The sequence below is a fragment of the Dreissena polymorpha genome, chromosome 13, assembly GCF_020536995.1.
Source record: "Dreissena polymorpha isolate Duluth1 chromosome 13, UMN_Dpol_1.0, whole genome shotgun sequence".
Classification (NCBI taxonomy): domain Eukaryota; kingdom Metazoa; phylum Mollusca; class Bivalvia; order Myida; family Dreissenidae; genus Dreissena; species Dreissena polymorpha.
The window spans coordinates 31,914,466-31,986,554 of NC_068367.1; the positions used below are offsets into that span (position 1 = coordinate 31,914,466).

A 72,089-nucleotide genomic window follows, 5' to 3' on the forward strand; every position below is an offset into this window, starting at 1 on the left:
GCACTCCGATATTTGTCTTAACAGGCGAACGGAACGACGATAATAGTGAGAACAAAGAAATGATACGTCGATATCTTGGCGTTTAAGAAATTACGAGCTCGTCGGTTGCCTATATACTTTACGCTGCATTTGATATCTTTAAAAAGTTAAAATTGATAATGCTCTAAATGGTAAATTCTCAATTAAACTTGTACGGTGTCGTTTAAGTAATCCGTGCATGTTATGTGGCCACACAGTGCTGACGATTGGTATATTCCAGCAACATTATTTATAGGGTATAGATAATAAATATTAAGACCCGAGGAGAGTGATTCCCACAAGGCCGTACTGGCAAATATATTCTGTTAACTACGCCATACCATGCACACGTTGACAAGTCTTTCTTCACCAAAATGTTATCTTAAATTCAATACTTGAAAAGAATGCAAATCTGATGATAATACACATATAAAAGACCTTACATTTATCTCATCAGCATCGTTCGTTTGGACTCGATTGATAGCCATTAAAAAACTATACCTACATGAAATAATACAATATAAGTTGAAAAATTATATGATATTAATATAATTATATGATCATTAAATACAAAAAATAAAGTTCATGAACGTGTCGTCGTCACTTTCGCTTTATTCATATTCAAATATGTGAATTTAGTGAAATATAAGTCGCAACAGAAGAGGATAATTCATTATCAGTACTTGGAACCTTTGACCAGCGTTCAAATAGTTCGATACAGCATAAAGTACACAATTAACACAAGCACAGTAACAAAACCGAGGAATTAAGCAGTCAATACAAAGCATCGTGGGTTGAAACGTTATGCATTTGTTTCAATTAACTGTTTCATTTTATGTTGCCCGAATATGTAAAAAAAAATGTTGGTCTCAACTTCACACTGTTTGTAAGTTATGTTTTAACATTAAATTACTTATTTGAATACATTTGAAATAACATTCGTATATCAATGGTTTAATTGAATATTTAATTAAATACTATAATGTTCTCGTCAGATCAAAATAAAACAATTAAACACTGACAGGAGTCGAGTGTCTCCATTAAATTTAAATGTTCTCGTACTATCATAATTGCTGTAGTTTAAGTAATCGTATAGAATTAGCCAATGCAGTGCAATTCAGGAATCTCGTTTTGATGGCAATTAATTTTAACTTTAACCGCTTTACAATTTGAATATAATGTAAGCTTTGAATTGCTTTAAAGAAAATGGACGTATCATAATGTGGCCCTAAAAGAATTAGATAAACCTAAAATATGAAAATATCGGATAGCAGAGTAATAAGCGTTGTTTTTGAAGTGAAGTTTACATGCCTGGAAATCGTTACGTTGTCCTCCGTCAATGTCAAAGTAGTGCCTTATTCTGAAGAGTTCCTGTCAGTTTTAAGTATAAAATCAAAAATAAAATCAATTGAGAAACTGAAACTATTCCTTTTACTTCCAATATCATAGTTGTGTGTGCATTATATTAGGTGCATTTTATTGGAGGATTAGTTAAAAATATGGGATGCATTAATTGTTTATAGGGCTTTTCTCGGCATTTGATTCTTTACATTTTTAATGCCGATGACTGCATTCGGGCGGGATTCATTTTCTTCAACAAAAAATGAAAAATCTATTAATTGCAATTTTCGGAAGAGGTCAGAATCATATTTAAATTGATACCAGACTTGCACAATCAGTGTTTTTTTGCGTTCATTACTTTTTGTATATTTGTTGATATTTTACAAAAGCAAACACGCTTACTGCATGTGAAAGCTATATTGATTCATATGAAAAATAGCAATTCGAAGCTAATTAAATGGTAGCTGTGCTAAAAGAGTAAACCCAATAATTCAACGAGTTTGATTTTATTAAACGCATAGTATTTGCCACAGGGCATGAGACCGGAAATGACGTAAACACGAATTAATTATGGTAATTTAAATAAAACGTATACTTGTGGTTGTGGTGACGATAATAATAGTTCAGCACATATAATTAAATGTCTTTAAAAGGAAATGGGCGTTGATTTGAATTTGTATACGGTATGATGTAAATAAAATTATAAATTACCAGGATAATCGGTAACGTGACTCCATAGAATACATAATATATTGAATGCTGTACGTGCCATTGGGATTGAGGATTGTGTTAGAATGCTTCGCAAAAAAGTCATACAAAACACTTTCTATGTATCACGAGACTTCATCGACTTCATAATTTACTAGCAGAAGAATTTAACCAATATATTCAACAAAATGAAACATATTTTAGAGACGTTGAATGGTGCAAAAAATGACTAGATCTTTATCACATTCAACCACAGTTTACCTTTTTTTAATGTTTATGTAAACATTTCAGAGATGTGTGGTAAAGGGACAGTGTTAAGTTGCTCTATTTTTAGAACGATTAGTCAATTAGTTCACGGAATGCCAGGCCGTAACAAAGTACATTACAAGTTGTACGAAATTTAAAAAATAAAAACAGTTAATATTAGGTTCATAAAAATGGCTTTACTATAAAAAAAAAACAGAATTCTATCACTTTATAGTTTAACTTGTATCAACAAAATCTCAAAATACTAAGCCGGTAAATACTAAGAACTGTATTATCGCTTTGATCACCGCTTACTTCATCCGATGATATCAGCAAACTTGAATAGTTCTTTAATTGAGGAAATACATACAATTTAATCATCAATAAAATGAAAGCACTAAGCAAAATTATATTCTGATCTAGTGATTGCATATATACTTTTAACCTTGCTTTAAACTCTTAATTAAAACAATTGTGTAAATTTGTATCATTAGAAATTGCAACAGATATTGTTATGCGTTAAACAAAAGCAGTAAGTCTGTATTACCTAAATTTAGAAATTTCGCCTGATTAGATTGGCGTTGTATGTTCTCGTCGAATAAATTATCAAGCGGAAAAAGACCAAACGTTAAAGGTACGCAGAAAAGCATAAATGCAAGAATAAATTCAATGTGAACATCAGAACATCATTAGTCATGTAAGATATGTGCGGTTTGTCGACATGTTTATTTGTAGAAGTCAGTCGTCATAAAAACTTCACATGGACGAGAATTACGTGGATGTGTTTAAACATCTTTCTTTTCTGTCTACACGGAACAAATGCGTATAAATATGTATAGTTTTTGCAAGTATTTTCGTGGGTTGCATTCGGTTTCCATTTGTGACAGATGTTGTCTTCCGATTTTTACTTTTATCGCAACAAAGTGTTGGTTATGTTGCGTACGGGGAAGCAGTATCCGTGGGGAACTTGACCCATTCAGCGAATCTGGGAGGCGGGTTACATTCTTGATCAAATATAACAAGAAATATCTTTAAAAATATTCGACGTGTATTTTCTGTACCACTTATCTTAAAAAACGTTCTGTTACAGTAAAATATTTATGGGTTATAACATTACCTTTCAGCAGATATATTAAAAACTTGACATGCTCTTTAATTACACCATGCTCTTTAATTTCACAAGTATATCATACCAAACTTTATATTTCGTTGTTTCCTTTCCAAAGTTAATGATAATTGTGTACGGATGTGATTTCACATGCCCATGTGTAATGAACATATATATTTTTTCTTTTTTGATTATTGTTTTTTCTCTAATTGAGGTATGTTTGTTTGTTAAGTACGACAATACTTTTATGACGATTCCCGAAAGAAGTTATGAGCACATAGTCGTAAGAGCACTTGAATACGTCAGTTCGCCAATGAACACATGTTAAGGTTAACTAAATCTCCTTGATATGACCTAATATGTGTTTAAAACAGCAAACAATATCCAACAAACGAATGAATTTAAATATGCAAAATGAGAAAGCACGCATACAAGCGAGTTTCGTAGATTTCGTACGGCTATTATGTTGTTTATATACCATATTCGCTATAACGTTTACAAATGGCAGGTTCGAAATAATTCGTTTTCTTTACACTCATGATCGCGTTAAACGTTAATTATACACGTTTTCATTCGCAATTTATTGGCAAAATCACGACAAATGTCAAATACAATACACAAAATGCATAGTTGTTTCATTGCTCTATAAACATATAATGGATTGAATATAACTGATTTAAAATTAATGTTTTCAAACTATTATTAACTCTTTTTCCCAGAATATGCTGTCCTATTTATAGCTGAGCTTCCTTTACCTTCATTAAAGATAATCAGCGAGGTATGCGGATTAGAAAAATCGAGCTATCTCAATCGGACTGGCTCGGTCTTTTACATAAGTCGCCATTGTGAAGATTTTTTCATGGTATGATATCTTAGATGAGCTGCTTCTCAGCATCGTCAAAAATACTAAAAGAATCTTTAAATTATAAAAGAATCACCCTTGTAAATGTCTTAGAAACATACTCAATTTTTGACGGAATCGACTTCAAATCAGTTTTAGAGACAAACGAAGTGCAATATTACACAATTATCCACGAAGCATTATGGCTACAATCAGATCTTAGCTGCAAAATGATTACCATGATAAAACGCATTTATGAAGATGTTAAATCGTGTGTACAAAAACACTGAGTGTATGTCATATTTCGACGTCTTTGCCGTTTCTTTATGTATGGATAACCCCTTCACCTCTACTTTTTTATTATGTTTCATAATGATATCACCGATTGTATAAATAGTCAAAACTTAACAATTAATGATTGACATCTGCTAGCTGATTTTATGTTGTAATTTGCTGATTTTATTGTATTATTTACTCCTAACCCAGTAAGCCTTCAAAACCAACATAACGATATATAACTTTTCTTTAATAAGTGGAGTCTTAAAATAAATGTAAACAAAACGAAACTTTGCATATTTTAAAATCGAAAAAGCAAATATTCTGGTCGATTAATAACGAGTTTATCGAAATAGTCGATAATTGTATGTATCTGGGTATAACATTCCATTACAATGAAAAAATGTCTAATACGGTATAAATGTTAATTAAACAAGCACTTGGAGCAAGCATCACCTTGTTTATATATTTTTAGCCGTGTAAAATAAGATGTCAGAACCAAACTATCTCTGTTTGATTCATAAATAGCGCCAATCATACTTTTTGGTTCTAAAGGTTGGGGCATCTTTGACGACTCTTATATTGATTTCATTACAAATTTTGCAAAAGTATTCTCTGTAAAAAACAATTTACTTCTTAATATGCTGTGCTACGTAAATTATGTACATGTAGATTCCATTTAGCCGCTGTTGAAAAACAAGGGCATTGCCTTATGTGATGACCATTGTAAATAGAGTTTAATATTATATCAAGTGTTTATGAAACAAATGAATATAATACCCAATTCAAATTGTACGAAAAATAACATATGGTACCATGCTTTAAAATAAAGTTTAGACAACCTCGGATTTAGCTGTATTCTAAAATCTCCTGAATTAACAGGCGACAATGAATACATAGTAACTGAAACATTGAATATGATCATAATTGTATATCAAATTAAACTTCCAGAATCCAAACAAGCATATTTCGATCCCGTTGTATTGAAATAAAAGTTGGCAGGTATATAGGATATCTCGAATATAGCGGGAGCGTTAATTTTGAAATCAAAATGTATGTGAATACGAATATCACATTCACTGTGAATATTTACTGTGTTGTACCTTATACTTAATTGCGTATAAAATATAATATCAGGGCATCCTGTCCTACCATAAGTTAATACATATCACTGAGGCCTTGCACAAATGTTCTTAAACTCAAAACTATCGCAACAATGTGGTACAAGATCTACAACTTAGGTCTTAGAAAGTAAATCGTTAAGTGCTGTATAAATGCAAAGTGTACACGCCTGTATATATATTAAATATTAGGTTATGCTTTCCGATGGTTTGTAGAGAACTGTCAGTGAAGTAAAATTGTAAATCATTGTTTCAAACAGTGAAAGGTAACAGAGAAAATTATCGAAAAATGTTTACCGGACCTATTTTTAGATATCTTTGATATCCCCATTGTGACCCCCAATTAAAGTTAATTTACCAAGGACGACTACTCTGCATTGATGTTATAAAAATATACGGATTAGCTTCCTTTAGAAATACATTTAATAGCAATGGTCCGGAATGGCAACAATACAAAAGTAATCACTTGTAAGCATAAATTAAAATATTATTTTTTTTGGATTTGGTGGGATACCGATCTTAATTCACTCGTGATCATAGAAATAATATAATTTTCTATGATCACTCGTGAATTAAAATTGATATTCCACCAAATCCAACAAATATCCTCTATGTCTTACATTTATTTGTTATTATGCAAACGTTTGTTGAGTGTCATTTGTGTTTGTCCGTAAATACTTTATAATGTTATGATTCCATATTTATTTTGGGTATATGTACTTGTCCTAATGCAGAATGCCGGATTGCACTGTTTATCTATAAATGAAGCTAATAATGAAGTGTGTTACATAGTTTGTAACATAGTTCGCGGAGAACAAAATAAAGCCAGACAAGTCCATGTCTGTTTGTATAATTATTCATTTGTGTTGATTAAATTCTGACACAAACGCTTTCCAATGGTCTTACAATATTCTAAACGACATGGTTTATGCGGCCGCCTGTCGGCCCATGACAACAACGCAGTTGTATGTCCGATATGCCCAATGATGTGCCTGAAACTGTTTAGTTACCATAGTCAAAACACAGACATACGCAATGAAACAGTTGATTGTAACGTGTGCAAATTTTGACGGGGCGTGTAAAGGCACGTGCGTAACAACTGCAACGCAAATATGACGTATGCAACGGACACATACGTATACATACGGAATTGACCGATGTTTTGACAAACAAGGTAAACAAGGACTCGTGTCCGGTACTTATTGACGTTTGCTACCCGAGGCAACGAAATGTTAATCTAGGCGTGACTGCCTTTTGAAGATTGTTTTAAACTTTCGTTCATTGCGTTGATACAAATTTCGATTATTATATTTATCCAGTAATGCCCCAAATATTCGTCACGTTACAAGTTGTACGTTGGTAAAAAAGAAGTACTTTATGCGGATACCAATTGTATTATCTCGGCAAAAGCATTCGTGTCCTTTTTGGTGTTAAAGTTTATAAAAGGGTGCGTGCAATGATTTATGTCATTTAGCAATTCAACCAATCAACAATAAGCACGTGAAGAAACGGACATAAATGACCATTCAAAGTTATAAGGGAGTTTTATGCAAATTAACCTGTAGACAAAATGTAGATGTTTTGATCAGAGTGAGAACTCTGCGCTTAGATTTTGAGGTGAACGGATCGAGAAAGATCCAATCATGTAGTTGTCAGACTGTACTTATATATTTGAAAATATAATTATATAATATATTAAATTGGATTGGAATTCACATATGGCGTTGCTGTTGACATTAATAGAAAGGGACGGACTTGCCCTATTCGCTATGTAGCAAAATGTAGTTAATGCTAATCATGTCATTATGGCAATACGCGCATGGCGTGAAATTGAACGATAGGTGACACACTATTAAATGAAGAGAAATGAACTTTGTTTGTTACTGTGTGTTCGCCACGAACAATAAGTGATTACGTGACACTTGCGTAGTAGCTTCATATTTTACTAGAGTTGCGACACCTTAAGGGTTTCGCGGGATGGAATGAGTGGGGAGATGAAATAAAATTGAAAACCTATTTCTTTTTGTGCATTTAATGATGGTAACCAAAGTTCTCGCAAAAATTTAATATACATATCACATGATAGTAACCATAATACTCGCAGACACGTTTATTTTTTCGAGGCCGTTCGATTAGCTACCTTAAAAAGTAGAACTTCAATTCCCATGACTATAATATTAAAAACGTGAAAAGAGCAAACCACTGCAGTGTGTCGGACATCCCCATCTTAAACACTATCGACTAGCATTAAGCCTTTTTCTGTGTCTACAAAATTCTGTGTATTTTATTAAAACATCATTATAGCTTTGCGTTCAAGATAGTGTTGAATTCATTTTGCAATGCAATCAGCGCTTTGATTTTATATTACGAAATGTACTACGCAGTACATTGTGTGACGTCATTTCGTTGACGAAACACAATAGTTTTATTTACACTCTCTGGAATTTAAGGACATGTCGCGGATGTTGTGTTTTTTATCTGTAAACTATTTGTTTAAAGCATCGAACGAATGCAAAACGTATTTCGGATTGTGTGTTCATCATGCATAAATGTAAACATAAATAGGAATGCAATACAATTGTGTGGTTTGAACTAAGTTACGATAAAGACATGGATTAATAAAGGTGGAAGTGCATATCGTTTCAAGGTGTTTGTTATAAACTTTGGAATAAAGTAGTCAACTTATTGTTACAAACATTGGATTAACGATGTCATTTAGATAAGCGTGACGTTTATACTTAATTAAGTATTTTGATAACTCTTGTTCAAGCTGAAATTGAGTCATCAAATTTCGCTACAAAACGGTGTCAGTTGCAATAGATATTTAAGTGTGCTACGTTAAATTATTATTATGTTTGATTTATTTTGTTTATTTGTTACGCACTTTATGCTGCTAATGATGTGTTGCTCACGGCAAACCTCGCCGTGTAAACCTTTCTTCAACTCGTCGGACAAATTCAAGTACACGTGATACTTACATTGTATTTTATTTTTTCTGTGAATTTGATGATGGTCACCAAAGATATCGCAAAGATTTTAATATACATGAAACTATTTCAATTAATGCTATTTTGAGAAGTCCGTCCCCGCTCTGCCGTTTGTTATTGTTTATATCATACTATTTTGCTCCTCTATATAAACATTTCTCAAACCGGCTTAACGTACTTTTATTTTCCATGCAACTGATTGCGCAATTTATGACGTATGTTGTGTGACGTAATTTATTTGTCACAACAAACAATTTTAAGTTAAATTCTCTGGATGTTTTTAACAGTTATTTATTTGTTAAAACGTATTTCGGATTGTGTGTTTATCATACATAATTGTAATTGTTATAAATATTGGGTTATCGTTGTCATTAAGGCAAGCGTGTTGTTTATTCTAAATTGATTTGCTGCTCACGTTTATTTATTGATTCAATAATTAAACCCTAAATTAATAATGTATTTGTCTCATGATAATCATGTATATTAAAGATATTATCGGATAAATAGAATACCATGTTAATACCAGTGTGTACTTACATTTATCCGACAAGTCTCGCCGTGTAAACCTTTCTTCAACTCGTCGCACACAATACCACATAGATTTATGTCATTTATATATATATCTAAACAACCACACTCGATCTCCACAAAAGACATGCATGTGTACTTCATATTGATATTCAAACACAATTATCGTTGTTTATCGATTTAACGCCTAACTGTATATTGCATTAATAACGCGTAACGTCAGTTACTTTGTTTCTTAACAAGATGGAAGCTAGCCTAAGCGCTTTTATGACGTGACGTCACAATGTTTATCTTAGCGCGTGTGGTTTCCCATAAAATATATTTAAACGCAAAATACTCGAAAACTTGATTTTTCCCAGGTATAACGCCTACGCCAACAGGTAGATCGCATTCTGGTACATATACATGTCAAATTTCAGCAAACGTGTTCGGCCAGTTTTCAAGGCGCTCAAATCGCAGTGATTTGCACCAACTTAACGAAACTTAGCCCCCTTTATCATTCGTTCGATTGAACGTCATCAATGATGACGTCCAATACATCACTCATTCCATATTTAAGTGACATATTACCAGAGTTGCGACACCTTAAGGGTTTCGCGGGATGGAATGAGTGGGGAGATCAAATCAAATTGAAAGCCGATTATTTCGCCAAAAAAAATTGGGTACGAAAAAAATAAATGGGTACGAATAAAAAAATTTGGGTACGAAAACAGTTGGGTACGAAAAAAATTTTGGTACGAAGAAAAATGGCAATAAAATGATTGGGTACGAAAAAATTTGGGTACGAAAAAAAATTGGGTAGAAAAAAAATGGGTACGAAAAAAATTTGGGTACGGAAAAAAATTGGGTACAAAAAAATTTGGGTACAAAAAAAGTGGTTACGAAAAAAGTGGGTACAAAAAAAAAATTGGGTACGAAAACATGTGGGTACGAAAACAATTTGGGTACGATAAATAAAAATTGGGTACGAAAAAAAATTTGGGTACGAAAAAAGAAAATTGGGTATGAACAAAATTTGGTACGAAAAAAATGGGTACAAAAAACATTTGGGTACGAAAAACATTTGGGTACGAAAAATATTTGGGTACAAACAAATGGGTAGGAAAAAAAATTGTGGGTACAATGGGTTCATGTTAAGGTTTTAGCATGGCAGACGCCGGATGGCGAAAAGACACGACATGACACAATGAGCTGGCTATGACAAAACCTGAGGTTTTTTCCGAAAACAGCCGAGCTCATAATGCATAAATCAGTGAGTAATAGTACTTATACTCAATAGGCACAGGGTATAAAATCAGAACCACTGGGCCGAATCTGCTGAAACTTGGTCGCATTATAGATTATGGTCCAAACAAGCTACAGAATGAGCGCTTCTGGACCTGACAGCGTAAAACATTAACCGATAATGGACAGCACAAAATGGGTCATTTTGTACAAAAAAATACAAACTTAAAGTGGCATTTAAGACATTTTAGACATCAGAAAGTTGCAAATGTTTAATATTCTGCACTCTTCGACTGGTTTGTTTTTTTACAAATTTAGAAGCATTTATCCTTGAGGTGTATATAAACCCTGTTATTCAATGTCAAAAATAGCTAAGCAGCAATGCCCCTTTAACATTATTCCTTATATTTAATTGTATTGTTTAAAGAAAGAACTGTGTATATTTAATGATAATGGCTCCGTATTTCACACTTGATAGGCCACTGCTGGGGCTTGAACCCAGAACTCATCTCACATTGTAAGATGCATTTTTCAATTAAACTACAATGACTGTATCGTGTTAAGTGGAGCCAACATACACCCACATAAGTGAAACGAGAGCGCCGATGGCGTTAAAAGCATAGGTGCAAGATACAGGGAAGAATGGCGTCACGTGGTATAATGTAGTTCGATATGGCCATCCGCGAATTTCTCAAATCAATAATTTCAAACAATTACCGACTATTTAAATAGATAATCTTTCCATTTACATCAGTGTTTGAAACGCTTATGAAAAATAATTACCCAAGCCTTTCAAAATTTAAGCACGGACAGATCTGTATCGAACTATTGTTTTCACAAATGAAAATAGACGCTACCCTATTCGTCTGCGTCAAGAATTTGTCGTAAAACTTGTGGTAAGCGTTAGATGCAGACGTGCACAACAGATTGAGTTCTGAATACAGATTTCTGGATGCAGATTTTTATAGAAACTCCTCATAGCAGTTACTTCCCTTGCTTCGCCCGGTCAGTAACTTCTAGTATAAGGGAGGCCACTGCGTAGGAGATTGAGATTTATAATGCAGATAGAATTGTTTTACGAACGAAATTTGTTTTAGGTTATTAGAAGATTTTTTGACATAAAACGGTCTTAGAAAAATTCACTAAAAACGGTGTCAGCAATATTCTTGGAAGAAAACGTTAGAAAAACGTTTCCAAAAAAAATTTGTAAGAATGACCATATACTAAATTAAATAGATATTTCGTCTGATTTTTGATCAGGTAAGGCTTCATAAAGAGCAACCGATTGATGTGGATTTTCGAAATGTGGTATATACCATAAGCATAGGTGCGTAAACGCACCTATGCTAAAAATCATTATGTCGATATATTTGTCCTGGGCGTTTTCTGACATGTTGCATAACTGTTTACCACAAAAAATGTCTACATAGATAAATATACATACATGTAAATGGGAAAAAAATGAACTGTCTATTTTTAATATTTGCTTCTTATATACACATTTCCTAGCCTGCCATGATTTATAATTATATCATGTTGAAATCATTTATAGACAGAATATTACTGAAACTGCAATAAACAATAAGATAGATAGATAATAATAATGTTTAATTCTATCTAATGCAATGAACAAATGTTCTTCCGATGCCATTTTCACTAAGGTATAGGTATTGAATCCTGATATACGACTAAAACTGAACATCTAAACAGCAGTATTTTACATGAAGATTACTCACAAAACCACAACAATAAAATTATAATACTCGATGAATGAACTGTCCGAAATCCGAAAAATATGTACACTACAATAACAAGACGTTAATAAAAATATGCACGTTAACATTATTCAAGATATGAAAGCAATATTTCAAGGGATATAGGAAATATTTGGGGTGTTACGCACAATTTAACATAAAGTCAGTGTGCGAATTTCACTTTTTAAACCACTAGCCCGTTCGGGCTACCAGATGGATTTTTTCACTATCCCGAACCAAAGTTTACTAGCCCGAACTGTTTATCACAAGTTTTTAAAATAAGTTTATATTTTTGACGGTTCTGGATAGTTTTTATTGCAGGTAGGGTGTAATGATGAGGATTGCAACTAACAGTTGATCCCAATTAGCAGGAAATGTTATTATAATATTTCAATGACACAATACGATTATAATATTTATGTATGACGATATTCGTCAATCAATACCTTACATGCAGTCAAGAAGCAACGGTTTTTTTTATCCAATCTGTAAATAATTTTAGATGTCACTTGTCCCAAATTAGAAATCCGAAACATTAAGCCTAAAGTCTGAGGCCGTTTGATAAAGCGAATAGAGGGCAGTGTCTCCTCCCCCTAGCTTATTGTTCTTTTTTATAGTCTTTCTAGGTCCAATTCTGGTGAGTACAATGTGAAAAAATATCAACCAGACCATCCGTAAAATCGCATGTGTATTCATCATTCTAGATATTTTTTTATCAAGAAAGTCGAAAATAAATTAAAATCGACAGATAAAACCGTATCCGGAAACAACTGTCCGAAAACATATCAATATAAGTCTTTGCACGTGAAATAAAATATGCATATCGTTTAACTGCCTAAACTGAAAACCAGTAAAAAGTAACCAAGCAACTATGCAATCAATATATAATTTGGTTGACATATTCTATTAAAATATGATAGTTCAATGCGTTGATTTGTCAATAGATCATTACAAATCCAAGATGGCGGACATTAAAAACATTTGTAGACTTGTATGGTTTGCTGAAAGTACAGCAAATTGAACAACCTGGGTAGATCCGCATTTTATTCGCACAGTATCAAAAAAAAATTTGTCATTCAAACTCTCGTCATGTCAACATAATCGGAAGGGTGAGGAAACGCGATACGACGCTAAATAAACGCTAGATATGGTTCAAGCGATGGATGAAAATAATATTTTTGAGCATTTTTTATTTCAAAAGTTTGAAAAATCAATAGCCCAATCGGGCTAGTACCCATGGAAATTCAGTAGCCCAAAACGAGATCAACAAGCCCCGGGCTAGTGCAAATTTCGAACACTGTAGAGTTATAAATAATATGCATATTCTACGTGGAAAAAGGGTCATAATTCTTACAAAATGCAAGTGATACAGTTGTCTGCTCTTGTTTTTAGGTTGGGGTCATGTTGGTTAACACGTATGCAAAATATGGAAGCAATATGTCAAGGGACATAGGAAATATTTGGGATGGTATGCAAACTATAACATTTGCACGCTAATGCCGATGCCGGGGTGAGTAGGATAGCTCCTCTATATATATTTCATATATAATAGTCGAGCTAAAAAGTAAATTTACTATAAACAACAAGCTTACCTAAATCACAACTTTAATGCAATGCTTATAACAATTAAGTTACAAAGATATTTCATTGATTAAAACTAACTTATTACTATTGGTTGCCCGCACTGACAACCATCTTTAGTATGTTGGTTGCCCAGATAAAGAATAACAAGCCCAGAATTATGTACATGTGTATATTATACTTTCTTTTAATAAAATAATAGATAATCAAATAAATTTGCTGACATTGCACTTCTCAATGAATGATGTTTTATTATGAGTCTGAGTTTAATCATTTCCTATTCCTTAATAATGAATGTTATTTAACTAGTATTGATCCATGGTGGTCAATTGTTATTCAATTTTTATTGCACTGAATTGTTTTAAGCTTAAAAAAACAAAAACAAGTTGCCCGGCCAGACTATCAACTTTGGAAATTGAGTTGTCCAGGCCAAAACTACTTGACATATTACATACGTATAATAGTTATCATATACAATTTCAAACCAAACAGTACTACCCAGGTTACGACTAATCAGACATGGACGAGTGTAGTCTTATGCCTGTTATATAGTATATAGTAAAGTATCAATGATTTGATATAGGATATAGCAATTATAAGTTTTATGTACAATTTTGTATAATAGCCATAATAAAGTCATATCGTCACACACAGTATACTTTCTCGTTTTAAGTAGCAATCGTATATATATTAAGCAAATTTATATATCACTCGTTTATCCGTCATTAAGCATTTAAGCTGTCACTATAATCCATCAAATCAGGTCTGGTTTTGTCGTTATGATGGTATTAAAAAATTATATGTAATTATATGATGAAATTATAAAACATAAGTCTAAGGTTTGCATAACCGGAACATTCAAATAAGAATGGGTACCCGGATTCCATTTTATTTTGTTCCTTTCAAAGTGTAAGTGAAAAACTCCACAATTTATTTTATCATTTAATGTACTAAAATAATGTGTTATATTATGAATCTATTAGTACAATATATGCTTACGACATATTATGCAGATGAAATGATTCTCGGCTGACAGTACATGTTTTACCGACTGGAATCTTCCGTTCACATAAAAATTCAAAAATAACATATGTCAATCAAACATATATTAGCTGTCATGATAACTTCTATTTTCAAACATTTTAGTAAAGCCAAGTTGTTTGAAATTATGTTGTTTTGTTTGTTTAATTGTTGTTGTGTTTGTTGGTTTTTACCGCCTTATCCTTATCCTGTCATATCTGGCCTACCAGTTTAAGGTGCACATACTAATGCCAATAACTGAACACTGAAAACCGCCCTATTAGAATAAGAGGTAGAATAATGATGGCCGTAGACAGTATTACATGACACTCCCCACACATGTAGCCGTGTCCGGAATAGAACCCGCGATCCTCGAAATTTAAGTGCACTATCATATTTAGCAATTATCAAATAATCGCTGAACATTATTCGTTAAATATTGTGAACATTATATATTTTGGTGGAATATATTTTATTTAAATGACTATGCCTTGTTCAACAGATACGTTTACATGCATATATAAGCTGTACAGTTAAACAATAACAATCTTGCGTTGTGTGGTCACCCTTTAAAAGCACGTTACGTTCACAATTATTCAGATATGGCAAAATATCGTGGGTCTGGATTTGTTACACGTAAGGGATCTGTACGATTTTGAATGTGTAGACGATTTGGGATCTGTTAACAATTTGGGATCTGCATAAAATTTGGATCAGCAAACGATCGTTATATTTGCATGGTTTTAGACCTGTTAACAATTTGGGATAGGTTCATCGTGATGGATTTGTAAACGGTTTGGGGTATGTTAATCTGAATGGGTTTGTAAACGGTTTAGTGATCTTTTAATTGTAATGGATTTGTAAACGATTTGAGATCTGTAAACGATTTGGTATCTTTTGACGATTTGTGATTTGTGAACGGTTTGGGATCTGTAAACTGTTTGAGATCTGTTAATCGTAATTGATTTGTAACGATTTGGGATATGTTCATCGTAACGGACTTGTAAACGATTTGCGGTCTGTAAAAGATTTTGGATCTTTTGACGATGTGTGATTGTTGAACGGTTTGGGATCTGCAAACGGCTTTGGATCTGTTTATATTTTGGATTTGTGAAATGGTCAATTTGAAACTGTTCAAATCGCCGTAATAATGGAAGCTTTTTTTATTGAAAAATATGTAATAATGGAAGCCTTTTTATTGAAAAATATAGAGGTAATCAGGATTTTTCCAGTTACTCAAAATGGTTTGTTTTGAGTCTTTGATTCATGACTCTTTTTAATTTGAACATGATGTAACATGGCATAATATAAAACATACATACTGCATCCATGTACGTAAAGAGTTTTCCAATAAATTATTAAATTCTAAATGCTGTAATCCCAAAAAAATGTCCTAAACCTTGTTCATGTATTGATACTTTATTTAACAACTTATGAAGTTCAATACTGATCACGTGTCATGCCTTTATATATGTTACTATATATTGATCATGTATACTCACGTATGTACATTGTATATATTGACTAAACCGTGTTAACTATGTATCAAGCGTTTATCTCGACAGATGTCTACTCTATCAACAGCAAACCAATAATGACTGCACAAATCTTATTTGCTATCGTGCTTCGCAGCTAGATATCGAATAAAACAAAAGGCATCCATATTATCGGCAGTGATGAATTGATATCTACAATTGGAACGTGTATCAATAAAGGAAAACATTTATAATCGCGTATCAGATGGGTATTCGGAATTGTTTTCGATAAGTTGGTCCCTTGATACGTGGGCTAGACTGCTTATGAGGCTCGCTTCATAGCACCAAACGTGTTTCGTGTATCTAATGCCATGGCAACATTTTATTTTTATTTTTCATTTTTCAATGCTGGGAACACATGTAATTGCCTTCATCTGGTATAAATTTAGCGGGACGATGGGTTTTGACAAGCTATCCATGCAAGCAATCAATAGGCCTCTCAACAGTTCGGACATGCCCCTCTTGACACCCTTGGGGGAAACAAAACCCATTTTGCTGTCTTTCATGTCGAAAACGTTTTGGAGATAATTCATCGTTTTCTTTTACATTGGATTGTGTGTTTATGTTTGTTCAGTTAATGAATGGCTGCATTTCGTTATGTTTAAGTTTCAATGTTTATTGTTAATAACAGAACATTTGTGGATTGTGTGAAACGTATTTTCGGTCGTTGTGATTGTTGAACATTCCGTATACTCACTAATTTAACACACTTATTGAAGACTTTTCATTCTTTATGTAAAGAAAGCCACGAACAGTTGTTATAAAAAGACGAAGTGAATTTACATAGGATGTGTATTATATCAGGATAATATACATACATGAAATCTGCTCATATACGTTAAAATATTGTTCCTCTTGATGTCACATGGTACCTTTTAAAGTCATTAAAAGTCCTCAAATGTTTTCTATAGTCGTAAGATCAATCTTGTCGCTGTTTGTTATTTATGGAAGCCTGGGATATACCAACATACCAGACGGAATTATAGTTCCCATAGGTAAGTCCATTCTCCGGACATCATTACCTGTGAAACATTGATTGTCATCGGTAAGCATTAATAGCAAAAAAAGGTGACCAAAACAGCACATATACTTTTGAAATACGAGTATTTAAGTTTGAGTAATTTACGATTATCTGGCAAAGTATTATTTAGAACTTTCACAGTTAAATATTTTTCTAGTATTTGCACTACAAGCATCAGTCAAACGTGTTTGGACTATTGCAGCATTTAATTTAACGGTTATTAATATAAAAGAAGTCACCTTCTGTTGATAATTTATGTGAAGTAAATATTGTCATGTATTACACAACACATGTATCGTCCTACTACGCATTAAAATGAAGGAAAATGTCAAAGCTATATACAATTAATTGAATTATATATGCTGCTTCGGTTGTAATCAGGTTTAGCTTCATTTGTAAAGAATCTAGTTGCATGGCAATCTGAACGTGCCTGAGAAAACCAATTAAATAAATTAAATGAAAACATATTGGAAATAAACGTAATACAAATTGATTTCGATTTCAATTCCATTTGTTATACTTTAAATGATCATTTGACTTTATCGTGATATGTAAAACTACGTATCAGGAGATAAGTAAATCAGTAATGTTAAACACCAGCATACAATAGAAATACCTAATATTAATACTTACAAAACTCTAAAACCATTTACAAAACTAAAGTAACATGTTTTAAACAATTTATCTGATTTGGTGCTCTCGATGTATTTATGTAAATAAAAGTCGCTTCATGTGAATATAAACCTTTATAAGCCCATATACTTAATAATTTATATTGGTTTTATATTTATTCGTTTCCTCAACCTGTTTGAGTATTTCCCCGTTCTTAAACGAACAACCTTCAAAGTGGCGCGTCAAATAATGTATGCATCATGTTCATCTCGCTCAGTGAACATTTTAAAATACCCGAATGTTTGAAATTAAGTTAATTTAAATAAGTTGCAGTCACTCTGTCGATCGGTTTAGGTCAGTCAGTCTGCATAAAACTTTATAAAATGTAAGTGCCAATATTTCCCTATGTCTCGAGCGATTATATTGAAACTTAAAAACATCCAACTACGTTAAAATCTTAAAGACATTCTTGTTATACCCAATGATCGAAACGACCCTAGTTATATGTTTTTAAACATAGCTGACAAAGTACCCATTTCAGCAAATGTTTACATCATTATTTCAAACAAATGAAAATAATCAGCATTATTCCCTGCGGAACTTCAAACGGTTTAATGTGCTTACCGTGCAATTAACGTACTTTATTTCTCCCTGCTGGTATATTATGGTCGATTTTAGTATAAACATTTCTGTACGGAGGAACCACATGTATAGGATGTTCATCCTTGGTAAGCTTCGTTTATATGCCCTTTATGAGCGTTTATACGAACATAAAACCAATTTTCTTATATTTATCGTCGGTTCAATGCACGACATTCGTCGCTTTGGCTGTTCGGATGACCTTGCCTCAATATGAACTCTGATTCGAATCTTCGTTTATGAGCAAGCTCAAGGCGGAACTGCCACATTTCATTGCATGTAATATAATTGAATATAAATTATGCACCATGTCGTATAAAAGCTGGTATTCCAAAGTAAATACAATAATTATAAATACAAAAATGGCTATAACTGCTGAAACAATGTGTTGTTTCCAACTTTAAGAATGACAGAATTTTCTTTCCAACATTTTTTTTCACCCCAATATATAAATATATTTTTTATTTTTTGAACGATTCTTTTAAATTTCAAGTTATATCAACGCAACTTGAAATGATGCACTTTTAAGGCCACGACTTTTATATTTATTGGTTTACAAAACCGCCGACCCTAATTTTTGGAAAATGGGAAAAAAAATAAAATCGGAAAATCGTCTTTTTTTTAAATATTTTATTCCCGACCGCACTGCAAAACGAGCGAAACGAGAAAAAAATCGATCTGGTTTGAGTACGGTTGCGAATAAAATCAAGTACGTACAATCACCGATTGGTTCACATATATTGCAGAGATCGGGATATTTTTCAATGTGACACATTATGTACCAGTCCTTTTATGGGCACTTCTCAAAATTTATTTCGGGTAAAAATTACAGACAATAAGAAAATCAGCGTCAGTAAAATGTCGACCCCATCAAAATTTATTTCCGAGTCTGTGACGCAACTATATTGTTTAACATGTTAATTATATTAAACAAACCCGATATTATAGTAGATAAAAAAGTATTTGATAATTAGTATAAATAATACAATAAAACACTGCCATTATCTACGATATATGTGTTTAGGAATTTTGTAAACACGTCCGCCATAGTTTATAGGAACTGTACAGAAAGTTTGGCAATCGGAACAAATCTCGGAAAATCATTGATAAATGTATTTGTCGTTTCAATGCTTAGGGCCGAGTAATTTCGGCAAATCGGAACTCAACTTGCGTAAAACACTTGCTCAATTAACAGTTAAACTCCGCCTCCGTTCTCTGCAAAAGATTCGAAGGCGCAGCTATGCACGTGCTTTTATTAAATTGGAGGATTGCAATTGAGAAACAAACACACGATTGGTTCGGCATGTTGATTGCTAGACAAAGGAAGCCAATTTTTTCGGCGCGAAAGTTGTCGCTTTATTGCTTCCGACAGAAAGCGGCTTTCCTTTGATGACGCCAAACTGTCAATTCACACAGGCTGCACATTTTCGGAAGACTTTAACTGACTCCTTGTTTACAATTCCAGTAAAAAAAAACACTTGCTAACATTAAACTTTGGATTAAATTATCAAAATAAAGCAAAAGCGAAGTTGACAAATATGATTAAATTAATTCGCGTCAGTTCAAATAAGACGTTTTGCTTTGTAAATCAACGAGTTTTCATGACAACAACAACTTTGACAAACATTACCGCGACGACGCATGGATCGATCTACCTCGATTTTTTTTCATGCACGATCTCATAAGTCGAGTAAGAGCAAACACATACCAGGTAATTTGTGTATGAGTAGTTTATCTTATATAAGATTTATGCAACGGGCATCGCATTGCGTAATGGTGCGCACCGAATTATGGAAATGAAGCGCAGTTTTTCGTTTTAATCACAGGTGGTTAGCGTGTGGCTATGATATTAATTAGTGAAAACATCATTTTGAATGATAAATAATCATATTATAACGAAAAATTAACTTTTCTGAAAAAAAATATTTCACTATCAAATATATATATAACAAGGTATGCAACTCAAAATCAGCCCAAAACGGGGTGCATCGCTTTGAACAGCCATATCTTTATCAATTTTGCAGCGATTTTCACGATTTCGGTCTTATTCAACGCAGAAATGAATTTCCTTTCTGGAAATGTATATGTCTTGCAATATTTTTACAAATGCTGGGTCAACTTTTAAGAAATAACACGATACACAACACGCATGACCCAGTTGACAGTGATCTAGTCCAAATAATTAGACGTAAGCTACCCCGCTATAAATCGACCTCATATTTATAGGAGTAACAGTGATCATGCTGTCTTAAAGACTGAAATCTTCACGGAGTAAAGGGCAACTTCCCTATAAAGTTCATGTAGTTCGATACCATAATTCAATAAAACGTATGAAAAAACATTATTACCGTTCTTGTCGTAACATTCTGCATCAAGACTAACTGTCCAGCGCCGTTTGAAACCTTTGTTTACATACATTTCAACTAACTGACATTTTAAACATACGAGTGATTTCATTGGTCCAATGCGGAGGTGTGTCTTTACATCTGGAGATTTCATTCATAAAGAATACATGATCACTGTCAACTGGGTCATGCGTGTTGTGTATCGTGTTATTTCTTAAAAGTTGACCCAGCATTTGTAAAAATATTGCAAGACATATACATTTCCAGAAAGGAAATTCATTTCTGCGTTGAATAAGACCGAGATCGTGAAAATCGCTGCAAAATTGATGAAGATATGGCTGTTCAAAGCGATGCACCCCGTTTTGGGCTGATTTTGAGTTGCATACCTTGTTATATATATATTTGATAGTGAAATTTTTTTTTTCAGAAAAGTTAATTTTTTGTTATAATATGATTATTTATCATTCAAAATGATGTTTTCACTAATTAATAGCATAGCCACACGCTAACCACCTGTGGTTTTAATGGGAGAAGAACGCATGTCATGTAATGGAGTGTTTAAAATTGCCTGATGTTACAAAAGGTGCTTTTAGGACTCATTTCAATTGAAGATATAGATGTGTTTTATTGCATAATTTGATTTTTTGTCTCTGTGTTAAGGTTATAAAAGATATGTTGTCTTTGTTCTGATGTTATTAGTATTAACTTTTTTTTCCAATGATGTTTTTTTTTTTTTTTTTTTTTTCGACCGCCCGATGGACCATTTTCAAAATAATTTTTGTAAACCAATAAAAAAAAAAGTCGTGGCCTAACAGTTCAATTTACTTATGAACATACTGAAGCGTGTGCTTAAACCCTCATACAAATATCAATCGATGTCTTTCATTTTTCCATATATGCATTTGTTATAAGGGAAGGCGATTATATATTTATGGCTCATTGGGGTATATTCCATTGAAAGCAAATATTAAATTATCAACAGCAAATATTAAATTACCCAAAATGATTGAGTTTGTTGGAGCTGGTATCCTGTGTTAGGGTTAATGTAATTTACATATCTATGGCATTTGAATAAAGAGTAAAAATATAAGATCGTTTTACATACATTTTTAAAATAAAGGAATTGAACTCTGAATATTTGCATCTGTTTCACAAGCAAAATTATAGCTTTAATCACTAAACGTTCAATTACCTTGTTCATTGTCATTGGTTTATGGTTCTTGGAAGTAAAATACAAGCTAGTACGACGAAACCATTATCTTTTATTACAAAACCCAATAAATGTGCCACTTCCCCCAAACTATATTACTCTGTTATCTTCAGCATTTGGAAGTGACTTCATCGCAGAGTTGTATGTTTCGTCTAGAAATAACAGAATGAAGATATGTGTTTTTCGGTTGTTGTATATCTTGATTTGATAATTAGGCTATATATTCTTTCTTTATATCTTGCTTATGGACATTTACCCGCAGTAACACAAACATGACATTTATTGTTTCGTGCTTTTTGAAATGTTAGAAAATTACGTACAACGAAAGCTTGAGGGTATGAAGACCATTGTCTGCTTTTATTGTACGTGCAGGTGCTACACAAAATGTATATGAATACTTCACAAAACAGCTTTAAAACAGAGCATGTGCATTCGTTTTAACTTCCCGACGTATTATAATACATCGGAGTTCAGAAACAATATTCAGCACAATAGGGTGATCTGATCAATCAGATACCATGACGACCGTTCTGTTGAAGCATTACATGAGACGTACCTTGGACAATACCACACAAATAGTACAAATACATACCACTTTCATGTATTTCTTTCAGGAGCAATATTTAGCAAATCGGATGACCTGGCCATTACAGCGTTCCGGTATGCTCTGTCCAAATACAACGCCATCTCAACCAATCCCTTTGCTCTCACTTCCTATGTGGACAACTACATCGATGTCTCAGATAGCTTCGAACTCGCCTCAAAAAGTAAGCAGTGTCTTTCTGTAACATATGAGACTCGCTTTCTGGAAATGGGGCTTAGCGCGTGCGCGTAAAGTGTCGTCCCTGATTAGCCTGTGCAGTAAGCGCAGTCAGCTAATCTAGGACGACACTAATAAACGGAAATCTAGATTAGGTGGAAAAGAACCCACCGGTAAGCCTGCGAAGACTGCACAGGCTTATCAGGGACGACACTTTACGCACATTCATTCCCAGAATGCGGCTCAATTATTATACTGGTATTGGTTACAAACGTGGCATAAAGATGTGAGTCGGAAAAATATGTGACTTGAGCTGAGACCGTATGTATAACCAAAATAAACTGCATTACTTTGAACAAGATTAGACTTAAAATGATGCCTATGCCTTTTGTTTTTCAAATTGGGTCAACTTATATGTTTTTTGATGTTTTGTTCATCCACATACAATTTAAGTTTTGTGGAGATCGTATAAAAATTCACGGTTCAATTTTGCACTTAGTTTACCGTCCGCGTATCTGAAAAGGCTCCGTTTTACTATAATATAACAAACAGTTTACCATGGCCCAGAACTAAAAGGAGCTTCGTTCCTAAACTACTGTGCTTAATGCATGTGCAACAAGTGTAATCCAATATAAGCCTGTGAAGATCTCAAACACCAACTAAAGACGACGCTTTCAGCTTTTATGGCATTTTTTCATTTAAAGTAAGTATGTTCATAGAGAAAATGAGCTGAACTTTAACGCACATGCATAACGGCCAGTTTTCCAATCACGCGAAATTGAAAGGGTCTAAGATTTTATGTCACTCATCAACTGTGATCGTTAGTTTAAGATTGCACCCAAACGTATTATATATTGCGTCCGTCGTCCCAAAAAATGTGTTTTCGCGAAATTATTGCGAACATTATATTTGTTGTGAACGTAGCATATATGCCCTTTATGTTCTTATTCACGTAATGATTAATATACTAAAGAGTACCAGAACAGCGAATAATTAGGTTTAACCCAAGGCTGACAGCAGCTGCTTCTATTTAATTAACACCTGTCTGCAGTTTGGCAGTCAAGTATAGTCCTTTATGCGGCAATGGCCATGGGGATAGTGTCTGTGTTCTCCTTTTTTCAATATGGGGGAAATACTTTGTGTTTTTGGCGTTTGTTCATGCATAAAAAGTCCTTCGTCATTGTTTTTCCTTATTTCAAAAAGCTTAAATTTTCCGCCAAGATTGGACCTTTTGTTCAGCAGAGACGTTTAACCGATTTATGCCTAGCGTCTAAAAAAAAGGCCTTGGCAAACAGCGTAGACCCAGATGAGAAGCCGCATGATGCGGCGTCTCTTCAGGGTCTGCGCTGTTTGCTTAAAGGGATTTCTATAAGAAATATTCTAAATATAGAAATAAATATGCTAGACATCCCTAATTTTGGAAATAAATTGATCCGATTTAGAAGGACGGGAGAGTCCACTAGGCATAAATGGGTTAAACGAACAATTCTATAAAAGCGGAACGTGTCGTCTCTAATTAGTCTGTGCTGACTGCACATGCTAATCTAGCACGAAAATTCACGCACATACATAAAGCACTTTTTCCAAGAGCGAGGTTCAAATAAATGTTTATTTTACTGAACTAGTATTACCGCTCAATGATTCTGAATAACAATGCTGCCTCTATCATGCATCACGGTTGCATTTTATTCATGTAGTTTAAATATTTTAAATTATTAACGATCACTGTATATAATAGTGTATACAGTATATATTTGTTATTTGTGTACACACTAATCTTTATATGCGTATATTTTATTGAATATGTATACTCGTAAAATATTCGGGATTTTATATCGGTGCTAGTAGGTATTCAGTTTGATTCATGTGTTGGTTTTATTTTATCAAATCTGATCTAGTTGGTTATCTCGACTATAACACCCCTCGATCAATATCTCCAAACGAGTCTTCATTAATGGGTAATCATCGATGTGACATTCATCTGCATACAACTCTGAAGAACGCATAAAGTTCGACATTTTTTACAATATAGACAATACAATAAGGGAGTTCCGAAACCGAAACAGGCAATCCACGAAGAGAGCCAGCGCTTAAAGTGGTGACAATTAAGGATACACTTCAGACTGTGGAATTTAAGTTTGTGCTCTTTTAAGTCGGTATGTAAACCACTTCTCATTGTGCACTATATTGTCTATTGCAGAGTAGTAAAATTTAAAATGTTTTTCATCGAAAAGCTTTGTCTGTCATTTCGATAAATACTAAAACAATCTATTATCATCGTGCACTTTTTAAGGTATCTTTTACTCTGCATACTCTTTGTAGAACGTTTTAACAATGCTAAGTAGCTGTAATGAACTTACCTGTTACATAATTTGCTGATTTATAAATCAAAATTTACTATATTACTTATAATATGATTAACCTTTGTGCTTTACACTGTAATATTAATATTAGGGTCATTATCATTGTTTCTTTTTTGTTTTGTAAATGTCGCATCAACAATTCAATTATTCATATAGTTTTTAACATCTATATATGTTGAAACTTATATACCATTAATAAGGTCATAATCATTGTTTCTTTTTTGTTTTGAAAATATCGCATCAACAATGCAATCAAACATCTAGTTTTGAACAACTATATATGTTGAAACTTATATACCATAAAATATAAGTGCGCACACACATGAGCAAACTCCTACGCATGAGAGACCACGTACGCACGTACCCACGCATGCTCACACATAAACATATACACACACACACACACACACACACAAACAGACTTAATATTTATATTCAAAATACAAATGAGCACTTGCCTTACTTTTGAAGATAATTGCAGAATACATTTTGTTTGTTATATCAAAATATCCAACCAATAAACCATTCCCATTAACAAAATTATTATTTTAATCTTTCTAACATTTGTTATGATGTGACTCATAATATTGTTTAATTTTTCGCTTTTCTCATGGAACGCAGGGATGTTATTAGTAAATGTACTCTCTCTCTCTCTCTCTCTCTCTCTCTCTCTCTCTCTCTCTCTCTCTCTCTCTCTCTCTCTCTCTCTCTCTCTCTCTCTCTATCTATCTATATATATATATATATATATATATATATATATATATATATATATGCTACTTATCATGAAATAACGGTCGCTCTTTCTATCAAAACACAATTGATCAGTTGATTTGCTCAAGTTTTTCATGGTTTTCATGAATACCTGTATTCTACCGAGTAAGATTGATTGGGCATGTCATACTTGAGGATATACTTATGGCTGTTTTTCTTTATTTTCTTAATATTGATGCCTATATTAATAATATAGATAGACAAAGTGTAGATAATTAAATGATCAGTTTTGTTTATTAAATAGCTATCGCATGCATGTTTTAAAGAAATCTTACACGTTTTAAGTTGTATCTTTAGGCATCAACTGGATAGTATAGTCTGTATCTATTAGTTAAATCAAACTGTGTGTAATTATCTTCTGTTTCAACAAATCTCTTCCATTGTATACACAGGTTTATGTGTGCTTTTTGTTTAATTCGAATTTGATTATGTTTGTACTACTATTTGTCTCTTTGTTATTAATACAATTGTTAACACTGCTACTTTACTTTTTGTTGTGTTTTTTAATTAAGGGGTGTTGCGGCAGTTTATTTAACCGAGGATATATTTATAGCAACACCGATGCTATTAACACAACCCAATAGTTTTGTTATCAGAATCATCACAAATTAATGACCGAGTAGGTTCATAATAGGTACTCAGTGGTTCGATCCCAGGTGCGGTTAACTTTTTTTAATTCTTTTTTTCTTTCTTTTATTTCATTCTTGTTTTTTTCCTTGAGCTGTTTAGTCCTGTTGTTTACATTAATCAATTTAAAGCATTTTATTAGAAACTTTAAAACATGCCGAAATCTGTCAACAAGTCCCTGTTATTGATGATTAAGGTCGAGTTTGATACTGTATGATCTTATGTTTGTGATTAAATATTGCATTAGTGTTGTTGTTTTTAGTAAGCCGTTGTGATCCCAATTAAGATTGTAAACAATATATATTTTTTTTTGCATATCTCTAACAGTCTATGTACCGGTACTTGGGTTTCGCCTAATTGCTGTATTGTATGAAATTTGACACAGACGGTAGGGATAGTTAAACAAAAAAATCTCTGTTAAAAGTACGGTGACCCCCTTTTTTATTTTTGTTTTATGATAACAATACGTAGATGAACATATTTGAACAGTTTCGCAAAAAGTTATTAGATAAAACTTTTTTAAATTCCATTTTTGTGGTTAAAATAGTAAAAAATTGATGTTTTTTTGGGTGACATAAAAATTATAAAAATTAAATTACTTCAAATTTAACTTGTGTTCACCATTTTTTTGGTTGTTTGTGGTTTAATTAAATGGTATATGATATCTATTAGCTTATATAATATCTGCATGTTGCCAATTTCATAGGTTATTAACCATTTTTATGCAATTAGAGATATTTCAGTTTTAATGAAAAAGTACATGTTATATAATGGTGAATAAAATCAAAACAAGGCCGGTGACCCTATGTTTTTATTTTATTTTTCATATAGTATTTGTATGTAGAATTTGAATAAAAATTTTGAGCAAAAGTTATTAGATGGAAAAAAATCAGCAAAACTGCAGCAACACCCCTTAAATAAAAGTGTGATACACTGTTCTATTTTTTGCTATAGTAGTTGGGCAACCAAATATTATTGTATTATATTTAGGGCAATTTATCTTGCACTTATACCTACTTTTGTTCAGTGTGTTCTTGTTAAATTGTATATTTTTATGTTCTGGTTTTCTTTTCTTTTTTTTGGTTTTTTTTTTGTTTGCTTTTGTATGTCTGGAAGAAGGAAAGTGCACTGCTTGATGCCCAATATATTGATTGGAAATGCAATTCGATGTATATGTGAGATTGTGCTGTTTATTAATGGCATTTCAAATAAAAATTTAAACACTTATATGTATTATGGATAATGTAAAAGTCATTTCGTACAATTGCCGTGGAATTAATGACAACTCAAAAAGAGAAGATGTTTTTAACTTTTTGAAATCTTTAAATGCCGACATTTATTGTTTACAAGATTGTCATTTTACAACAACAATGGAAAAACTGATCTATTCGCAATGGGATGGGGAATGCTATTTTAGTTTTGGCACCTACAACTCTAGAGGAATTGGTATTTTATTTAAAACTAAATTGCCTGTTAAAATTCATACCATAGAAAGAGATACATCCGGAAATTTCTTAATATTAGATCTGTATGTCCAAAAAATGATACTCCTCTATTTTTTAGTAAATTTTTTAATATTATTGATACAATGGGAAATGACTTCTACATGTTATGTGGTGATTTTAACGTTGTGTTCGATGTGAACATTGACTATACAAATTATAAATCATTGAATAATAATAAGAAGACTAGGGAACTGTTATCTTCTGTAGTCAACGATAGAAGTCTTGTAGATACATTTAGGTTTATAAATGGAGATGAGAAACAGTTTACATGGAGAAAACCTAACCCACTCCAACAAGCCAGGCTTGATTTCTTTCTAGTCACCAATAATTATATATCATATATCCGAAACTCAAATATACATGCAAGTTATAGATCAGACCACTCCCCTATAACTCTAGAACTAAATTTTGGTAAGATAACGCATAGAAAAGGATTATGGAAGTTTAATAATTCCTTGCTTAATGATTTGGAATACTTGAAATGTATAAAACAAAAGATAGCCGATGTAAAGCAGCAATATGCCTTGCCTGTCTTTAATTTTGAATCTTTGATTACTTTGAATAATAATGAAATACAGTTTGTCGTAAACGACCAACTCTTCTTTGAAACCTTATTAATGGATATAAGAGGCAAAACCATCTCATATTCAAGCTACAAATCCAAAAAAAATAAAGAAATAGAATGCGATCTATTGAATACAATTTAACAAATTGAAAAAAAATGTAACACTTGAAAACATGGCAGAACTTAATCTATTACACCAGGAACTCCAAAATATTCGTAATGTAAAAATGAAAGGCTCTTCTATTAGAGCAAGGGCAAAATGGATTGAAGAAGGTGAAAAACCAACTAAATATTTCTGTTACCTTGAAACACAGTATGCATCTAATAAAACAATTTCTTTTATTGAAAATAGTGCAGGTCAAAAAATATTTGATAACAATGATATCTTAAAAGTAGCTGCACAGTTTTACAAAGTTTTGTATACAAAAAATAATACTAATGTCAATTATAATATACATGAAAATTTAAAAAAATATTCACACTGTTAAACTGAGTAATGAGCAATCTCAATCTTTGGAAGGCCTTTTAACATTAGAAGAAATCTCAAAAACCTTAAAAAATATGAAAAGTGATAAAAGCCCGGTATCAGATGGGTTTACTGCGGAATTCTTTAAGGTCTTTTGGAAGGATTTAGGTCATTTTGTTGCAAGGAGTCTTAATTATGCTTTTATCTGTGGATCTATGTCAGTAACCCAAAAGCAAGGAATTATGACATGTATACCCAAGGAAGATATACCCAGACACTTCCTAAAAATTTAAGACCTGTATCACTTTTAAATGTTATATATAAAATAGCATCTGGCACAATTGCCAACAGACTGTTTTTGATACTCTGATATCTGAAGATCAAACAGGATTCATAAAAGGCCGTTATATTGGGAAAATACTAGATTAGTATATGACGTAATGAAATATACAGAAGATAACAACATCCCTGGGCTCTTGATGACCATTGATTTTGAAAAGGCGTTCGATACCCTAGAGTTTGATTTTATTGAAAAAACACTTGACTATTTCAATTTTGGAGTAACATTTAAAAAGTGGATTTCTCTCTTCCTCAACAACACCAAAACAGCAATTCAAATTAATGGCTTCATTTTTATTTTATGCGCTGCCATCTTAGCAATTAAAATACGGCATTCCAATACTATCAATAGAATTGAAATTGATAGCACTGAATATAAAATCTCTCAGTTTGCTGATGATACATCACTTTTTTAGATGGCACAGAAGCTTCACTCAATGCTACTCTTGATCTTTTAAATGACTTTGCATTATATTCTGGATTGAAAATAAATTGCGACAAAACAAATTTAATATGGATTGGCTCCAAAAAGTACAGTGCATAATCCATAAAAGCAAAATACAAACTAGTTTGGGGTACAACTCAATTTAAAGTTCTATTAATTCTATTTGATGTTGATTTAAATAGAATGATAGATATAAACTTCACATATAAAATTACTAAATTACAAAATACTATACACTTTTGGAATAGAAAAAATTAAACCCCCTAGGGACAATAACTGTCATAAAATCTTTATAACTTCCCCTATTTACTCACTTATTTATCTCCCTTCCTAGCCCAGGAGAGAAAATATTGAAACAAATTAATACCATGTTCCATAATTTTGTCTGGGATGGCCCTGCGAAAATTAAGCATAGTATTGCTATTCAATCTTTTGAGGAGGGAGGAATATCTATGATAGATGTATATGCATTTGAAAAAACTATGAAACTAACACGGATAAGAAAAATTGTCTTTTGCACTGGAAAATGTTTTCAACTTGTTTATTCAATATTTGATGTTAAAAAATGATGAATTTAGGAAAAGACTATGCTGAGAAAATTTGTAAAGTAATAAAGAATAGTTTTTGGAAAGATGTTCTTACATGCGACATTATGTATATCAGTAAGAAAGTTGTTTGCAAATGTGAAGATAAACTTAACATGACTTTATTTTATAACCACAATTTTAAAATAGGTCTTAGTAGTATATATAATTAATCTATGTATGACAATGGAATTCGATTTGTTAGGGATATTGTAAACACCTCTGGACAATTTTTACAACAATCTATTTTAGAGAATTATATTGGCACAAAGATCAACTTCTTATTTTATGAAGGATTGATTAGAACTGTAAAGAATTTTCTCAGTCATTCTGACTTCCAAGTTATTAAAAAGCCAAATACAGAATGTGCATTTATATCGTCTTACTTGAGTAACATAGTTTTTACGCAAAACCCAAACCAAAATGTTTATTAAACTGTTATTATCAATTCTGATATACCGACTTGCAAAAATAAGTGGAATACATTTTTCAACAATATCGAGTGGAAAAAAGTACATAGTCTCGTATTTAATATCTCCAAAAATACTTACACTCAATGGTTTCAAACAAGAATAATACATAGAATCCTAGGAACTAAATCTCTATTGTATAAAATGAACATTTTGCAAGATAACATGTGTACTTTTTGTAAAGAAAATAAGGAAACTATAGAACATCTGTTTTGGGATTGCTGTTTTACACAAAGAATTGTGAATTATGTTGTTGTAAATATGTTGTACATAATGTGCAAAAACACTCAGAAATAATTTTCAAACAATGATATTGGGAAGTACAACAGTAATATGACTGATATAAATATTTTTATGCTAGAATTGAAGAAATATATAAACCTTTGTCAGAGAAAGGGGATAATTCCATCCATACAAGGGCTTACAATGAGCCTGACTTTGTCTTTTAAAATCCAAAACAATGATAAGTGTCATGAAACAGAACTACAGTCTTGAGCAATTGTAAGTTTGTGTGCTGAACCAATATCATAATATGAATATTATTTATCTTTTAAAAACTCCACAATCAACCATTTGAAAATACTTAATAAATTGTCACTTGTCCGATAATTCTATACTTCCACAATGATTATAGTTTGTGCATATGCTTAACCTCACATTGCAGTTGCTCTTCATTTTTTTATAATATACTTTATTTGATTTTTTAAGATGTTTAAACACGTGTAAATGGTATAGTGTATATGTATGTATAAGGATGTTATATTCTAACAATTGATTACTGTTTACTCATACTAACACAAAAATGTATGTACGGTATGGAGCAGGATGACCTCGACCTGCACATACCTATGGACGAGGTAAATAAAGTATCATTAAAAAAAATTATCTGCATACATCTAGGCATTTTAAAAGAAAATGACGAGAACACATATATAGCGACGTTCTTGAAATTGATTAAGTGGTAACCTAAACCTTTTGATCAACTACCCTTTACAGTGTTTGCTTATTTCTGATGATGTTGATCTGTATTTAAAATATAATATGCTAAATGCTAAATGAAGCACGAAATAAGACACGTCTGAGACTAATAGTGATAAATAGTTACGCAGATTGTTTTACTAATATTAATTGCATAGACCACAAGTAGCCGTTAAGCATATGGAGAGCCGCGATCTGTGAAAATTGGGCTTAATGCATGTACGTAAAGTGTCGTCCGAGATTATACTGTGCAGTCCTCACAGGCTAATCAGCACGACACTTTCTGCTTTAATTGAATTTTTCGTTTAAAGGATGTTTCTCCTTAACGCAATTCAGTTCAGTTGAGGCGGATAGTTTCGTCAATGATAGGCCTGTGCGGACTAAACAGGCTAATTTGAGACGACACTTTTCCTACATGCATTAAGATCAATTACATAGACCACAGATAGAAAGCACATGGTCTTTATCAGAAAATATGCATGGATGCTGCGTATGCATATGGTTATAAATAGTTACATTAACTGATGATCTATGAATACATCGAAATGAGCCCATTGTCGAACATAAATGGCTTTAAGACATTAAAGGAATGTTGCAATACACAGTGGATTCTATAATGTCTGAATGACTAACGAGAACATACTCAATAACCGCAATTGATGCCCTATACAATCAAGAAGTATTCATATTGGCAGATTTGACCACATGCCTTGGCACATAAATAGCAATTATATTGTTCAAACGGAAAACTGATTTATGTTTAACTTTGGAATCTGGCAGAGACACATTAATGCAAGTATAATATAGGTTAAGAGGTAAAGTAATTTGTTTTTACAACGGGTAAAATGTCGCAACAAGTTGTTAGGACCTTGCAATTAATATGAAGTAATGTTTAAATGTAAACGTGCTTACTTCTACTAAAATTCTTTATTATTGAATATTGTTTAACTAACCATAAAAATGACGAGTATCGTTTGTCTACCATGTGCATCAAGTTTGTGCTTCAACTATTATACCTATTTTCAAAGATCGCTTTAAATAAATTTCATATTCTAAGAACGATTTTGTATCACGTATTGTTTTTATTATATTTCCTCTAAATTTCAATACATATAATGTTCACCATTTCCAATATATGTGTTATTTAAATGTGTACACTACGCATTTTATTGAATGGTAACTTGCCTACACGGAACTGTTTTTTAGTATTACATAATTCAATTACAAATAATATTATTTTCAAAAATTGTTGAACTAACTTTTTACTTTTTACTAGGCATGTTTTACTGTTTAGCATTTTGTTAATAGAAAGTGGGAAACATTTTGTGATGTTATATGGTTAATATTTATGATATTGACCTCATGAAATTTAAAAACGCACAGACCGTTGCGCAAAGTACTCACGCTTTTCTTCGTGGAAACAATTTGACTGTTCTAACATCTCATTGAAATATCTGTATTATGCGTGTTATACCCATTATAGGCCGAGAATATTTAAGTTGCACCGATCGTTCATACATTTCTGAAAACATGTGCGTTTGCATGTATAACCTTAATAGAGGGGATGTTCACGTGATTGTCAAGATGGCAACGTCCATACCGAGACAGTAATTAATTTTTCGCCGTCTTATAGCCTTTGTTATTCTTGTTTAATTTTTAAATACCGCTCAATTTCCAGACATATCAGTAAAATGTGATAAGCGTTTATTTCGTATTAAAATATGCTTTATATCTCGACTTGACTCCCCGCATATGTTCATAGTGAAGCTGTAATTAAGTCATCCCGCTTAAAAATTTCGCAGCGAGTAAAGTCGAGATATAGAGCAAATATTACCACGAACTAAACGCTAGTTTTTTTCTTGCTGATATTGCTGGAAAGTGAGCGGAAAGTAATAAAGGGTTTAAAACGGCAAAAAGTACCTGCCCCGGCAATGACGTCGCCATCTTTACTTTCACGTGATAACCCCCTCTGCTTATTGTGACTACACTTTTAGGAAAGTCTTTAACATTTCAAAGAAAAAAACATTACCCTTTCACTTTCTGTTCAACAGTATGCGAGCGAATGGCAGACGGCGTATTCCTATTCTTCGGGGTCAAGGACACGAAGTCCCTAGACATTGTGCAGTCGTTCACTCGGACCTTCCACATGCCCTACCTGTCCCCTAGCACCTCCGTGTGGACGGAGAAGTCCGCCGCGGGGTTTGAGGTCCACATGAAACCTGACTATACCTTTGCCATTATTGACATGATACTGTACTTTGGGTGGACGAAAATACACTATGTGTACGATTCAGATGAAGGTAACTAACGCATTTGAATAACATTATTTATTATATACATATTTATTTACGGTGGATACATTTTTATTTTATTTAAATATTGTCCGCTGTTGTTTTGTTATATTGATATTTCTACAACAATCAATAATTACATGCTCATATCATATATCCCAATTCAAAAATCAGAGAACATGACATCCGTTCCTAATACTTTTACAAGTCCAATAAATTTGCTAGATTCTCTTTAAAATTTGACACAAATCACTATTTTTCCGCTTTATGGAGTCTTAAATGGCCTTTTAATGATGTATCAGCCAAGCTTATTGATTGCTTGCCGTGAAGCTTTTTTGGTGTAAATGTTAACCGATTTACATTAAACAGGATGTTTTTATGTCTCAACATCATTTTTTACCGGCGGAATGAAAGTCTTAAGTGAAATTCATCTTGAAAAATCGAAAAAGAGACAGAACAAGATGACCATGATGACACTTAACGCCCACCTCAGTACAAGCAATGACATCTTTGACAGTTGAATGGTGCAGTACTAGCAGGCTAATCAGGGACGGCATTTTCCGTTTTATGGTATTTTCCGTTTTGAGGAAGTCTCTTATTAGTGGAAATCCAGTCTATGCGGAAAGTTTTTCCAGAGTAATGTAAAAATGGACGGCACTTTCCGCCTAAACTAGATGTTTGCTTAGAAGAGACTTTCTTTAAACAGAAAATAACATAAAAGCGGAAAGTGTCGTCCCTGATTAGCCTGTTGCATACTGCACAGGCTAATCTGGGACGATACTTTACGCACATGCATTGAACCCCTTTTTCACATATCAAGACTCATTTGATCCTGCTGTCCTAGAACGAGGCTCGTATTTAAACTGTTTTACAAATTTACAATTCGCGTGCGTAAAGAACTTTCCGCTTTATAGGAATGTTTTGTTTGAAGGAGGTCTATTTTAAACAAAAATCCAGTGAAAGCGGGAAGTGTTGTTCCTGATTTACCTGTGAGGACTGCAAATGCAAATCTGGGATGACGTTTTACGCACATGCATTATGTCCAGTTATCCCAGAACGCGACTCAAACGGCCTGAAAGTGTATGTCACACACTAAATGTTAATGAAAAATTGCATCCGAAAGAAGTCTATATTGCCCCTGTCGTCACAGAAATGGCTTTTTTAATTATTGCAAAAATTGATAGTTTGATGTGAACGATGATTATAGGCCTTTTAACTGATATATGTACTAAAGAATGCCAGAGCAGCGAAGAATTAGCTTTAAATATAGGCTGATAGCAGCTGCCGCCAACATATTCAATCTGCCCCAGTCTAGAGTTTGGCATTTAATTACGGTTCTTAAGGTGGTTATGGCATGTGGGAACATTTGGTGTTTTCTACTTCTTTTCTGCATGAAAGACACTTACGTATTTCTGATAAACAAAAGTTCAAAGAAGTCACTGCAAAATGCGTTGTTAGTGTAATTGGAACAATAAAATGGCATTTCAGTCTAAAATTCACTTAAGGGATTTTCTCCAATATTAGCTCTGCTTTTCCGAACACTCAACTTAATTTATATTTTATACATTTAAAAAGAACGATTTTACTTACAAAACGGCATTGTTTGAAACAAAATTAATAGAAACATCTTATTGAAATGTAAAGAAAACACATACATGTTTAATTTTGATGTGTTATTCCCCTAGAAAGAAATAACTATTAAAATGACTCTTCATACGAGAGATTGCCAAAATAATAATGAAATTCTAAAAATGATGGAAGTTGAACAGATATGAGGTCTTTGTGGCTTTTCTGAACAATGCATTCTATCAATTAATTTCAGATATTCCCGCATCAATTGCAAAACAAATGAATTTGTTATGAAATAATAGTGTCGGGAATAATAATGTTTTGAAGTTGTTTCTAAAGGAAACAAATGTCGAATCAATAGTAACTGAGAAGGTGGTTTTTTTTTAATAATAATATTTGAAATATTGATTGCTTAGAACAAATCAGAAAAAAATTGTCTCTGAGCTCATGTTTTTTATTAAATAGAAAGCTAATTCCTTAATGAGAAATATAGGTTTAAATAATGTCATCCATAATGATCCTGTTAACGTATCTGTCTTCATATTGTGTTATTCCATGCAAAATATGTATATTAAGATATTATATATAGAACAGTTCGATGAAATATATTAAACATGCATTAAATGCCTGAGTAAATATTCAGGTCTCCAGCATATTCAGATGGTTCTGTCAGCGTTACGAGATGTGTCAGAAAGCGGTGGGAGTGATAGTCACGTGCACGTTCTCGCGCGAAGAATTTACAACGTAGAGAACGCGCATGACGAGTTACGTCAACTTGACAGAATGGACCCTGACGTCAGTACCGACAAGGTCATTGTGTTTGACCTTTCGTCAGAATTTGCCTATCGGAACATACTACGTCAGGTAATTAAAACTCAGCCAAGCTCTAATGCATGTGCGCACGGTGTCGCCCCAAACTGCACAGGCTAATCAGAGACGACACTTTCCTTTATGGAATAATTCGTGTAAAGAATGTCTCTTTTAAACAAAAATCCAGTTCATGCGGTAAATGTCGTCCCTGATTAGCCTGCGCTGAATGCACAGGCTAATCTGGGACCAAACTTTACGCACATGCATTAAGCCGCTTGTTCACAGACCAACTCTCTACAATGTACCGTAAATTATTCAGATACCCCTTTGATTTCTTTTAAGAAGAGGTTTTAGAATCTAAAATGTTTGTCGAAATAAATGGTTAGGTTCAACCCATAAAGTGCCACGCATAAACAGTAAGAAGATTGTCTGAATGGGTCTCTTTCTAACTTTTTATAGAATATTTTAAAGACTGTAGCTATAAGCACTTATATTATGCACATGTTTTCATTAATTTACGTTTTTTCCGTCAAATCAATAATTAAGTTTATGCCGAACAACATTGAAATCACCCCCGTTTCTGCAAGATAACATTATTTATAAGAATCGTATTTATCTTACATAAGATGTATACATAGTTATGATTTTACACGGATAAGGTTTAAAATAATATTACTTTATAAATCAGGGCACGAGACTATGACACGTAGGTTTTACGACATAAAACATATTATTAACCAAATATTGCATCGCACACGTTGCTCTTCTTTCTTGATATTCAAATGATAATCAAACAACTTGTCCAAAGTTACATTTTAATCATGATAGAATCGAAAGCTTGTAAAAAATTATTATCAATCTAACTCAGTATCACTTTGTACGGAAAATAAATGGAATATTTTAGCAAAACCGCATGTTTCTCTCTTCATTTATTGCTGAAATGTGGTCTTTACAATTAGATAACCAATCGTATGTCTCTCGGACAGATAAGCAGAATGTAAAAGGAAAACTTACAGTCGTCATGTTATTGCAGGAAAATTTTTAATCAATTATAGAAGTAGAATGAATTGTCATAATTTCTGCACTGTTTCGCTAGGTTGTAGCTATGCTGCCAAATCTATCATAATTAATTAAGAATGCATCAGTTTAACTACACAAATTACATCGTGTAGTTTTGTCAGACTTACGCAGAATTCAAGCATTGTTCGGTCGGGAGTAGTTCAAGATCGACAATATAAAAAAAGGCCCAGATAATTTGCAGTAACAATAAATATAATGAGCTTGTCTTCGAAATCGAGATAATAGAAACAACATGTCCCGGTGGGACATATAACTGAAGATAAGCCAGACAACCAAACCGATTAGTTAGAGCCTGATCGATGTTGGTAGGGTAGTAACTGACTGAGTTTGGGGAAATAAAATGAGACGTGTTCTGAGAAAACGGGGCTTAATGCATGTTCGTAAAGTGTCATCCCCTATTAGCCTGTGCAGTCCGCACAGGCTAATCAGGGACGACACTTTCCGCTTTTATGGTATTTTTCGTTTAAAGGAAGTCTCTTCTACACGAAAATCCATTTAAGGCGCACAGTGTCGTCCATCATTACCCTGTGCGGACTGCACAGGTTTATATGGGACGACACTTTACGCACATGCATTATGCAAAGTTTTCTCAGAACACCACTAAAATATTCGTGATGCAATCGTTATCAATACATTGTTTGTGAGCTTATAAGGCTCTAAACAAACAAAACGTAAGGTATTCTGGGGGAGTATTACTGCTAACTGTAAGATAAAATAAATGCTATGGAGCATATATATTAATTGGTTAAAGAGATGTATTTATATTAAAAGTCATTTATATATGTGAATGGCTAGTAAAGGGCATGTAAGGCTAATAATACAAATAATTAGAATAAAGGTATGTATGGCTTGGTGGACGCGTGCCGGATATCATTTATTTCATACACATGTCGGATATCATTTATTTCACAGACGTGTCGGATACCATTTATTTCACACACGTGTCGGATATCATTGAATTCTCACACGTGTCGGATATCATTGATTTCTCACACGTGTCGGATATCATTGATTTCTCACACGTGTCGGATATCATTGAATTATCACACGTGTCGGATATCATTGATTTCTCACACATGTCGGATATCATTGATATCACATTTCGGATATCATTTATCTCACAATCGTGTCGGATATCATTGATTTTACACACATGTCAAATATCACTGATTTCACACACGTGTCGGATATCTATGTTTTCACATGTGGGATATGATTGATTTCACACATTTGACGGGTTTTATTGATTTCACACACGTTTCGGCAATAATTGATTTCACAGCCGGTATTGCAGTAACATAGTATCTATAAACAATGGCATTTTTGACATAATGTTCCACGTAAAGATATAATCTTTGATCGACTCAAAGATGCAGACGAAAACAAAATTGATTGCGCTGTCTTCCGACTGAGAAAGAAAACCAGCCTGTCCCAGAGGGATAAAACGGGAGAAACTTCACTCATGTCTTTTACATTTTACGAAAATTGGAATATTAATGGTTTCAGACATTTTAGGTCTGGAATAGACTACCACAATCTATTTACTTTACCGGTTTCTAAGCTTATATTGAACTCCATCAATTGAGCCTCTTTCTGGGAAAACTCCACTTAATACATGTCCTTTAACAAATCAAGCGGAAAGTGTCGTCCTTGTTAAGACGTGCGGACTTCAAGGCTAATTTGGGGCGACAGTACGTAAATGCATTAAGCCTGGTGTTCCCCGATCGAGCTCTATTTCTTACATTAACCGATCATATACCCGCGTCCGTTGTTATTGTTGATAACTCGGTGTATGCACATTGAACAATGAGCTGTTTGTGTCCAAGCTTATCTTTGGAAATCCAATATTGCTAAAACGCATACGTGAGCGTAACGTAAGTATACAATATTGAAACAAATTAGTTAAAAAACATAATATGATTAATTGTAGTGTTCAAGTCGTGTTAAAATCGTGCTCAAATTTTATTTTGATTTGTTACATATATTGTTCTTTCTTTTTATTTTCACGCATATGAAACATATGCCATCTAACGTTCAATGGTCATTTTTAATTTAATAACATACACATGTATGGCGAGTTTTGTTTTATTTACACGCCCGATTCATTAAAGTGATTATGTTGTCTTGTCTGCGATAAGTTGCTTTAATAGATTTGCTGTTGTATTTGAAATAATGGATATTTTTCATTTTCTTTCAGATTCCAGAAGTAGGAATGAATAAAGGTGGATACCAATATCTTATCGCAACATTGGTAAGAATGCCCCTCTTCTTTAACGTCTCTATGTTGGCTGAAACATTATTAGTTCAATTAAAAGGACAGGGCATATCTGACAAATTTACATATTGCATACATGAAGACCACAATGTGATTTTTTTTTAAACGCCTTCGACATAATCCATTAAGTGCAAAGAAAAGCCATAACTTTCAAATCAAAACTGTTTAGCAAAAAAAAAACACAAGACGTATACATTAAGATTTTTATATGTATTTACTTCATACATAAAAGTACACGGTTTGAATAGATATACGGATATGATATGATTGAACCTGTTAACCCATTTATGCCCAGTGGACTCTCCCATCCTTCTAAATTGGATCAATTTATTTCCAAAATTAGGGTTGTCAAGTATATTTATTTCTATATTTAGAATATTTCATAAAGAAATTCATTTAAGCAAACAGCGCAGGCCCAGATGAGACGCCGCATCATGCGGCGTCTCATCTGGGTCTACGCTGTTTGCAATGTCCTTTTTTCAGGACGCTAGGCATGAATGGGTTAAACAGGCCAATCAAAGAGGTTTTCCCCACACAACTTTAGCTACAAATCACATAATTGACTGGCGAAGGACATTTGCTACCAACCCATTTTCGATCAATATAACTAAAGACAAACACATATTCGTGTACCTAACTTTAATAGAATCCAGTATATATTCATTTTGCCTGTATCACTGTCAAGTATTTTTCTTGTGTTGTTGTTTGTTTCGCATACTGCAAAACTTCGCTTGTTTGTGTCAAAATGTACATGTCATTACACATTGACAATTGAAACAAATTAGTAATTATTGAAGAATAGACCCAATTCCTTCAACAACATACAAACAGAAGTCAAATGGTAGTAGATTAAAACATTTTGCCAAATTCGTGTGATAACTACGTAAAAATATTATGTTCGAAATGCATTATTACATTGTGTAAGTGAATAAGGACTAGTCAAACGGAATTTACATAATTCTGATATACTTCTACCATATGAATTAACAAAGCTATGTGAATCGTATGCAAATGCACAATCAGAACTACGGACCACTTATCAATGCTGACGTAAGGTATAATTCAGTTTGTTGGAACGGTGTCTTAACAATACCATGACTTGACATTTTGAAAATAGATAAATGGTCGCCAATAGAAAGCATTAATCTCAGATTGCTTTAATGATATTGCATGAATATAAAATGCATACTCATCAATCGTCCCACAGATTAGTTAAAAACGTGAGAAGGAAAAACACATATTAAAGTTGATAAAGTTTGTAACAGAAGCTCTAAAATCCGGAAACAAATATTTTTGTCATTTACACATTTTGCACTTCTGACAATTTTTGCACTCTTAAAATATGTATATTCAAATGGCTAAATTTCTTAAGGGATATATATTACTTTTAATTTTCACATTTTCAGTGTCCCTTTTTATTTTTCTTGCATGCAGTGTTTCCTTGCCAAATGATGCTTTTAAACCTACACCTAAAGCGTGTATGAAGGACTTGCCAACTGAAAAGTACATCAGATTATAACTTCAAGTATGTTACGCTCTTACAAAGTGTGTTGCCACTAACAACGTGTCTAGTGCTTAAGCAACGTGTCTCGTATAATACAAACGTGTCTTTAACATAAACAACATGTACGTGAGTCATCTTACAACGTTTCTTGTACACTTTAAACGTGTCTAATACTCTAACAACGTGTCTTGTTAAGAAACAACTTTTCTCGTTGACTTATAACGTATTGTTTAATTACAAAGTGTCTAGTTCAATAAGAACGGATCTTTTTTTCATAGAACGTGTCTTGGTCACCTAAACGTGTTCTGTTTACTCTAACAACATGTCTGATGTACTGACAACATGTATTGTTTACTATTAATGTGCCCTGTGTACTTAAAACGTTTGTCTGTCACTTACATCTTGTCGTGTTTACTAACAACGTAAATTGCTGACAAACAGCGTGACCTATTTTCTAACAACATGTCTTGTATAGTTAAAACGTGTATTGTATACTTACAACGTATCTTGTACAAATACGTGTCTTGTATACTTACAACGTGTCTTGGTAACTTACATCGTGTCATGTTTACTAACCATGTAAATTGATAAATTATAGTGTGTCTGGTTTACTTATAGCGTGTATTTTTTACTAACAACGTGTCGTGATATTTTACAACGTGTATTTTACTCTTTCAACAGTTTTTCTATTCTTACAACGTGTCTTGCTCGGATGCAGCGCGCCCTGTTAACAACAGCGTTTCATGTACACATGTAACAAATCTTGTTCACTTACAATGTGTCTTGTACACTTTTCGCTTATTGGATTTTCGCTAAAAAGAGACTTTCTTTAAAGGAAAAATACCAAAAAGCAGAAAGTGTGCGGCTGCTTAGGCTTATTGGCGATAACACCTTACACACATGTCTCTGTTTACAGGACTTTGCGCACCTGGACATGCGGCGGTACATGCACGGAGGTGTGAACATCACCGGGTTCCAGCTGATTGATCTGCAAAGCAAGCATCTCGCGGACTTCATGAAAGACTGGGGCGGGGCTGATCTGGGGCGAACATACCCGGGCGTTGTACCAGATAAACTGACGGTAGTCGTATTATGGATATGTTTTGTGTATTGGGTAGAAAGTATGAAGTATTGGGTATGACAGATGTAGAGCGAACATACCCGGGCGTGGGCCAGACAGACTGACGGTTTCTCGATTATTTTAAACCTATTTATTATAGCTTGATTGAATCGAAATCCTATGGCTGGTTGAAACGCGGTTCTAGTCAGGTTCCTATGTAAACTATGAAAACTAGAACACGTGTCTTTCGAAGACATATGAAAAACGCACCCACAGTAGGGATCGAACCCGTGACCTCCAAGTCGCTAAGCGAACACCATATCCACTACGCTACGGCGACGGTATAGCAGATGTAGGGTGAACATACGCGGGCATTGTTCCTTTCGAAGTCACAGCATATCTATGATTGATGTGTGTGTTTTATAAATATTCGGTTTGCCATTTTTGGCCGAACATTTCTGGCTTGGAAGACCTGTAGTCAGTATAAGCCTCGTTCTGGGAAAACTGGGATTAATGAATGTGCGTAAAGTGTCATCCCGGATTAAGCTGTGCAGTCCGCACAAGCTAATCAGGGACAACTAGTTCCGCTTTTATAGTGATTTTCGTATAAAGGACGTCTCTTCTTTTTACCGAAATCAAATTTAATTGGAATGTGCGTCGCTGATTAGCCTGTACGAAGCACATTTTTTTATAACGTGGCGAAATTGTCAATATGCATGTTTCTGGCTTGTGCCGTCTATCTGTCTGTCTGTCTGTGTGTCTGTGTGTATGCCTGTCTGCGTGTCTGTCTGTCTGTCTGTCTGTCTGTCTGTCTGTCTGTCTGTCTGTCTGTCTGTCTGTCTGTCTGTCTGTCTGTCTTCTGTCTGTCTGTCTGTCTGTCTGTCTGTCTGTCGTCTGTCTGTCTGTCTGTCTGTCTGTCTGTCTGTCTGTCTGTCTGTCTGTCTGTCTGTCTGTCTGTCTGTCTGTCTGTCTGTCTGTCTGTCTGTCTGTCTGTCTGTCTGTCTGTCTGTCTGTCTGGTCTGTCTGTCTGTCTGTCTGTCTGTCTGTCTGTCTGTCTGTCTGTCTGTCTGTCTGTCTGTCTGTCTGTCTGTCTGTCTGTCGTCTGTCTGTCTGTCTGTCTGTCTGTCTGTCTGTCTGTCTGTGTCTGTCTGTCCGTCCGTCCGTCCGTCCGTCCGTCCGACTGTCCATCTGTGTTTCGGTCTGTCTTTGTGTCTTTTCGGCCGTCTGTCTGGTAATAACATGTTGTGGTTAAATATCTCATTCACTCAACCAACATACATTTCTCCTTTGTATTCATGTGTAATCACATGTGCACTATTCTCACGTATGTATACTCCTTTTAAGCACGATACGTTCCTCGCCGTGGACGCCAGACACGTGAGCCTCGTTCTCGAACAACAAGGCTTGATGCATCTGCGTAAAGCGTCGTCCAAGATAAGCGTCAGCAGCCAACGCTAATCAGCGACGACTGTTCCCGCTTTTATGATTTTTTTCGTTTAGCGAAAATCTAGTTAAGGCCGAAAGTGTCGTCCCTGATTACCCTGTGCGGACAGTTTTTTTTTCAGAACGCGTCTCATGTCATAACATGCGCACTTATTATCTGTTTCAAGTATGAGGCGGCTCTAGCTGTGGACGCCATCCACGTGATCAGCCAAGCGCTACGAGGCATGGTGAAGAGTAACTCTAAGATCTTCCAGTCCACGTTCCGCCGGGGTATGGTGTACAACTACAACCGGACCAAGGGCATACCCTGCACTACCCAGCCGCCGGTGCCCTGGATGCACGGGGAGGCCATAATGGAGCAAATCAAGATGGTATGCCGGCTTCCATAATTCATAAACAAGAAACATCTTTTGAACAAGATATACGGCGTTGGTTCAAATTGGTTTTAGTTGTTTAAAACGAGTGTCAATAAATCAATCAGATCAAGAAGACAGATGATTAATGTCGGGTTTGTTTTTTCTTTGTCGCATATATTATATATAAGCTATATATAAAGTTTTAGAACTGTAATACGACATTTTGAGTGTCTCTTTTTTCTTCACATAATTTATTTAACCATGGTATTTGGCATCCACAATCAAAGTTTAAGAAAACAATTAATAATTAAGGATTCTCATACATTCCAAGTGCTCAAGCCTATATCTGCCCCCCCCCCCCCTCCCCCTGTCGTATAACCATTTTATTACACATTTTACTCCTATGAACCTTAATATTGATAAGGCAAGATAAGATTAATTTGGTATACAAATTCATTACATATGCTTTCGTGACAGAAAATAAAGAATATCAATTGGAATTAAGAAAATATAAGCACACAAGTGTTGTTATCTCTACTCAGAAAAACAGAACAAATATAAGTTGTTGTTTTTTATTAATTTGTACAAAAAACAAAGGTAGATGGATAAAACAGAGTTTCAGCAGTGAAAATATCTACGATGTATCATTTATCATAAAAAGGTTAAAAAAAAGTTTCACCAAACAAATTCTTAGTTCCAGCTTTATTTGCAAGGGTACCCTCGTTGCATAATTGAATATGCCATAACGAAACTGCAATTGAACATTTAAGATGTTGCATCAATTTATCAAACATATCGCATTAATGTACAACCATCATAAACGTCTTAATAACATGTAGTTTATTATAGTAATCGTAAGCAATCGGGTCCGAAATAGTTTGCATGGATCAGTTTATATTTCTCACCTTATTGATTTTTAGAATAACATAGTTTTCATATATAAGAGTTCAAAAGAGCAAACGCCAGTGTATATATGTAAAAATGATGGATAATTCATAATCAATTCATATCGTATAAAACACTTTGTTTTCATGGTATCTACAGATAAGGAATGAAGTATTTACCAAAACCTTCGAATTTAACATACGTTTTCTATAATATATACGGGATGGGGAATTTTTACTTGGAAAATACATTGACTTGTCCATATTTTTTGTAATATATCCATTTACAAAACTACTATTGGAAAAACTCTAAAATGAGCTTAATAGGAAATAAACTGTGAATAAAATAGTCTGCCCCTCACAGTAACTGGTCTCTACTAGTAACCCGGAACTGGTCTATGCAAAAGCGTATCATTGAACTATTTACCACAGAGGCATATTAGACTGAGATTGGAATATAATAAAAACATATATCCAACTTGCGAATATCTTTTAAGCTTTACTGCACAACAAAGATAGTTAAACAGTATTTATGATGATTTAACACTTTTTTAAGTCAATGAAGAATATTTTCTTTTTTTGCTTAGTTTAGGTATGTGTAACAAATAGGAAAGCCCGGTTATTTGTTTCTTGATTGATGTAAATTTAGGTGAAAACGTTGGTAACACAGCTACGCTGAACATTAAAACTAATTTTGGATACACTCATTAGCACGAAGTTTATTATGACGAAAATGATGCGATACGAGCCATGCACAGAACCAACCGATCCGCTGTGCGGGGGTTGAGACTACTCTTGTATAATATTGCTATGTGATGTCTCTTTGGCATCTTTCCCTTACAAAATCATAATCTTATAATAATCCGATCGCTTCTAAAAATGAAGCACTATGTGAATTATTGTGGGACTTATGCATATTTACGTGTCACAGTTACATGAAGGCCATTCGATGTCACGATTGTTCAGTTTGCTTTCGTCGCTTGATATGTCATTCTGGACAAAAGAGTATTATTTTAAAGTGCGTATAAAACTTGATTCGATCCTTATGTATGTACACTATCCTAGTTTCACTGCATGGAGAATTGTAAAGATAATATTGTCAGATAATTGTTATCAATAATTATCAACTAATTGACTTAATCTAATGAAAATGAAAAAGCGTTGTTGTTGCTATCGGTTTTCAATAACAAATCTTAAAATGTGAGAATGTATTTTGTTAACTAAATAAACCAAAACAAATGCATACTCAGTCGGTATTTAAGACTACAGTATTTCATGTTTCAGCTAGATTTTGAGGGCCTCACGGGACGAATCAAGTTTAATGAGGACGGATTTAGGACCGACTACAAAATGGACGTTTACACGGTCGGCCTTGACAGCGGACCCTTAAAGGTTTCTAAACCTTTAAAACATCTTCTTGTAAACTGGTCTTTAGCAATGTGTGTAAAGTATCCACCCGGATACAATCAGAGCACAAACTGTCCTCATATTCTGGATATTTGTTTAGAAGAGACTTCCTTTAAACGAACAATTCATTAATGGCGGAAAGTGTTGTACCTTATAAGCCTGTGCGGTCTGTTCAGGCTAATCTTGAACAACACTTTATGCACACGGATTAAGCTCAGTTTTCCCAGATTCCGGCACAATTTTTATTATTAAAATAAATTTGCCTAATATCAAACCGTCAGTAACATTGCTCCTATTGCGATGAGTTATCATGATTTGTGCAGGCATCTCGCGACGATTTTTCCATTATTCAATACCATTTGTTTGGTCATATAGAACAGTAGTATCATTCTATTATAGTTTAAACAATGTTATCGTCCAATATATAAACAGAAAATACGAGATTTAATATTTGCGATGACGTCAAATTCACAATAATTATGTTTTCTAATATCAGTCTCTTTCTGTGAAAACTGGGCTTAATACATATTCGTAAAGTATCATCCCAGATCAGCCTGAACACTCCACACAGGCTTATCAATAATGACACTCTCCGCCTTGAAATACTTCTTATAAACAAATAATTCAATAAAAGCAGAAAGGATCGCCCCTTAAAAGCATGTGCGTACTGCACAAGCTAATCTGGGATGACACTTTACACAACTGCATTAAGCCCAGTTTTTCCAGAACGAGGCTCTAATATGTTCCAGATAGGCCACTGGAGCTCCAGAGACAGGTTCAAAAGCCTGTTTCGAAACGAAGAAGATTTGATCATAGAGAACAAGAAAAAGCCAAAGATCGTTGTTTCGATTTTGGTAAGATAGATTGAATATGTTCCTTTTTGTGTATGTTTTATTAAAGCATTTTAATTGTTTAAATAATGATTCAGAATTAAGCTATTCTATTTTAGTCCCGCTCTGAGAAGGCCGGGCTTTATGCATGTTTGTTAATTGTCGTTCCAAATAAGCCTGAGCATTTCGCACAGGCTAATCAGGGTCGACACTTTCCGCCTTAAGTGAAATACCCTAAGAAGTGACTACTTTTGAACGATGCATTCCATAAAAGCGGACAGTGTCGTCCAAGATTAGCATCTGAATATTATGCAGGCTCATTTGCAACGACCCTTTATGTGCATGCATAAAGCCCCGTTTTCCCAGATCGAGGTTCGTTTATTAAATGACTATTCCAGTCTCCACCCTTCCTAATGGAAAAAACCGAGGATAAGTCTGGAAAGCCTCTCGTTGGAAACGCAAAATACGAAGGTAAATAGCGCTGTCGGATCATACAAAATTTGACGACGTGACAAAAGGTACGAACATCTCAAATGGAAAATAACACTTGTTGTACATTCAGACCCAATAGTTTATATTAACTGTCAACCCAAATGTGTGAGGAGTATTGGAGACCATATGGGTGGGAAATGCTTTTTAAACAAATCACCAAGGAGAACATGTAAACACACTGAATATAATAAGCAACAAATGTTACTTTCCAACCATATACATATGTGAAACACATTATGACAAAATTTAAAATATTAATAAGTGAAGGTAACTTCTCAACCAAATGACAAACTTTAGGCAAACTGGATACAGATCAAAGGATTTTTGCCTACTTTCAAACCATAAAGGTAGCAAGTACTTTTAAATCAAATGAATAAAATGTTTAACGAACGAGTGTATAAACAAAAAAATAAGAACAACAAAATGGTTCTTTGTTATTTCTATGGAAATGGATCTCCTTGGTATCAACGTTTTTTTAATGCATTTAACGTCTCGATAGACATATCAAAACCAAAATGTGAAACACTCTATGTAATATAGGTAACATTCTATCATGTTGTTTTGACATTCTACCACAAGTAGGTCACATTCTACCATGTGTAGGAATTTTTCTACCATTACTAGGTTACATTCTATGTCTATGTCTAGGTTACGTAATGGACCTGACCGAAAAGGTGATGACGGAAATGAATAGGTTTGAGTATTACATCAAGGAGGTGGAAGACCGCCAGTATGGAAGTTATATTCCTCAGAATAATTCCTGGAATGGAATGGTTGGAGAGTTGTTGACAAAGGTAGGGTTCAGACTTGATGTTATCTTTTTAACCCATTTATGCCTAGCGTCCTGAAAATAGGACATTGCAAACAGCGTAGACCCAGATGAGACGCCGCATGATGCGGCGTCTCATCTGGGTCTGCGCTGTTTGCTTAAAGGAATTTCAGTAAGAAATATTCTAAATATAGAAATAAATATACTAGACATCCCTAATTTTGAAATAAATTGATCCAATTCAGAAGGATGGGAGAGTCCACTGGGCATAAATGGGTTAAACTTAAGAATGTATGTTTGCGGCGTTCTGGAAAAACTGGACATAATGCGAGTGCTGAAAGTGTCAGCTCATATTATCGTGTGCAGTCCACACAGGCGAATCACGGACGACACTTTCCGCCTACACTTAATTTTCGTTTAGAAGAGACCTCCTGTTTTCAAGACATACCATTAAAGCGAAAAGTGTCGTCCCTTATTAGAATGTGGGGACCGTACAGGCTAATCTGGTACGACACTTTAAGCACATGCCTTTAGCCCAGTTTTCCCAGAACGCGGCTTATATTTAGTTGCACAGTTCCGGATATCATTTATATCAATAATATAAGCATCAGAGTTAGGTATCTTGACAAGTGTGCAGCTTGTCTTTTTTTAAAGGAAATTCTTAACCTGATAATAAACATATAATAGATTAACTTGTTGAACGAAATATTCTGTGTTTTAAAGAACCCGTTGTTTTCAACGTATACATTTAGATCACTGATGTGTCCGACTTTAAAGTAAGCATTGCGCTAGCTGTTCAAGAACGCACGATTTCAGATTCCAGAGATAACGACACATTCTGCGAGTTTAAATTTCCACAAAAGAATAACGTTTTCCTTGTAGAAAGCCGATGTTGCCATAGCGCCATTAACAATTCTTTACGATCGAGAAAAGGTTGTGGACTTCAGCAAACCTTTCATGAACTTCGGTATAAGCATAATGATAAAGAAACCGGAAATAGTAAAACCCGGTGTGTTCTCGTTCATGGAGCCTCTGGAAATGAAGATCTGGATCTGCATTGTGTTCGCCTACTGTTCGGTCAGTGTAGGACTATTTCTTGTAGGGCGGTTTTCGCCCTTTGAGTGGCAAAATTCCAACGCCGGACCGGACGACAATCATTTTGGTATCCAGAACGCGCTATGGTTTTCGATGGGAGCACTGATGTTACAAGGCAACGATGCTTGTCCAAGGTGGTTTGAATATAAAAAAAGAGCCTCGCTCTGGGAATACGGGGCTTAATGCATCTGCGAAAAATGTCGTCCCATTTGCAGTCCGCACATGCTAATCAAGGACGATACCTTCCGCTTGTTTGGTATTTTTCGTTTAAAAGAAGTATATTCTTAGCGAAAATTCATAATAAGCGGAAAGTGTCGCCCCTGATTAGCCTGTGCGGTCTGAACAGGTTAATCTGATCTTTACACATTAAACCCCGTTTTCCCAGTTCGAAACTAGTTCGTAACAAAATCTTTAACAAGGAGCCATGCATTTCATTTAACCAGGCTTTTTATGGTTTATTTCATCATCGTCATCCATAACTATTATAAGTGAAGTAATGTACCTCTCGCCAATATGTGCTGAAATTATAAACGTTTGGAATGTAAATGATATTCTCATTTTGTATTGTTTAATATTTCGAATATGTATGAGTCTTGCTCTGGGAAAACGGGGTTAAATGCATGTCCCACGTGTCGCCCCAGATCAGCATGTGCAGTTTGCCTTAACAGGAATTTCTTTAAGAGGAATATACATGTAATAACAGTGGAGAGTGTCGTACATGATTAGCTGTGCTAAATGCACAGGCTCATCTGGGGCGACAATTAACGAGCGTGCATAAAGTCCTGTATTCCATCAGCGAGGATCATATTGCCATTGTGTATTGTTTCAAATTGGAATATAGTTTTTAATCCACCGATACACTTTCTTCAAACGAAATATTTCTCTATGTGCCTCTCTGCAGATCTATATCCGGGCGCGTGATCGGCACGTGCTGGTGGTTCTTCGTGCTCATCATCATCTCTTCGTACACCGCCAACCTCGCCGCCTTCCTCACCATCGAGCGCATGTTCACGCCCATCAACTCCGCAGACGACCTCTCCGTGCAGACTGATATCAAATACGGAACGCTCTCTCAAGGATCATCATTTGACTTCTTTATGGTATATGCCCCTCCTTATTGTAGGTTACAGTGGGTTATACGTATCAGCCTTGCTTTGGGATAATATGCCTTAATGCATGTTCATCAAATGTCGTCCCAGATTAGCCTGTGCATACCGCACAGGCTAATCAGAGACGACTATATCGGTCTTACATTCACATGCATTAAGCCAGGTTTTCCCAGGTTTTAATTTTTGCGTAATACCGTAGTGTAGCTCAGTAGCCGTTGTGAATATTTGAACAACTAGTGTAAACCGTAACCAATCGTTTATCTTATAGAAATCCAAAGTTCCTACTTACCAAAGGATGTACAACTACATGACAGCGAATCCTTCAGTATTCGTGAACGATGTGAACGAGGGTATTGAAAGAGTGAAGAAATCCAAGGGTAAATACGCTTTCCTGCTGGAGTCGCCGACAAACGAGTACGTGAATAGCAGAGAGCCGTGCGACACCATGAAAGTTGGGCCAAACCTCAACTCGAAGGCGTTTGGCATTGCGACCGCCAAGAATTCGCCCTTAAGGTAAACCATTTTTAGTATCTGGTCATTTTGAAAAAAATGCAAATTTGACTTTTGGGAATTTCTTTTCATATTAGGATTTTTGTTCCCAATTCGCTCTGCGAATAGGTCTGTTAAACAGACGCAATGATTCGGCTGAAAAAGATCAGAAACCGATTTCGAGGCATTCACAATTCTTAATATAATGTTTGAAAACCATTAAAAAATTCATGATTGTAACTTAATATTTATATTACATCGTATATTACACCCATTTTTCATTGGCTAAGCACGGTCAAGTAGTCGCTGTGTATTTCCCCATGTTGTGCCAGTGGCGGTTCATATCTAGTCAGAAAAGACGTTCTAATAAAAATTAGAGTTAAATGACGTCATGGTAATAACAATTTGCGTACGCACAGGCCACATAGACTAGAGTTTCGTTTAGGAGAGATTTCATATAAACAAACAATCCATAACAGTGTTGTCTCTGCCTATGCGGACTGCACACGCAAATCTGGGATGTCACTTTCCGCAAATGCATTAAACCCCGTTTTCCAGGAACGAGGCTTATTTCTTTATGTTTTGTTTGCATTTCGCAGCGAACAAATGAACCTCGCGGTGTTGATGCTAATGGAGGAGGGCGTGCTGCCGAAGTTGAAGATCAAGTGGTGGAAGGACAAGGGCGTCTGTGGGAACGAGGGGAAGGTGGGTCAAGCGAGTGTGCCGGTGTTTCAATCTTAATATTAATCTAAAAGTTTACGTTATATGCGGCAAGCGTAGCTCCAGACCAGTCTGCGCAGTTGCGAAGTCTGGTCAGGAGCAACACTGCCCGCTATACGTGAAGGTCCAGTGCTTTAGAGACAAGGGGATCTGTGGAAACGAGGGAATGGTGGGTTTAGCGAGTGTGCCGGTGTTTTAATAATGAAAATGAGATTCTGTCAAAGGCGCACAATACCAGTCGCACAGGCTGGTCAGGAGCAACCCTGTCCGCTATTGGTTTATAATCAAGTGGTAGAAGGAGAAGGGAGAGAAAGCCTGTATGGTTAAAACCTCGATCAGAAAGTACAGGGTCTTTGAAAATTAAATACTGGTTCGTCTCATGAAAAACTGTGGAGTGTCTCAATAAGCCATTGTCTTTTAATCCTTTTCAACTACAATAAATACGCTAACATTAGTTTAATTAGCGTTTTTATGACAGAAATACAAGTGTATGTTACTAGTGCGATCATTGACAATTATTGTCATACTCGCAGTCTTAAATACGTTCTTTGACAAAAGTGCAAACGCTCAAAATCTAAGTTGAAAAAGTGTTCATACCTTAGTAATTTATTAAAAACGGGTTGTACAAAGGTAAATTTTCAAGAGTTTGTGTTATGCTCCAAATGATTCACAAGTGTAATGGGTCTTTTTAAAGTCTAATGTTATACATGTTACTTTTTCCATTTAAATGTCTCAATAACGTATATTTATTAATTATGTATAAGACCTATTTTCGCACGACGCGAGTCAAATGTTGGCGATTTTTACACTTATTTATAGGATTCCTCAGGTAAACGCGAGCTATCACTAAGCAACGTTGCTGGTGTCTTCTACATTCTCGTAGGAGGGTTAGCGATTGCTGTTGTTATAGCCAGCCTGGAATTCCTCTGCTCAAAGACGAGGTTTCTCGAGACGGTAAAAAGGGTTTGTATGTTTTGATTTTTCGGCTTATGCAACATAATCTCTGCTATGTGTGTGTGTGTTTTCCGAAGTCTATGAGGTCCTTCCGCGCCTCAGGATGCATTGTCACGGTCGTTAATCACGCGCGCCACCTCTTTTTTGAGATGTATTAATAAATGCGCAAATGCAACTTCCTAGAGGGCGCTCAGGCCCGGTTGTTAAGAAATTTCTTGGATAATTTTACAGGGTGATTAGGTTTTATATGTTTTTCAACATATTTCGCATTATTTTTAAAATCGGGCAATGTAGTGAGTTTCAGCGAAGAAGATTAATTCATCCAAAAAATGTACAGAAACATACATTCTCAAACCATTTAAAAACGGGAGAACCGTGTGGCATGGTGGAGTTTTAAAAGCATTTAGATGAGTTTTTCCGAGAAAATTTCCATTCAATTAAATCGCTAACGGCATCAAACGATTGCATACAACATACATTAGATGCTGCATGCACAAACATATTGGCTTCTTGCCGACGTAGTAGATCATTTTGCGTTTTTCCAAAAGAGATGGAGCCAATGCATAGGATATGGCGCGAATGATAGGAGGTGGCGCCAATGATAGGAGGTGACTCCATCACAGGATGTATCAATGAAAAATCGTATCGCTATGACATTATCACATGACTTACATTTGATTGGCGATGTTATTTGTTATATTTAATTCATTTTCCAAAGTAAATACGAAGGCCCAAATCTTTACAGAACATAAACATATTCTATAATAAATAAGATGTTGTTGTTTTTTAATAAATAAGTGATCAACTCAACTACGAAGTCACCAACATGAATAAAACATACTGTACGATATATGCCAAAAATGTGTAATACTCAATAAAACCAATAACTTAATGTTAAACATTATCAAAATAATTCATCGACAGCGATATGTGTATACAGTATGATAATTCACGAAATAAATATAAGACAATACTATTTCTTGAAACGACTATTTGTGTCCCTTAATCCAAATTCTTAATTCACTAAAAGGCCAAGGTCGACGAATCTTAATTAGGCTCATATATGTTGGTTGCTGTTCTCACTATCAACTCCAAAAAAATAAAGATAGCTCGGGTTTTTTTCCGTTAACTTTTTTGTATAATACATGTTAAATGTTTATATCTTATAAAGACGAACGTTTAAATCCATCAATACATTACCGGTATTAGAAAACTACTTTTTCTAATTAAAAAAAGCACGCGACTCAAATGTGCTGAAGTAGTCAACTTACGAAAAATAATGTTAGTCCTGTAAACATAATAGAAACCATAACATAAAATATTTCACTTCAAAATAGCTATAAATGTGTATTGGCGCCACCTCCTAATCTGAGCGCCACCTCCTTGGCATTGGCCCCATCTCTTTTTTTTAAAAATGCAAATTTATATATTAATGTTTTTGATAAACGCATTCAGTTGTACAGGTTCAAAGCAATCGTTTTATGTAATGAGCGATTTAATAGGCTGGGAATTTGCTCGTCACACAGGCAAACGAAATCGTTTTTCTTTAACGAATTCTACCATGCTACAACTTATAAAGGTCCTCAAGTTTGCAAATGGGTTGTGATTGTATGTTTCTGTACATCTTTGGATGAATGTATAATCGCTGAATCGCACTATATCGGCCAATTTTTTTTAAATAATGCGAAATATGTTGAAAAAACATATAAAACCTAATCATTTAGTAAAAATATCCGTTAAATTTCAAAACATCCGGGCCTGAGCGCCACCTCGGAAGTAGCATTGGCTCATTTATCAATGCATCTCAAAAAAGAGGTGGCGCGCGTAATTAACGGCCGTGATTGTGTATGGACCCGAAGTATGTCCAAGCACTCCTTCCTACTGAACTTTCTAGACTAACGAAAGTTGGGGAGAATTTTTTAATTAACCCATTCATGCCTAGCGTCCTGAAAAAAGGACATTGCAAACAGCGTAGACCCAGATGAGACGCCGCATAATGCGGCGTCTCATCTGGGTCTGCGCTGTTTGCTTAAAGAAATCTCTGTAAGAAATATTCTAAATATAGAAATAAATATACCAGACACCCCTACTTTTGGAAATAAATTGATCCAATTTAGAAAGATGGGAGAGTCCACTGGACATAAATGGGTTATAGCTTCAAGTTCCAGCTATTTAGTGGTTACTGAAAGATTTTTAATTTAGGTGTGATCTTGATTTTTGGGGAGAAAGCCGGAGTACCCAGAGGTAAACCGAACTCTCCAACCAAACTCACATGCTTCCGAGAACGGGAATTGAATCCTGATCGCCTAGGTGAAATTCGCGTGTACCAACATTTACGCTAGCCTGACAGCATTTAGGGTCGATTACTTGCACGTGAAGGAAATTACGTTTTATACAGATTTAATTTCTGTATACGTCATGACGTACTTTCAATGAACGTACAGTTTTATTTAACGAACATCCACATCCACATTGCCATATGTAGATACCGGCACACTGCATACACGAACACTGAAGCTTTGCAAATATTATCAGGAGAGAGAATGTTGGTTCCGTGTTTAAATTTCAAGAGATGTGTGTAACAAAGCCTCTCAACTGTATGTTTTTGTTGTGCTTTTTTTGCAGACTAATTACATGAAGGCCACTGAAACAGTGACAACGCTGTTGAGCGCTTCGATGACCGAGAGGGAGAACGGTGATCTAGACAGCCGAACGCTTGGTGCGAGTAACCACACTGATAGACAGGAAACCTCTGTTAGTGGAGTGCTTGGGATAAATTATTAATGAAACTATAGAACTAGTAGCAGGCAGGAAATTCTTTAGGTTTGCTTGTATCTGAGCCGCTTCGTTAGATAATGGGTCTTATGTAATATGCCAGCGTATCTCCAGACTAGCCTGCGCAATCTCGCATTCTGGTCAGGAGGTAAGCCGTCCGCTATTAAGTCACCCAAGGTTTCGTGGTCACATTAGTGGAAATGGTAGGCCCTGACCTGAGGCTGGGCTAGAGCTTCGCTGACCGTATGTGGCATAAGACCCCTTTTCGCATGACGCTGGTCGAATGTTTATGAAACTATTCAACCATTAGCTGGAGAGAAATTACTCTGACCAACAAAAAGAAAGAAAATATGACATACCATCTTTTGTATCACGATCCTCCCTCCCCGCCAAACACAAACAAAAAAAGTATACATACATTATATAGTTGTTTTCTTTTGACTTTTTGACTGGCGCAAGACTTCATTCAATAGTCTGGTCTATTTCAATTCTCGTAAATCATTATTCGTAGTTTAATAACTTAAAGCGTAACCTATGTTTATTCATCGCCAATGAAATCTGAATTGAAAGGTGTGCGTAGAATGTATTGCAAAGCGTTCTTTTGAAGAGGTCAATTACGTGGTATAAACTTTTAGTTACATTGCATATCTGTGTGCTTACTCGTAGTTTAATTTTCCGTATGCGCCAGGCTATGGATAAACGGGGCTTAATGAATATGCGTTAAGTGTGGTCAAAGATTAGTCTGTGCAGTCCACACAGGCTAACTAGGGATGAAAATTTCCGTTTTATTGAAGTCTCTTCTAAACGAAACTCTAGTTCATGCGGAGATTGACCGGACTACACAGGCTTATCTGTGATGACACTTTACGCACATGCATTTAGCCCGTTTTTCCAGAGCGTTACTTATATACGAGCTTCGAACGTTTTTTTTTTCTGTTCCAGTTTAATTACTCAACAGAGCCGCCGTGTATAGGCTTCGAACAGTTCACCCGCAGCCAAACAGAGTTGTGACAAGCCCGGTGTGGCGTCACGAAGCATCAAACAGAAGAAAGACGTCACTCGAAGTTGACAGATCGACCATGCGTTTAGCTCGAGACTTACATCGAAATGGGCTAGAGTTTGGGAAAAAACACTTATCTGTTGGTCAGCGTTGTTTTTACCTACCGATCAGATGTTTTTTTTTAAAGTTGTGGGGGTGTCCGGATTATACCTATTATGCAGTTGCCACATATTGAGTTGACAAGTCGGGAGTCTGTATATTTACAGGATACATCTGCCAATCCTATGTTACGCATCAGTCAATTGACAGAGGACTATCTCTGGAACATTGTAGGACCCGTATCGAGTGGAAATGGGACTTATGCCATTTGCGGCCTGTATAGCTCCAGACCAGCACAGACAGAAGCTACCATGTTCTCTAAAAAGTCACGCAAGCTTTCGTGGTCTATTTAACGGACAGTGTAGCTCCTGACCAGACTGTGCGAAGGCTGTTCTGCAGCTACGCTGACCGCATATGGCATCATATTCCTTTTTGCATGATGCGACTAATTTTTTAATTGACTGATTATTGCACGCATTCTTTAAACACGTTACTTAAACACATTGGCAAATAGCTGTGGACAAACGCAATACTTCGCAGATCGACGTCCGTCAATTGACCTATAATTCACTAAATCGGATTTGCAGATAACTCTTGTTAAACTTATCGGATCTTTAAAAGGTTTCTTGGTGCAGATTTGTCTTCCTGTAAATTGTTGTACTTCCAACAGCATTACACTATCAATGGTTGTTTGTGTTGACATCGGAACTAGAATTGTCACATGTGACCCTGAAAATATTGCATCAAAAGTGAGTGGATAAGTACATACAAAGAGCGGAAATGGAAATCTGGTGTCAAGTACATGTATTTAGTTGAAAGCGCTGAATCTGTATCGTAGTGCAAGATCCAAGTTTAAACATACCTGTGAATTCGAATTGTTAAATGTTCATGAGGAATAGTAAATACTAAAACATGTACGATGGCCTTTGGAGGATGAACTGGACAAATATGTTATTTATCGGCAACATTTCAGTAGGAGACATTTCAGTGGGACGAACTATAATTCCAGTTTTGATTGCGAGGTATGCAATATCATTCGGACCAATTCTTTGATGGTGTCTGTGCGCATTCTGTTACGACTTATGCAAATTTCGTGTTATAATATCGATATTGCGTTTGTTTGTGTTTAACATTTTTATTTCATAAAATATTACATGTACATACTGTTCCAATATAGACGTCTTCACAAGTGTTATGCATATGCAAATAAATCTAAAACAAAATGAATGTCAATTATGTGGGCTTGATTATCACAAAAAGCACGCGGCAATCGTGAGATTAATATACATGTATGTTCAAGATGCCAATACAACTTCACATGACTCTCGTTTGGGTAAAACTGGACTTGATGCATGTGCGTCAAGTGTCGTCCAAGATAACCCGGTCCAGTAGACACTGTCCGCTTTTTTGTTATTTTTCGTTTACAGGAAGTCTCTTTTTTCTGTCCGAAAATCCAGTTAAGGCGGAAAATGTCGTTCAAGATTAGCCTGAACGGACTTCGCAGGCTAAACAAGGATACTTAAAGGGGCCTTTTCACAGATTTTGGCATTTTTTAACTTATTCATTAAATGCTTTATATCGATAAATGTAAACATTGGATCGTAAAAGCTCCAGTAAAAAATCAAGAATAAAATTAAAAAAAGGAAAAGAACATTGCCCGGACCAGGTTACGAACCAGTGACCCCTGGAGTCCTGCCAGAGTCCTGAAGTAAAAACGCTTTAGCCTACTGAGCTATTCAGCCGAGTACACGTAATTGACGTGTTTATACCTTATATAAGCAATCTTCGTAGTTTCAAAAAATTTAACGACAAAAACAAAACTGTCCAAATTATTCAATCGTTTCGCGTTGCAACGCTTTATAATTTTTAGGTTTTAAAATCGTCAAAAGATGCATATAATGGCTATATAAGACCATGGTAAATGTTCAGTATTACTGTTTCCTCACAAATATCATAACTAAAACGAAAATTTGCGAATCTGAAACAACTTTTTTCAATTTTGTCAATTTACCAAAGCGTGAAAAGATCCCTTTAAGGCACATGCATAACATCGAAGTGCTTCGTCGGACTGTACAAGTTTGTGCGCCCGCGGTGATTGCCTCTGAATCGGATTTAATACAATAAATTTGCCAATCATGCACAACGATTGATCCTGGACGTTTGAGCGAGATCCACCTACGGCAGTTCAGCAACATGGAAAACATCTTTAGACTTAAGGTAATTCAACTGTGGAAGATTTGCGAGATCAACCCAGTTATTCGATATAAAACCCATTCTTTGAATATCTAGACAGACAGACACACGCGGTGGTTAATGGGGAAATTAAAATCTTCTGACTTGTAAATCTAGTAAAAAGTGTGTACATCATAAATATTAATTGATAAAGTTTGGCTGGAATGATGATTGCCTGTGTTCACATTCTGCCCGTAATACGAAAGCAGTTATTGTATCATATTTGTGATATGTGTGTACATTAGGTTTTTGCGGCCAACTTGGCGGCGATTGAAAGAAAAAATATTCCGGAGGTCCGATTTCGGTAAACTTTTGATATGTTATCAAGTACGTGCTACCCTACCACAATCAGTGAAAATACCTTTTGTAGCAATTGTTTGGGGTCAAAGTGTATATTGACCTGACGACACACCCCGTCTGAGTATATGAATCTTGAATGTTTGTTGTTCGTTGTAGTTAGTTTTTTTATTAAAGTGTATGCAATTTTATTGCGAAGTAATGCAATGTATGAATTCCACTGATTGCAATTACACAAATTATAACATCACGGTGTGTAACTCATCAGAAACCTAATTTTAATGTAAAAAATGAGACGCAAATTTAAGGAACATAGCCTATACTAGATAGTAAGTATCTAAAGCTATTAAATCAAAGAAATGTGGTTTAACTATAGAACTTATTATAAGACTTTTAAGTTGGGAGATATATCTACATAAATTTGTCAAACAAATTTGGTGTAATCTAGATCTAGTCTGAAATATAAAAAAAAATCAAAATTGCCGTGACGCAATTTGTTCGAGCTTTGAGTTCTAACTTATGTAAGTCTTCTATACCGCTGAAAAGTCGATCGAAGCCTGTTAGATATTGTTCATGAGTTCGGCAATTACTGCATCTTTTGTTGTGTTCGTTGCCAATCTTTTAAGCTAGGAGCAATTGTTTGTATCACATAATCTAGAACATTTGCATCACGCTGTATTTTGGCTATAGTTTCAGGACTAACGTTGCTAAAGCTGCTTCTTCAACTCTAGCCCTTAATGTTGCTGTCAATTCAAATACTGTGTCCGTATAAAAGTGTATTCAGCTGAATCTATCTGCATCGGCATACTGACATACAGCACGATATCGTGACCTGAATTTGTAATTGGCTAATGCCGCCTTCCAGTTGCGTCTACCTTTGCAGTAAAAGTAACTCATATGAGAGAGGTACCACTTTAAACTTGGTGCCAAACAAGTAATTGAGAGACTTTTCAGATACCAATCACTTCCAAGTGATACATTTGAATTAGTTGGCCACGTAGTTCTCTTTAGGTTGCTTTGAAGAACTACTGGCATTCGCAATAACACTCTTCTTTCCATCGTGCGACACTCTCTAGCGAATGGAATAGTTGGCATGGGCGAGAATTGGTGGACGAACCATCTGCCATTTCAATGCTTCATGCAGACAAATATAACTTTCTTGCATAATCAACCTGGTTTTTGTAACCATTATATTTGCAAGTATAACCAATCAGAAGGTGTTTGGAGCTCTGGATATATTTGAAAAGACTTTTTTAAAGTGCATGTAATACCAAAAAAATTACGGACGACCTTCACATTTGTAGACACGGGCCGATCGTCAAAGTTTCATTTTTTCTGGGTATGTACTGACTCCCTCTTTGGATACAAAATTGCCGATGTAAGTATTATTGTGTTATTAGTTTAATATCTTTTATACTATGAAGCTTTCATTTTAAGATTGTATGAAGCTAGTCAGGAAAACACTTGGCCAAGCCTCTGTATATTGTTTTGCATATCTGTGGAAAATAGATCAATCTCGTCCGGTATAAAAATCGCTCATGCAGCGTTCCATTCATCAATCGAATGTTGCTACTGCATGCATAAACTAACGCCCATACGGTTACACTTGAAAACGCCGAGGTCCCGGAATGGAAATTCAGTCCCTTACCTATCTAACCGTACAAGTTCTAAATGCCAAGATTCGGCTTTCAAGTGTAGTTTAGTTAAGTATTTCAAACCTGACAGTAAAAGTAAAGTGTCTTCAAATCGTGGTATAGCGTAACTTTCCTGTTTCGTTCTTTATTTGAATTAAAGGAAGTTGATGCCAAATTGAATGGAGCCATTTTGTTTTCTGAAAAGTACAACATCCGAAAACAAATGACATGTTAGTTTTCGTTATCACTTATATACACGGTGTAAGGGTGGATACCACAACTTTTCCACACACCGTCGAAATTTTATACTTCTGACAAGAGCACCGTATTCTTCTGTCAAAAACATGGCCGCATACTTTTTGGCGAGTCCACAAATCAAATAACAAAAACGAGAACAGAAGGTAAGTTGGTAATAAAAAGATATTTCATCGAATGAAGTATATACTTTACATCTAGTTGCCGTTTACCGCATCAAAATTGATAAGCTGCTATTAACTCAAAACAGTGAAAACAATTTGAGCATGTCGTGAAAGAAGTGACTTTCATGAAGCGACAAATCGTATTTTTTGCAGATTTTAAAAATTTTAAATGAAAGATTTTTTTTTTGTTAAACGGTATTGTATGGTGGAAGAATCGAGGTAAAATACATTATGGCATGTTTTATTGAATATAACTGTGATTTTTACATTTACACGTGTTAGTAAGTGCTCAACACTGACATTATAGAAATATGAACACCGCTCAACAATGTCCGTAAAAGCACCGCTTCTTAACGATTTTTTGGCACCGCTTTATTCTGATCTTTTTTTCTTTCAGAAGGAAGAGACGTAAACAATTGTACAAACGGTTTCAAAGCAATATTACAATGTACTTTGAAAATATTTGGTTTTCAATTGTTTTTTTTAATACTTGACGGAAATAACTATATATGATTCGAAACCTTTACATCTCGTTAAACGGACCGCGCTGTAATGTCTTATCTACGGAGACATGCACTCACAAGCTTCTATAGACAGTCTCAAAAAAGTTTTGTTTTATAATTGTTACCCCTTTTTCTGATATAAGTAGTCGAGAGCATCTTTGGTATACATCTTTGGTTTTGGCCACAAACACCAAATTCATATTTCAGTAAATTTAACCAATAATTTTGTACACCTTATACATAACTAAATGTATTATTTCCTTCGGTTAGTTTTACACCAACATTTGCTTATACCTTTCCATAATCGAAGCTGGAGATATTTTTACGGATTACGAATCTGAAATCAATAAATAATAATTATCAATAATGATTGTATTTTATCACAAAAATATAGATAAATTGAAACATGAGACTTAAATATGTGCCCTCCACGTACTGGAAAGCAAGACAATCGATCCCGGTGAACCGTTTTTGGTGCAAGGATGCCATCATTTTCAAGATCAATTCTGGGACATTTAACTTTTATAAGTGGAAGGTTATCGTAAATAAATCAGCTCGTTCTAGCTCAACATTTAAAACCATGTGCAGAAGATAACGGTGCCACGAATTTAAATAACACGGAATATAAATACGGTGTTCATATTCAGTGTTGCGCGGTGCATCGATATTTATGTAAGTGATGCATGCTTTCACAAAAAATAGGCATTTAACAGATATTTAAACAAACAGGTTCGTATGGCATGTTCGTTTAATATATACAATGATTTAGGTCTGTCACATCAGGTCTGACGCATCGACAGTCATCTGATTATTACATTTTTCTCACAAGTACGAATGGTGTCGAGCGCGACACGACTTTTTGTAAACACTATTTCAAACTCATGCTCAATATTTAATGACTGGTAAACTTATAAATAGACGACATATTGGTTCAGAAATTCGAACCAATATGTCGTCTATCTTTGCAAGTGGCAATCATTTTGCAGTGTCTTATAATATAATCGCCCACTCACCTGCTAATGCTTCGTCCGCTATGTTTCTTTTCGTCAGAAGGATACGGTGCTCTTGTAAGAAATATAAAATTTTGACGGTGAGCGGAATACTTGTGGTAATCGCCTTATCACCGTGATATAGCTTGCGATCGGTATATCACGCGTTGTGTGTGTTGCTCTGGTTTTCGAGAACACTTTGACACAAATTGCCATTGTAGAAGCAAAAGTCAGTAGTAAAATTACAAAGGGTAGGTGTTCATAAATGTAAACGATCGCAGAACAGAACCTTTACACAAAATGTTCAAACAGTAACAATATTATACGGCACAAATAAATAAGGTTACGTATTATTAAATTTAGATTTGCTATTCTTTGCATAAGTTATATAAGTCGTGCATTGTGACGTCAATTTTAAATTGTAATATCTCACTCTAAGGCAAACATTTTTTTATTTTCTGTTTTACGGGATTTTTTTCAAAACAATTGAGTCGGGGGGGGGGGGGGATAAATACAAATAAAAATAAATGCATGAAAAGTGAGCATTCGACCAAATATATAAAAATAAATTGTCTAAACCGATTTTATTTTATTTTTGAAAATTTAAAATCTCAGCCAATTTAACCTTATGTATACCTTTAAGTGGTTTATATATCTCATTACACTGTTGTAGAAGCTTTTAATAATACTTGTAGACATACTTTTATATATATATTTATAGATAAAGGACCTTTTGCATGTACATTACTTAATAGAGACTAAATACGCCAGGTGTGTAGTGTAGTACATGTATAGTGTAGTAGTGGTGATGTTGTTGTACTTCTAACACTAGATTTCCTACATGTAGCACCTCGAAAGTCCAAAGCCTGCAATGCAATCTTTAAAAATGCTGGTTTGCTGTGGAATACATCTCATCTATTATAAGTTGTTTTATTTACTTTGTATGATGTTCATTGTTTAAAAATAAAATTGTAATATGCAGTTTTAAATATCAATAAGTGTGATAGCAAGCAAACAAGCATTGTGTTAAGGATGAGCAATAAGTGTGAGGGCTTTCTATCCAGTGTTGTTTGATATATACACTCAACAAAATTCAGTGATTTATTCTGCTTTTTTTGTTGCAGCCTGTGCCATTTAGATTGGGAAAATTAGCACGATAAACCATTAATTCAGGAAAAATAGCGCGATAAACATTATAAATATGGTTATATGAACAGAATTAAAATTGTTTAGTGCATGTTTGACAGCATTTTTATATTATAAAGTGCTGCTTGAATGTCTTCTTACAATGAAGACAACGTTTAGTTAATATCCTTCCACATGCATAATAAACTTGCAATAATCTTTATATTCTTAAATACACCATTTAATCACAACCTCTTTAAGAGTATTAATTTAGTTCAGCATTTTTTAAATTAAATATCATATGGTGAAAACATTAACAAACATAAAAAACACGCTTTATAGTGTTCTTGGTGTGTTAATGATGTATTAAATGGAGTTAAAATAATATATTCATTTGTTTACCTTTCAATATCTTGCACTTGACATCCTCAGTTCAATGCAATTTAGTATTTCAGTAAACTGTACAGCGTGACAAACATAATAAAGCAGAATATGCATATGAATCTGATTATACACAGAATCACTAACATATAAATCAAATCATGTTAGTCTTTCCATTTTTGAACGTTACTCATCTAAAATGCTTTAAACACCAGAGGAGCAGTATAAAGGGCCACAAACTCACAAAATGTCTTCTTTTCAGTTGTACACTGGTGTGTAAACAACAGAAAACAAAAATGATTATTTTCATAATATTTAAGTTTGTTTTTAATATTTTCCAATAAAATTTTGCATACATATACTTTAGTATGCAAACAATATGTATGTGTAATTTGGTGGTTGAAAGTTATTTAGTTCTTGACTTACAGAAAAAGTTTTTTGTTGTCTGCTTGAAATTCAAATTTCCATGTAAATGCTAAGCACCGCCCACTTGAAAGGTTATGAACTTCTCTCAGCCAGTAGCTAGCGAATGACTTAAATCAAGTTTACATGAAAATACAGATTCAAGAGTATACCTAATGCTGTCCGCTCAAACACGTGTTTATATTTATAAACACTCTAATGTGAGCAGAAAATCACTGGCAGATAAACCCAGCCTACTAGTTAATGTTGGTTCATATTTTGCCACCGCAAAATCAAGCAAGTGAGATCCGGCTTTTTTTTACCTTTGTGAGTAGACTGAAATCCAATTTTCCAACACTGGTTTCTATGACGCACATTCACTTTGCATATTTCGAATAAATATTTGTGTTTTTTTTATCTCAAACATAGTATTTTGCGCTAAATGGCACACGCATTAAATTAGTTCTTAATAACCATAATTTATTATGATATTCGTTGTCAATTTGAATGTTATTTATCATTTTCTCCGCTTATCGCAAATTTCCTGTCTGCTTGCCGCCATCTTGGACGTGTGTAAAGGTCACAATATACTAAAAGATTTCCTACACAAATTCAATGTGAAAGCAATAACTTTAACAAAAAATAAAGTCAAACGTTTGCGCATAGACATCCCCATAACCATACCTTTTCTTAAAGAGCATTCCAAGCCGCAATGATTTAAACAATAAAAAAGGGGGGTCATACGTTATGCAAGAAAGAACTCGACGTGAATCAGCGGTCACTGTTTTATGGCCATCTATTTGCCGGCTTCGTACCAGTTGAGAAGGGTTTCCCGCCATCTGTCAAAGTCTCATGTAGTCTCCAACCTTCTAGCAAAAGAGTAAATTAAGGTTAAACATCAATGTTTTCCCTACCACATGCACAAAAAACATTCTAAAATAAAGCCATGGCAAGTGCCCCTACAGAGAATTGTGTCTTCTAATAAATGATGTTCATGTTTTTAGAGAGTATAGCATTGCACTCCAAAATATTTTAGTATATTGTAACCTAAAAACATGACATCTCAATCGGGATACATCGACTATCGTCGGTATCCTCCGCAATATAGAGAGAGATGTGTGGATAGCAACGAAAAATCGTATCGGCTACATCCGCGAACAATACGTAAGTCAGTCGTCGTTCGGCGACGACTCGACAAGCTCGATCGGCAATCGTTCTTGGCTAATGGCAATTGTTTTCAATAAAAACGACCAATGAAAAAGCCGATACTAAGCTAGCGTTGGGTTAAGTCCATTTTTTATCCGAGCATTTCAGGGAAAAGGTAAAAATCATTGACAAATTTTATTTTTCAACGTTATGAAATTGCACGGTCGGCGGAAAAAGGGAAAATTAAATTAAGGTTATTGAATTTTATTTTTATTTCATTTTGGCAAAAATAAGGGTCGACGGTCCCGTAAAACAGAACATATAAAAATATGATGGCCTAAGTAAGTATCAAGTACCATTGTTTCACATTTGTTTTAGTATATAAAACGCATTCATATCTTCGTCAACTGCCGTTTGCATTTTTTTGCTACTAACGTTTGCCATTCTTATACGTACTACGGACGTTTGCCATATTTGGTTTTACTCTTTTAACGTATATTTAATATCCTGTACACATTTTCGTTTATTCATGCATATACATATGTAATACATGTTCGTCCGGTACGACATAGACAGTTGTGTGATCGTTTATATTTGTGAACACCGACTCTTTGTTATTTTACAACTGACGTTTGCTTCTACAATGAAAATGTGTGTCGAAGTGTTCTCGAAAACCGGAGCAACACACACAACGCGTGATACACCGATCTCAAGCGTTATGCATGCCTTATTGCATGCACTAGGTCGTATCAAAGCCAGATGACGATCAGCAAAAATAATGAAAAAACTACCTGCTGTGGCTGTTTTCCTTCCAAAAACACCTACTGAGGTTGACTTTTGAGATCAAGTGACAGCTTTTGCTGATTCCCAGTAGTTCTGCTCCTGTGTCGCTTTTTTCGTCACGATGTTTTTAATTAAATACATCTGATTGAATTCGTCGATATAGTTTTTTAATGGTTAATTAGTCAAAGGTTAAATATATTACTTCACTTCTGAAGAGTGTTTAAGATACAGATGGTATTTTGAAAGATATGCTTGATTTTTCAGTTAATCGGTCAGATCTTTCTGTTTGAGGTCTACTTCATATTGTTCTTTTATTCTTTAATTTCAAACAACATTTTCCGCACATGCGTTCACGGTCAATACGGATTGCTGCATTGTTCTAGTATGTGTGCTTCTAGTTACAATTTCACTTCGTTTATTTGGCATAAGATCTGTCTTGCTTTGATCTTCATAGGTGTAGATATAACACAATTTCAATGCCTAATTCATCTGTGAGATTTAAACAAAAGCACAGTACTTAAATCAAAGCATCACAAACGCTCATCTTCCACGAAGTGCCCATTGAAATGCAACAAAATTTTGCAGACACACATATGATAAGAAATGACCACAAAAGTATGGATGCGATCGTACAATTACTTTAAAACCAGAAAAGGAAAGGAATCCTTTGGAAATAGACACTACATTCGACCACGAAGGGATACAAAATGATTAAGTGGAATATAATCTCTACCGCTCAAATGGCATATTCTCACAGGAAGTATATCCTCCCAACCTGCGCTTTGCACAGCCACAGCACTTTTACATAGGCTTCTATGCGTTGATTTTCCGTACGACCCAAATAAACAAACATTAAACAAATCATCACTTTTTCTAGTCGTTCGTAAGAATCCTCTTACCGCTTTAGTTAATTTTGGAAAAAGAGTTAGTTGTTTGGTGACTCGCTACAAAGTTCCATGGACATCACTGCTGCTTTTTCTTTTTTCTTTCTTTGGTCCCCTTTTATTTGGGCATGATGTTCCTTTATTCAACCTGCCCTGTGTTTTCAACAAACTTGCTTCAAACTCTTGTTTTTTGTTTCTTTTTTTTCTCTGTTTTCAACGCGTCATACTCGCGTTTTTCATTCGTTTTATTATTACTTGCATTTTTAATTATGCAGTTTTCTATCTTTTTGTGCCTTCTATCCCCTTATTCAATTGGTTTACGACTTTACTTTCAACACTGTAACAGTAATTCATTCCATCATCTAATGTTCAAGATGTTAATGTAAAAAATAAGTTGCTTGTTTCCATTAACCCGTTTATACATGAATTGATGTGTGTATATCTATAGACCGATAGTGCGTCTGAAGTCAAGGTTACTGTACAACGGCGTGTAAAGAATGTAAACAGACGACTTATACCCCAGTGATCATGGTTGGAATGTCAAAGTCGGTTGAAGATGTGTCTAGTATCATAATCAAACTATAAACAATTGGCTTTACCTTTAACTTTAAATTAAGGCTCAAAAAACAAAATATGATTGCCTGTTTAAAACATCGATTTTGCAAACTAAATGATAGCCGTTTGGTTGCATATTAACTAGTTCAAAGTGTTCAAGTTGGGGCGCTCCATGACCACTGAGCAAATATTTGTCATCAAGAGCGAATTAGGACGCTCCTTCACCAATTTACAGTTGCATGGAAACTTAAGCGAGTTGAGACGCTCCTTTTTTCATAAGATGAATAAATACAATTTAAAATTTTAAAAGTTCTATCTTATAAACCATAGAAGTACCAACCCACTTTATTTCAATTTGCATATTTAAGTCATATTAGTATCCATGGTGCAGTATCAACGGGGTTTTCAGGGGTTAAAACACGGGCTGGACAGAATGTAAACACACTGTTAAGAACTTAATTTTTGCAAATATTTAAAGTAATTGAAACACATTTGCAAACATATTTAGTGCATACAAGACAGTTTTTCTTGCAGTATGTGTCGATATCTTATGATTTCAGAATGAATCCTTGAATACGTTTGAAAACGGTGACAAAATTTCACGGTGCGTGAAGCATGTCCATGCACTAATTAAAATCCCTAAGAACAAATGTTTTTTAAAGTGATTGGAAAAAAAACATCACGTACCGTTGTGTTTACATCCATTAACGTTTAATTGAGAACCCCACAAAGTTACATGATCCTGCACTCTCGTATCGTATTTGTAGAATTATTAGTGTTTAACCATGATTGTTATTGTTCATGCCAACGCCGTTTATGCGCACCAGCACGTGATTGTTAATACTTTGCGCCACTTTTAAAACACGATAGCTAGCTCGACACCATTTCTTTGTGCTCCGCATTTAGCAGCTGTATTTACACACATCTGCAGGTATTTCATGTTATTATTATCATTATTGTCCCCTACCGGTTTCACCGGAGGGGACCTATGGTTTGTGCTCTGTCTGTCAGTCTGTCAGTCAGTCAGTCACACTTTTCTGTATCCCGCAATAACTTTTAATATTCTTAATATTTTTTCATGAAACTTTAAACATAGATAGAGGGCAATATGGGCATTATGCACGTCATTTCATTTTGTTCCTACGTCAAAAAATTCTAGTTGCTATGGAAACAAAAAGACTAGAAATACTGCTCAAAATGGGGATTTTCTGGATCCTGCGATAACTTTAAAATTTCTTAATATTTGTTCATGAAACTTTAAACATGGATAGATGGCAATAACGACATTATTGTGGTCATACATCAAAAATTCTGGTTGCTATGGCAACAAATATAAAAAATTCTGATAATGGTGGAATTTCTGACAATGGTGGAGCCGGTAGGGGACAATATTGCTTGGCAATAGTCTTGTTATTATTATCATTATTATTGTTGTTATTGTTGTTGTTGCTATTATACTGAAATAACATTGTGTTGTTAAACATGTTATTTCACACCCACTGCGGCTGGCGAGGCCGGCAACACTAGTATGATGAGTAATATACCTCTTGATAAAAATATTATTTTGGGTATCCAGTATAATGGCATTGCATGATGTTTAGCTGTAAAATACAGTTTTTGAGCTTTGCCATGGTGAGTAATCAATCGTGATGTGTGACGGCAGAGGAGGTTATGTATCGATCGTAACAAGAACGAGGTTGTTGTCTGTTTGAACAAGGTGTAGTAAGGGCTCAGGATGAGGGATTGGGAATATGGACAATACCCGACAAGACTAACAATAATCGAACCAACAAATTATTGCTACCCGTTGCATCACTACACACCGTTGTTATCTTATTATTTTCAACAAATATCAATAAGGCCAACGCATCTGTTGATAATTTTATAGCACAAATATTCAAAGCAGCATTAATTCGCTCTTGTTGAAATGGGATCAGTTATAAAAGAAATAAGAAGGTAAAGAAAACCATTCACTGTTATGCACCGTATCATAACACAAAAATATGGGAATGTTTAAATCGATTAGGTGCGAATTTAAATCGATAACAAACAAGCTTGTGGGTGTATTTGGTTTAATGTCGCTGTATCGTTGTTGAGATCAAAATATTGATTATGTTATCCACTGATGCATTTCTTATTAAGTGTAATCATTCGTTAGACAAAAATGATATACGTAGAGTTAAAATTGAAACATGCGTAAGTAAGTAAGGATGTAAGTAAGTAAATGTATGTATATGTAGATAATTTATTAAACCACAATTTTTATATATCTATATATATATATCTATCATCTATATATATATATATATATATATATATATATATATATATATACATATGCATACCTTTTTTATACTTTTTGCGAACAAATAAACATAGCTTAAGAACCACAGCTTTACAATTACACAGGTAAAGGAAGCTCAGCCATAAATAGGGCAGCAAATTCTGGGAAAAAGATTGAATAATAGTTTGAAAAAGTTAATTTTAAATCAGTAATATTCAATCCATTATATCTTTATAGATCAATGAAACAACTATGCATTGTCTGTATTGTATTTGACATTTGTCGTGATTCTGTAAATAAATTGCGAATGAAAACGTGTATAATTAACGTTTATCGCGATCATGAGTGAAAAGAAAACGAATTATTTCGAACCTGACATTTGTAAACGTTAGAGCGAGAATGGTATATAAACAGCATAATAGCCGTGCGACATATACGACACTCGCTCTTATGCGTGCTCTCTCATTTTGCATATTTAATAAACTTTTCAAAAATTAAAGAGCCACATCAGTGCACACACTATGTTTGATAATTAATTTGTTTGTTGGATATTGTTTTCTGTTTTAAACACATATTACGTCATATCGCGGAGATTTAGTTAACCTTACCATGTGTTCATGGGCGAACTCACGTATTCAAGTCGTATTCATCTATGTGCTCATACCTACTTTCGGGAATCATCATGAAATTATTGCCGTACTTAACGAACAAACATGCCTAAGCTTATTGAATTGGAGAAAAAAAACAATAATCAAAAGAGAAAAATTATATGTTCATGCACATGGGCATGTGAAATCACGTCCGTACACATAACATCATTAACTTAGCAAAGGAAACAACGAAATATAAAGTTTGGTATGATATACATGTGAAATTAAAGAGCATGGTGTAATAAAAAAGCATGTCAAGTTTTAAATATTTCTGCTACATAACGTAATGTTATAATCCACAAACATTTTACTGTAACATAACGTTTTTTTAAAATAAGTGGTACAGAATATACACGTCGAAAATCTTTTTAAAGATATTTCTTGTTATATTTGATCGAGAATGTAACCCGCCTCCCACTTTCGCTGAATGGGTCAAGTTCCCCACGGGCACTACGGGTACTATGTTTTTTTTCGTACCCAATTTTCGTAACCAAATGTTTTTTTCGTACCCAATTTTTTGGGGCATAATTTTTGTACCCAAAATTTTCGTACCCACTGTTTTCGTAGCCAAAATTTTGGTACCCACATATACAATTATGGTGATGCAGATAAACTTAATGCTTTTATATCAATCCTCTTCAAAAGCATCGTCACACCAGTACTGTCAGTACTTTGATTAGGAATCGTCGTCATATTCTTCCTTTGATAGCTAACCGTAGTCTTCTATGCCGCGGACATTTGTCTGTACTCGTAGAGCGCCTTTGATAGTTCGGACAATATTGTCCACAGGAGTTTGCTCCACG

The 72,089-nt window shown here is 34.6% G+C and overlaps 1 protein-coding gene across 1 annotated transcript; it reads left to right on the plus strand.

Moving 5' to 3' along the window:
- Positions 1 to 21,907: 21,907 nt before the first annotated feature.
- On the plus strand, positions 21,908 to 57,577 carry LOC127854556 (glutamate receptor 2-like). Its single transcript, XM_052389621.1, has 18 exons — positions 21,908 to 21,929; positions 22,730 to 22,882; positions 34,043 to 34,291; positions 36,495 to 36,715; positions 39,939 to 39,992; positions 42,437 to 42,601; positions 44,191 to 44,394; positions 46,548 to 46,655; positions 47,420 to 47,524; positions 47,899 to 47,971; positions 48,641 to 48,786; positions 49,644 to 49,990; positions 50,758 to 50,956; positions 51,234 to 51,478; positions 52,054 to 52,159; positions 52,994 to 53,128; positions 55,754 to 55,882; positions 56,846 to 57,577. The coding sequence occupies exons 1-18, from the start codon at positions 21,908 to 21,910 to the stop codon at positions 56,912 to 56,914; spliced, it is 2,730 nt and encodes a 909-aa protein (XP_052245581.1). The 3' UTR covers positions 56,915 to 57,577.
- The last annotated feature ends 14,512 nt before the right edge of the window (positions 57,578 to 72,089 follow it).

Bases quoted from the DNA above. Each gene is read 5' to 3' on its own strand.
- LOC127854556 (XM_052389621.1), top strand. From the start codon at position 21,908: ATGATTGAGTTTGTTGGAGCTG. The intron at 34,292-36,494 runs GTAACTAACGCA...GTAAATATTCAG, and splicing joins TGTGTACGATTCAGATGAAG to GTCTCCAGCATATTCAGATG. The intron at 44,395-46,547 runs GTATGCCGGCTT...TTCATGTTTCAG, and splicing joins TAATGGAGCAAATCAAGATG to CTAGATTTTGAGGGCCTCAC.